Consider the following 70996-nt stretch of genomic DNA (forward strand, 5'->3'; position numbering starts at 1 on the left):
CCCATCCATCACAAGGCGAGAGCAGTACCGTACATGATGAGAGAAAGGGTAGAGATCGAGCTAGACCAGCTGCAAAGAGAGGGCATCATCTCACCGACTGAGTTCAACAAGTGAGCCAGTCCTATTGTCCCAGACCTCAAGGGAGACGGCACCGTCACAATCTGTGGCGATTACAAAGTAACTATCAATCGTTTCTCCCTGCAGGTCCAATAGCCACTACCAAAGGTCCACGACCTCTTTGCAACGCTGGCGGGAGGAAAGACGTTCACGAAGCTGGGTCTGACTTCAGCCTGCATGACGCAGGAACTGGAGGAATCATCGAAGGCCCTCACCTGCAATAACACGCACAAAGGTCTTTTTGTTAATAACAGATGCCCATTTGGAATCCGATCAGTGGCGGCGATATTCCAGAGAAACATGGAAAGCTTACTGAAGTCGATCGCACACCGTGGTCTTCCAGGACGACATCTTGGTCACAGGTCGGAACACAGTCGAGCATCTGCGGAACCTGGAGGAGGTTCTTAGTCGACTCAACCGCGTGGGGCTCAGGTTAAAATGCTCAAAGTGCGTTTTCCTGGCACCTGAAGTGGAGTTCTTGGGAAGGAGGATTGCGGCAGATGGCATCAGGTCCACCGATTCGAAGACGGAGGCAATCGAGAACGCATCGAGGCCACAGAATGTGACGGAGCTGTGGTCATATCTGGGACCCTTGAACTACTTTGGTAACTTTTTACCGGGTCTCAGCACCCTGCTAGAACCAGGACATGTCTTACTACGAAAAGGGGGCGAATGGGTTTGGGGCAAAAGCCAAGAAAATGTCTTTGTAAAAGCAAGAAAATTGTTATGCTCAAACAAATTGCTTGTGTTGTATGATCCATGTAAGCGTTTGGTACTAGCATGTGATGCGTCGCCATATGACGTCAGGTGTGTATTGCAACAAGCTAATGATTTTGGGAAACTGCAACCGGTTGCTTATGCATCCAGGAGTCTGTCTAAGGCTGAGAGCCTACAGCATGATTGAAAAAGAAGCGTTAGCATGTGTCCATGGGGTAAAAAAAAAATGCACCAATACCTGTTTGGGCTAAAATTTGAATTGGAAACTGACCATAAGCCACTTATACCCCTGTTTTCCGAGAGTAAAGGGATAAATACCAACGCATCGGCCCGCATCCAGAGATGGGCGTTCGCGTTGTCCACATACAACTACGCCATCTGCCACAGGCCAGGCACAGAAAACTGCGCTGATGCTCTCAGCAGACTGCCATTGCCCACCACGGGGGTGGAAATGGTGCAGCCCGCAGATCTAGCCATGGTTATGGAAGCATTCGAGAGTGAGCAATCACTCGTCACTGCCCGGCAGATCAAAACCTGGACAAGCCAGGACCCCTTATTATCTCTAGTCAAAAGCTGGGTGCTTCACGGGAGCTGGTCCAGTGTCCCAGTGGAAATGCAGGAAGAGATAAAGCCGTTCCATCGGCGCAAAGATGAAATGTCTATACAGGCAGACTGCCTTCTGTGGGGCAATCGAGTAGTGGTCCCCAAGAAGGGCAGAGACACCTTCATCAATGACCTCCACAATACCCACCCAGGCATCGTAATGATGAAAGCGATAGCCAGATCCCACGTGTGGGTGGCCCGGTATCGATGCGGACTTAGAATCCTGCGTTCACAGATGTAATACATGCTCGCAGTTAAACAATGTACCCAGGGAGACGCCGCTAACTTTATGGTCTTGGCCCTCCAAACCGTGGTCCAGGGTACACATCGACTATGAAGGCCCATTCTTGGGTAAAATGTTCCTTGTGGTTGTAGACGCATACTCCAAATGGATTGAATGTGAGATAATGTCGGCTAGCATGTCCGCTGCCACTACTGAAAGCCTGCGGGCCATGTTTGCCACACACGGCTTACCCGATGTCCTGGTGAGCGACAACGGGCCATGTTTTACCAGTGCTGAGTTCAAATAATTCATGACCCGTAACGGGATCAAACATGTCACATCTGCCCTGTTTAAACAAGCGTCCAATGGTCAGGCAGAGAGAGCAGTGCAAACCATCAAGTAAGGCTTGAAGAGGGTAACTGAAGGCTCACTGCAGACTCACCTATCCCGAGTCCTGCTTAGCTACCGCACGAGACACCACTCACTCACTGGGATCCTACCTGCTGAACTACTCATGAAAAGAGCACTTAAGACAAGACTCTCGTTAGTTCACCCTGATCTACATGAACAGGTAGAGAGCAGGCGGCTTCAACAAAGTGCATACCATGATAGTGCAAATGTGTCACGCAAGATTGAAATCAATGATCCTGTATTTCTATTAAGTTATGGACAAGGTCCCAAGTGGCTTCCCGGCACTGTCGTGGCCAAAGAGGGGAGCAGGGTGTTTTGGGTCAAACTTTCAAATGGACTCATTCACCGGAAACACTTGGACCAAATCAAACTCAGATTCACGGACTATCCTGAGCAACCCACCTTGGACCCTACCTTTTTTGATCCCCCAACATACACACCAGTGGCAACCGGCTCCACGGTTGACCACGAAGCAGAATCCATCATCCACAGCAGCCCTGCAGGGCCCAACACACCAGGCAGCCCAGCAAGGCCAGCTGCACAGCAGCCCAGCGAGGGCCCAACAAATGATTCAACAACACCAGCTTTCACACCGGGACGATCAACCAGGGCAAGAAGGGCCCCAGATCAACTCACATTGTACATAGTTACACTATTGACTTTGAGAGGGAGTATTGTTATACATGTGGACTTGTATTTACTCTGTACAGCCACCAGAGGGCTCATCCTTTGGAGTCCCAAGAGATCCCATAATCCCTTGGGAGCACAGGTATTTAAGGAGGCCTCATAGGTTGGAGAGGGACTCTGGAGACCTGCAATAAAAGACCTTACTTTGAGCTCACAGTGTTCAGTCTGACTCTTTCTCCATACACAACAAATCATTGCTAAGAACACATCCATAGTGAGCAATGTTTGCACAACTTGGTCTAGGGCCAGTCGCAGTTTCCTGAAACGATGATGTCACTGCTGTCGATGGAGCATTTCCCGGAGCATTGCGAATCCTCTCACTCCCTGAACCCGATTTAAAATCTCCACTCACTCTTGAACTGGCAGTCAGGGGCAGGAATAGTTCTGTGACCTGAACCCGTTTGATGCTAGCGTTATGGATTAAAGCAATTACTGCAGTAGCAGCTAGGAAAATCATTGATTGAGTGAGTCTTTGAGCATCAGTGAAATCAGCCCACAGGCCCCCAATTAATAGGTAGTACGGGGAGAGATTGGACAAGCTTGCGTTGTTCTCCTTTGAGCCGAGATGGTTAAGGGGAGAAATTGTTTCCTCTGGCAAGTGGGTCTGTAGCCAGAGGTCACAGATTGAAATTAATTAGCAAAACAACCAGAAGGGAAATTAGGAGAGATTTCTTCACACATCTCATTGGGTAGATGCAGGGAGGATGTTTCACGGAGTTGGGGAGTCTGGAACTAGGGGTCACAGTCTCAGAATAAGGGGTCGCCCATTTAGGACTGAGATGAGAATAAATTTCTCCGCTCAGAGGGTGGTGAATCTTTGGAATTCTCTACCCCAGAGGGCTGTGGATGCTCAGTCGTTGAGTATATTCAAGGCAGAGACCGATAGATTTTTGGAACCAAGGGATTTGGGGATAGTGCAGGAAAGTGGAGTTGAGATACATTAGCCAGGATCTTTTTGAATGGCGGAGCAGGCTCGAGGGACAAGTGGCCTACTCCTGCTAATTCTTCTGTTCTTAAACACAAGAACATAAGAAATAGGAGCAGGAGTTGGCCATTCGGCCCCTCGAGCCTGCCCCGCCATTCAATAAGATCCTGGCTGATCATGCACTCAGCTCAGTCTTGCTCAAATCTTGTTACAATCTAGAATTCACTATCTGAAAGACGGATTGAATCAGACTCCATAGGAGCTATCAAAAGGCAATTAATTTGCAGGGCTATGGGGAAAGAGCAGGGCAGTGGGACAAAATGGGCTGGCTCTTTCAGAGAGACGTGATGGTCCAAATAGCCTCTATCTGTGTTGTAAGATTTTGTGATGGCTCTCTTGCACGCCTTGTTCAGAGTGGGGGAGGGGAGGGGGAGGTGGAAGAGTGGGGAAGTATGGAGGGTAGGAGTGGCCAGGAGGAGGGTGGGGGTTTGAAGGGTGGTCAGAGGTGGGGAGGCAGGGGATGGACATGATGAGGCACGTTGGTGAGTTGGGGGTTTGAAGGATGGGCAGAGGTGGGGAGGCAGGCGTGGAGGACAGTTGGGGGTTGCGGGGGGATAGGTGTAGGTAGTTGAAGGGTAAGCGGGGAGAGTGGGAGAATCCCAACAGGGAGTGAGTGACAATCGGCCAGCTCCTGGGCTGGGTGCAGGCCAGAGATTGTTTGTGGGACCAGCATTCTCCTCCTGGCCCCCTACACAGATAAAAGATTTATCGACCCATTCTATCAGCGCTCCATTTACAGACTAACTGGGTCAGGCCACTCAACCCTGGGACAGTGATTGACCCCTGACCCTGGGAGCGTGTTCGACCCCTGACCCCGGGATAGTGTTCGATGCCTGATCCCGGGAGAGTGATTGAAACCTGACCCCAGGACAGTGATTGACCCCTGCCCCCCCCCCGCCCCCGGACAGTGAGGGTGTGGAGGGTGAGGGGGCGGAGGGTGAGGAGGTGAGAGTGAGGGGGCGGAAGGTGAGGGGGGAGGGTGAGGGGGCAGAGTGTGAGGGGTCGGAGGGTGAGGGGGTTGGAGGGTGAGGGCGTGGAGGGTGAGGAGGTGGAGGGTGAGGGGGCGGAGGGTGAGAGGAGGAGGGTGAGTGGACGGAAGGTGAGGGGGGAGGGCGGGAGGGAGAAGGGGTGGAGGGTGAGGGGGCGGAGGGTGAGAGGAGGAGGGTGAGTGGACGGAAGGTGAGGGGGGAGGGCGGGAGGGAGAAGGGGTGGAGGGTGAGGGGGCGGAGGGTGAGAGGAGGAGGGTGAGTGGACGGAAGGTGAGGGGGGAGGGCGGGAGGGAGAAGGGGTGGAGGGTGAGGGGGCAGAAGGTGAGGGGGCGGAGGGGGTGAGGAGGTGAGAGTGAGGGGCGGAAGGTGAGGGGAGGGGGCAGTGAGGGGCCGGAGTGTGATGGTGAGGGGAGAGAGTGAGGGGAGGGTGTGGAGTGAGGGGCAGTGGGTGAAGGGGTGGACGGTGAGCAGGCGGAGGGTGAGGAGGAGTATGAGTGGGAGGAGGGTGAGGGGAGGGTGAGGAGGATGGTGTGAGGGGGCAGGGTGAGGATGAGAGGATGAGGAGGTAGAGTGAGGGGGAGGGGGCAGAGGGTAACAGGAAGAGGGTGAGGGCGAGGGTGAGGGGAGGGGGTGAGGGTGAGGGGGCGGAGAGTGAGGAGGCAGGGGGAGATGGGAGGGTGAGGGGGCAGAGGGTGAGGGCAGAGCAGAGGGGGGGGTTAGGGGACAGAGAGTGAAGGTGTGGAGGGTGAGGCTGAAGGGACGGAGGGCGAGGGTGTGGAGGGTGAGGGGATGAAGTGAGAGGGCGAGGTTGAGGGGTGGAGGGTGAGGGGGCAGAGAGTGAGAGGGAGAGTGAGAGGGTGAGGGGTGGAGGGTGAGGGGGTGAGGGTGAGAGGACGGAGGGTGAGGAGGAGGGGGTGAGGAGGCAGAGTGTGAGGAGGAGGCGGTGATGGGGAGGGAGGGGAGGGTGAGGAGGGAGGGTGAGGAGGGAGGGTAATTGGTCAGAGGATAAGGGGGAGGAGGAGAGGGAAGGGGGAGGATGCGGAGGAGAGGGTGAGGGGGCAGAGAGTGAGGGGTGGAGGGTGAGGGGCGGAGAGTGAAAGGGTGAGGGTGATGGGTGGATGAGAGGACGGAGAGTTAGGTTACGGAGGGTGAGGGGGAGGATGAGGGGGCGGAGGAGAGGGTGAGGGGGCGCATGGTGAGGGGGCAGAGGGTGAGGAGGAGGGGGTGAGGTGGTGGAGGATGAGGAGGAGGGAGTGAGGGGGGGTGGAGGATGAGGAGGAGGGAGTGAGGGGGGAGGGAGGGGGAGGGTGAGGAGGAGGGCTGAGGGGGAGGGTGAAGATGGCAGGGTGAGGATGATGAGGAAATGGTGAGGGGGTGGAGGGTGAGGAGGAGGAGGTGAGGGGGAGGGAGGGGGAGGGTGGGGGCAGAGGGTAAGAGGGAGAGGGTGAGGGGGAGTGAGTGAGGGTGAGGAGGCAGAGAGTGAGGACGGTAGGGGAGGCGGGAGGGTGAGGGGGCAGAGGGTAAGGTGGCAGAGAGTGAAGGTGTGGAGGGAAGGTGAAGGGATGGAGGGTGAGGTGGTGGAGGGTGAGGGTACGAAGCGAGAGGGCGAGGGTGAGAGGTGGAGGGTGAGGGGATGGAGGATGAAGGTGAGGAGGGAGGGTGAGTGGAGAAAGTGAGGGGGAGAGTGACGGGTGGAATGTGATGGTAAGGGGAGATAGTGAGGGTGAGGCTGAGGGGCGGAGGGTGAGGGGAGGAGGTGGAGGTTGGGGGGGGCAGAGTATGGGGGGAGGGTGAGGGGGTGAGGGTGAGGGGGAGAGTGAAGGGGATATGAGGGGGTTAGAGTCGGAGGGTGAAAGTGAGGGCGGAGGGTGAGGGTGTGACGTTTGATGGTGAGGGGCAGAGAGTGAGGGGAGGGTGTGGACTGAGGGGCGGAGGGTGAGGGGGTGGAGGGTGAGCGGGCGGAGGGTGAGGAGGAGGAAGAGTGAGAGGAGGGTGAGGGGAGGGTGGTGAGGGGACGGAGAGTGAGGGTACGGAGGGTGAGGGGATAGGATGAGGGGGCAGAGGAGAGGGTGAGGGGGCGCACTGTGAGGGGGCGCACTGTGAGGGGGCGGAGGGTGAGGAGGAGGGGTGAGGGTGCAGGAGGGGGTGAGGGGGCAGAGGGTGAGGGGAAGGTGAGGGGTTGGAGAACAGGGTGAGATGGCGGAGGGTGAGGAGGAGGGGTTAGGGGACAGAGGATGAGGAGGAGGGATGAGGAGGCGGAAAGTGAGGAGGAGAGGCTGCGGGTGAGGGTGCTGAGGAGGAGGAGGGGGTGAGGAGGAGGTGGTGAGGGGGAGAGGGGGATGAGGGTGGTGGGGGGTGATGGTGTGAGGGGGAGGGGGAGGGGGCAGAGGGTAAGGGGAGGAGGGTGAGGACAGAGGGTGAGGAGGAGGGGGTGAGGGGGCAGAGAGTGAGGAGGGAGAGGGGAGGGTGAGAGGGCAGAGGGTAAGTGGGCAGAGGATGAGGGTGGAGGGAGAGGGGAGGGGTTGAGGGTGAGATGGCAGAGAGTGATGAGGGAGGGGAAGAGGAGAGTGTGAGGGGGCAGAGGGTGAGAGGGTGAAAATGAAGGGCAGAGGGTGAGAGTGCGAGGGTGAGGGTGAGGGGTGGAGGGTGAGTGGGCGAAGAATGAGGGGACAGAGGGTGAGGGGTGGAGGGTGAGGGGACAGAGGGTGAGGGGATGGAGGGAGAGGGGATGGAGGGTGAAGGGTGGAGGATGAGGGGGCAAGGGTGCAGGGTGGAGGGTGAGCGGATGGAGGGTGAGGGGAGGAGGGTGAGGGGATGGAGGGTGAGGGGACAGAGGGTGAGGGGATGGAGGGAGAGGGGATGGAGGGTGAAGGTGAGGAGGGGAGAGTGAGGGGAGAGTGAGGGGGTGGAGTGTGATAGAAACATAGAAAATCGGTGCAGGAGTAGGCCATTCGGCCCTTTGAGCCTGCACCACCATTCAATAAGATCATGGCTGATCATTCCCTCAGTACCCCTTTCCTGCTTTCTCTCCATACCCCTTGATCCCTTTAGCCGTAAGGGCCATATCTAACCCACTCTTGAATATATCCAATGAACTGGCATCAACAACTCTCTGCAGCAGGGAATTCCACAGGTTAACAACTCTCTGAGTGAAGAAGTTTCTCCTCATCTCGGTCCTAAATGGCTTACCCCTTATCCTTAGACTATGACCCCTGGTTCTGGACTTCCCCAAAATCAGGAACATTCTTCCTGCATCTAACCTGTCCAGTCCCATCAGAATGTTATACCTTTCTATGAGTTCCCCTCTCATCCTTCTAAACTCCAGTGAATACAGGCCCAGTCACTTCAGTCTCTCCTCTTTTGTCAGTCCAGCCATCCCGGGAATTACTGCACTCCCTCAATAGCAATAATGTCCTTCCTCAGATTAGGAGACCAAAACTGAACACAATATTCCAGGTGAGGCCTCACCAAGGCCCTGTACAACTGCAATAAGACCTCCCTGCTCCTATACTCAAATCCCCTCGTTATGAAGGCCAACATACCATTTGCCTTCTTCACCGCCTGCTGTACCTGTATGCCAACTTTCAATGACTGATGTACCATGACACCCAGGTCTCGTTGCACCTCCCCTTTTCCTAATCAGCTGCCATTCAGATAATATTCTGCCATTGTGTATTTGCCACCAAAGTGGATAACCTCACATTTATCCACATTATACTGCATCTGCCATGCATTTGCCAATTCACCTAACCTGTCCAAGTCACCCTGCAGCCTCTTAGCGGCCTCCTGACAGCTCACACCGCCACCCAGCTTAGTGTCATTTGCAAACGTGGAGATATTACACTCAATTCCTTCATCTAAATCATTAATGTATATTGTAAATAGCTGGGGTCCCAGCACTGAGCCCTGTGGTACTCCACTAGTCACTGCCTGCCATTCTGAAAAGGACCCATTTATCCCGACTCTCTGCTTCCTGTCTGCCAACCAGTTCTCTATCCACGTCAGTATATTACCCCCAATACCATGTGCTTTAATTTTGCACACCAATCTCTTGTGCAGGACCTTGTCAATAGCCTTTTGAAAGTCTAAATACGCCACATCCACTGGTTCTCCCTTGTCCATTCTACTAGTTACATCCGCAAAAAAATTCCAGAAGATTTGTCAAGCATGATTTCCCTTTCATAAATCCATGCTGACTTGGACTGATCCTGTCACTGCTTTCCAAATGCGCTGTTATTTCATCTTTAATAATTGATTCCAACATTTTCCCCACTACTGATGTCAAGCTAACCGGTCTATAATTACCTGCTTTCTCTCTCCCTCCTTTTTAAAAAAGTGGTATTATATTAGCTACCCTCCAGTCCATCGGAATTGATCCAGAGTCGATAGACTGTTGGAAAATGATCACCAATGCATCCACTATTTCTAGGGCCACTTCCTTAAGTACTCTGGGATTCAGACTATCAGGCCCTGGGGATTTATCGGCCTTCAATCCCAACAATTTCCCTAACATAATTTCCCGCCTAATAAGGATATCCTTCAGTTCCTTCTTCTCACTAGACCCTCAGTCCCCTAGTACTTCCGGAAGGTTATTTGTGTCTTCCTTCGTGATGACAGAACCAAAGTATTTGTTCAATTGGTCTGCCATTTCTTTGTTCCCCATTATAAATTTACCTGAATCCGACTGCAAGGGACCTACGTTTGTCTTCACTAATCTTTTTCTCTACACATATCTATAGAAGTTATTGCAGTCAGTTTTTATGTTCCCGGCAAGCTTCTTCTCGTACTCTATTTTCACCCTCCTAATTAAACCCTTTGTCCTCCTCTGCTGAATTCTAAATTTCTCCCAGTCCTCAGGTTTGTGCTGAGAGATTTGCTTAGTTTTGTCACTGGTGGCAATGAGCGCCTGGGCTATCGCTATGACCTTACTCAAGGTTGGGGTCTCTACGGTCAAAAGTTTGCGAAGTATGGTTTCGTGGCCAATGCCAAGTACAAAAAAGTCTCTGAGCGTGTGCTCCAAATATCCTTCAAATTCGCAATGTCCTGCCAGGCGTCTTAGCTCGGCAACATAACTCACCACTCCCTGGCCTTCAGACCTTTATAGGTGCAGACCCGGTACCTTGCCATCAGAACGCTTTCCTTCAGGTTCAAATTCTCTCGGACCAGTGTGCACAAATCGTCGTACGATTTCTCCGTGGGTTTCGCTGGAGTGAGCAGATTCTTCATGAGGCCATACGTTGGTGCCCCGCAGACGGTGAGGAGGATTGCCCTTCGTTTGGCAGTGCTCTCTTCTCCATCTAGCTCGTTGGCCACGAAGTATTGGTCGAGTCGCTCCACAAAAGTTTCCCAATCATCTTCCTCCAAAGATTTCTCCAGGATGCCCACTGTTCTCTGCATCTTTGGGTTCGCTATCTGTATCTCGTCGCCAGTTGTTGTGTATTGAGAAAGAGTCAGTCTGAATTCTGTGAGCTCAAAGTGACGTGTGACCATAGTCTTTTATTGCAGGTCTCCAGAGTGCCTCTCCAACATGTGAAGCCTTCTTAAATACCTGTGCTCCCAAGGGATTATGGGATCGCTTGGGAGTCCGGGGAATGAGCCCTCTGGTGGCTGTACAGAGTAAATACAAGTGTACATATATAACATGAAGAGTGTGAGGAGGAGGGGAGTGAGGTTGAAGGGGGCAGGGTGAGGAGGAGGAGGTGAGGAGGCGGAGGGTGAAGGAGAGGGAGAGGGGTTGAAGGAGAGGGTGAGGTGGCGGATGGTGAGGAGGAGGCTTGGGGGGGGCGGAGGGTAAGGAGGAGGGGTGAGCGGGCGGAGGGGAGGAGGAGAAGCTGAGAGTGAGGGGGCTGTGGAGGAGGGGGGTGAGGAGAAGGTGGTGAGGGGGAGGGGGAGGAGGAGGGAGTGGGGGCAGGCTAAGGCTGAGGAGGAGCGGTGAGGTGGAAGGTGAGAAGGAGGGGGTGATGGGGAGGGTGAGGATGAGGGGGTGAGGGTGAGGAGGAGGGTGTGAGGGTGATGAGCAGGGTTGAAGGGGAGGAGGAGGGGGTGAGGGGGAAGGGGTGGAGGTGAGGGGTCGGGTGAGGAGGAGGGTGTGAGCGGGCAGGGTGAGGAGGAGGGGTTGAGGAGGAGGGTGAGGAGGAGGGGGTGAGTGGGAGGGTGAAGAGGTGGGGTTGAGGGGGAGGGTGAGGAGGGGGTGAGGAGAACATAAGAAATAGGAGCTGGAGTAGGCCATAAGGCCCCTCAAGCCTGCTCCGCCATTCAATAAGATTATGGCTGATCTGATCATGGACTCTTTCCACTTCCCTGCCCACTTCCCATAACTCCTTATCCCCTCTCAGTAAGACCCCAACAGGAGGTAGAAAAAGCCGTAAGACAGCTCAAAAACAAGGCTATGAGCGGGGACGGAATCCCTGCTGAGGAACTGGAGTAGGGCGGAGAGGCATGCTAGCACGAATACACGACCTCATCTCCCTCATTTGGAGGGAGGAGAGTGTTGTGTATCTGTAAAGCATGCACTCCCATGTTCCGCCACCAGGGAGCTCATCCCCTGAAGTCCCAAGGGATCCCAGCATCCCTTGGGAGCACTGTATATAAACCGGCCCCTGTTCCTCACTCTGGAGTGTCTTAATAAAGACTGAGGTCACTGTTACTCTAACCTCCCTGTGTGCAGTCTCCTCTGTGTTAGGAACACAATAACTGGCGACGAGTACACGAATCCAACGCAAAGATGCAGCAAACAGCAAACTTCTCCTGGAGAAGTTCTCGGAGGGTGAGGACTGGGAAGCCTATGTCGAACGGCTAGACCAGTACTTTGTAGCCAACGAGCTGGACGGAGAAGGAAGCGCTGCAAAAAGGAGAGCGGTCCTCCTCACGGTCTGCGGGGCACCGACCTACAGCCTCATGAAGAATCTTCCGCCTCTGGTGAAACCCACAGATAAGTCGTATGAGGAGCTGTGTACACTGGTTCGGGAGCATCTTAACCCGAGGGAGAGCGTGCTGATGGCGAGGTATCGGTTCTACACGTGCCAGCGATCTGAAGGTGAGGAAGTGGCGAGCTACGTCGCTGAGCTAAGGTGACTTGCAGGACAATGTGAGTTTGATGGCTACCTGGAGCACATGCTCAAGACTTTTTTATACTGGGCATTGGCCACGAGACCATCCTACGAAAACTTTTGACTGTAGAGACACCGACCCTCAGTAAGGCCATTGTGATAGCACAGGTGTTTATGTCCACCAGTGATAACACCAAACAAATCTTTCAGCACACAAGTGCTAGCAATGTTCATAAATTAACCGGAACTGTGTTTGCGAGCAGAAATGTACAGGGCAGCAACCACGAGTCTGCAACTGCCAGCAGGCTTCAGGTGACTCAGATGACTCAGAATCCGCAACAAAGGATGAATGCAAGGCAATTCACACCTTGTTGGCATTGTGGAGGCTCCCATTCAGCCTATTCATGCCACTTCAAAGGGTATGTTTGCAAGAGTTGTGGAACAATGGGGCACCTCCAACAATCTTGCAGGCAAGCTGCAAGCTCTGCAAAACCTGCTAACCACCATGTGGCAGAGGAAGATCGGTCCATGGTGGATCAAAGCAATTTCGAGCCTCAGAGAGAGGAGGCAGATGCTGAAGTACACGGGGTGCACACATTTTCGATGAAATGTCCACCTATAATGCTAAATGTAAAATTAAATAGCTTACCCGTAGTCATGGAACTGGACACTGGCGTTAGCTAATCCATCATGAGTAAAAAGATGTTTGAGAGACTGTGGTGCAACAAGGCACTCAGATCAGCCCTGAGCCCCATCCACATGAAACTGAGAAAGAGCTTATCACTGTCCTGGGCAGCGGTCAAGGTCACCTACGAGGGCACGGTGCATTATCTGCCACTCTGGATTGTCCCGGGCGATGGCCCCACACTGCTTGGAAGGAGCTGGCTGGGCAAAATCCGCTGGAACTGGGATGACGTCCGATTGCTATCACATGTTGATGAGGCCTCATGACCCAGGTTCTCAAAAAATTTCCTTCCCTTTTTGAGCCAGGCATTGGAAACTTTTCCGGGGCGAAGGTGCGGATCCACTTGGTCCCAGAGGCACGACCCATTCACCACAAGGCGTGAGCGGTACTTCACATGATGAGAGAGAGAGTGGAAATCGAGCTGGACAGGCTGCAACGCAAGGGCATCATCTCCCCAGTGGAATTCAGCGAATGGGCCAGCCCGGTTGTTCCAGTATTCAAAAGTGATGGCACGGTCAGGATTTGCGGCGATTATAAAGTAACTATTAATCATTTCTCGCTTCAGGACCAATACCCGCTATCTAAGGCAGACGACCTATTTGTGACACTGGCAGGAGGCAAGATGTTCACCAAGTTCGACCTGACTTCGGCCTACATGACGCAGGAACTGGAGGAGTCTTCGAAGGGCCTCACCTGCATCAACACGCACAAGGGGCTGTTCATCTACAACAGATGCCCGTTTGGAATTTGGTCAGCTGCAGCGATCTTCCAGAGAAACATGGAGAGCCTACTCAAGTCGGTACCACGCACAATGGTTTTTCAGGACGACATATTGGTCATGGGTTGGGATACCGTCGAGCACCTACAAAACCTGGAGGAGGTCCTCCAGCGACTGGATCGCGTAGGGCTGCGGCTGAAGAGGTCGAAATGCGTCTTCAAGGCAACAGAAGTGGAGTTTTAGGAGAGAAAGATCGCAGCGGACGGCATTCAGCCCACAAACACCAAGACAGAGGCCATCAGGAACGCGCCCAGGCCACAGAACGTCACGGAGCTGCGGTCGTTCCTTGGACTCCTCAACTATTTTGGTAACTTCCTACCAGGATTAAGCACCCTCTTAGAGCCCTTACATGTGTATTACGTAAAGGTGAGAACTGGGTATGGGGAAAAAAAACAAGTAATTGTTTTTGAGAAAGCCAGAAACATTTTATGATCCAACAATCTGCTTGTATTGTATAACCCATGTAAAAGACTTGTGCTAGCATGTGATGCGTCGTCGTACGGAGTCGGGTGTGTATTACAACAAGCCAACATTGCGGGGAAGTTGCAACCTGTCGCCTATGCCTCCAGGAGCTTGTCTGAGGCCGAGAGGGCCTACAGCATGATTGAGAAAGAGGCATTAGCGTGTGTGTTCGGGGTAAAGAAAATGCATCAGTATCTGTTTGGCCTCAAATTTGAGCTGGAAACCGATCACAAGCCTCTCATATCCCTGTCCGCTGAAAACAAGGGGATAAATACTAATGCCTCAGCCCGCATACAAAGGTGGGCACTCGCACTATCAGCGTATAACTATACCATCTGCCACAGGCCAGACACCGAGAACTGTGCGGATGCTCTCAGTCGGCTACCATTGCCCACCACGGGGGTGGAAATGGCACAGCCTGCAAACTTGTTGATGGTGGCGCAGCCCGCAGACTTGTTGATGATCATGGAAGCGTTTGAAAATGATAAATCACCTGTCACAGCCCGCCAGATTAGGACTTGGACCTGCCAAGATCCTCTTCTGTCCCTAGTAAAAAATTGTGTACTGCATGGGAACTGGGCCAGCATCCCCGCTGAAATGCAAGAGCTAATCAAGCCGTTCCAGCGGCGAAAGGACGAGCTGTCTATTCAGGCAGACTGCCTGTTGTGGGGTAACCGCGTAGTGCTACCCAAAAAGGGCAGGGAGACGTTCATCTCGGATCTCCACAGCAAACACCCGAGTATAGTAATGATGAAAGCGATAGCCAGATCCCACGTGTAGTGGCCCGGTATCGACTCTGACTTAGAGTCCTGTGTACGGCAATGCAGTGTGTGTGCTCAGTTGAGCAGCGCGCCCAGAGAGGCACCACTAAGTTTGTGGTCCTGGCCCTCCAGACCATGGTCAAGGATCCATGTCGACTATGCGGCCCGTTTGTACATTCCTGCCTGGCATAAAAATAAAAAAGGGAAGGTGGCTCAACCGTGGCTATCAAGGGAAATCAGGGATAGTATTAAAGCCAAGGAAGTGGCATACAAATTGGCCAGAAATAGCAGCGAACCTGGGGACTGGGAGAAATTTAGAACTCAGCAGAGGAGGACAAAGGGTTTGATTAGGGCAGGGAAAATGGAGTATGAGAAGAAGCTTGCAGGGAACATTAAGACGGATTGCAAAAGTTTCGATAGATATGTAAAGAGAAAAAGGTTAGTAAAGACAAACGTAGGTCCTCTGCAGTCAGAATCAGGGGAAGTCATAACGGGGAACAAAGAAATGGCGGACCAATTGAACAAGTACTTTGGTTCGGTATTCACGAAGGAGGACACGAACAACCTTCCGGTTATAAAAGGGGTCGGGGGGTCTAGTAAGGAGGAGGAACTGAGGGAAATCCTTATTAGCCGGGAAATTGAGTTGGGGAAATTGATGGGATTGAAGGCCGATAAATCCCCAGGGCCTGATGGACTGCATCCCAGAGTACTGAAGCAGGTGATCTTGGAAATAGTGGATGCGTTGACAGTCATTTTCCAACATTCCATTGACTCTGGATCAGTTCCTATGGAGTGGAGGGTAGCCAATGTAACCCCACTTTTTAAAAAAGGAGGGAGAAAAAACAGGGAATTATAGACCGGTCAGCCTGACCTCAGTAGTGGGTAAAATGATGGAATCAATTATTAAGGATGTCATAGCAGTGCATTTGGAAAGAGGTAATATGATAGGTCCAAGTCAGCATGGATTTGTGAAAGGGAAATCATGCTTGACAAATCTTCTGGAATTTTTTGAGGATGTTTCCAGTAGAGTGGACAAGGGAGAACCAGTTGATGTGTATTTGGACTTTCAGAAGGCGTTCGACAAGGTCCCACACAAGAGATTGATGTGCAAAGTTAGAGCACATGGGATTGGGGGTAGTGTACTGACATGGATTGAGAACTGGTTGTCAGACAGGAAGCAAAGAGTAGGAGTAAATGGGTACTTTTCAGAATGGCAGGCAGTGACTAGTGGGGTACCGCAAGGTTCTGTGCTGGGGCCCCAGCTGTTTACACTGTACATTAATGATTTAGATGAGGGGATTAAATGTAGTATCTCCAAATTTGCGGATGACACTAAGTTGGGTGGCAGTGTGAGCTGCGAGGAGGATGCTGTGAGGCTGCAGAGTGACTTGGATAGGTTAGGTGAGTGGGCAAATGCATGGCAGATGAAGTATAATGTGGATAAATGTGAGGTTATCCACTTTGGTGGTAAAAACAGAGAGACAGACTATTATCTGAATGGTGACAGATTAGGAAAAAGGGAGGTGCAAAGAGACCTGGGTGTCATGGTACATCAGTCATTGAAGGTTGGCATGCAGGTACAGCAGGCGGTTAAGAAAGCAAATGGCATGTTGGCCTTCATAGCAAGGGGATTTGAGTACAGGGGCAGTGAGGTGTTGCTACAGTTGTACAGGGCATTGGTGAGGCCACACCTGGAGTATTGTGTACAGTTTTGGTCTCCTAACCTGAGGAAGGACATTCTTGCTATTGAGGGAGTGCAGCGAAGGTTCACCAGACTGATTCCCGGGATGGCGGGACTGACCTATCAAGAAAGACTGGATCAACTGGGCTTGTATTCACTGGAGTTCAGAAGAATGAGAGGGGACCTCATAGAAACATATAAAATTCTGACGGGGTTAGACAGGTTAGATGCAGGAAGAATGTTCCCAATGTTGGGGAAGTCCAGAACCAGAGGTCACAGTCTAAGGATAAGGGGTAAGCCATTTAGGACCGAGATGCGGAGGAACTTCTTCACCCAGAGAGTGGTGAACCTGTGGAATTCTCTACCACAGAAAGTTGTTGAGGCCAATTCACTAAATATATTCAAAAAGGAGTTAGATGAGGTCCTTACTACTAGGGGGATCAAGGGATATGGTGAGAAAGCAGGAATGGGGTACTGAAGTTGAATGTTCAGCCATGAACTCATTGAATGGCGGTGCAGGCTAGAAGGGCCGAATGGCCTACTCCTGCACCTATTTTCTATGTTTCTATGTTTCTCGGTAAAATGTTCCTGGTGGTGGAGGATGCTTTTTCAAAATGGATTGAATGTGAAATAATGTCGGGAAGCACCGCCACTGCCACCATTGAAAGCCTGAGGGCCACGTTTGCCACCCACGGCCTGCCTGATATACTGGTCAGTGACAACGGGCCATGTTTTACCAGTGCCGAATTTAAAGAATTCATGACCCGCAATGGGGTCAAACATGTCACCTCGGCCCCGTTTAAACCAGCCTCCAATGGGCAGGCAGAGCGGGCAGTACAAACAACCAAACAGAGCCTTAAACGAGTCACAGAAGACTCACTCCAAACCCGCCTGACCCGAGTACTGCTCAGCTACCGCACGAGACCCCACTCGCTCACAGGGGTGCCCCCGGCTGAGCTACTTATGAAAAGGACACTTAAAACCAGACTCTCGCTGGTTCATCCCAACCTGCATGATCAGGTAGAGAGCAGGCGGCAGCAACAAAATGTAAACGATGGTCGCGCCACTGTGTCACGGGAAATTGATCTGAATGACCCTGTGTATGTGTTAAACTATGGACATGGTCCCAAGTGGATCGCGGGCACGGTGATAGCTAAAGAAGGGAGTAGGTTGTTTGTAGTCAAACTAGACAATGGACAAATTTGCAGAAAGCACCTGGACCAAACAAGGCTGCGGTTCACAGACTGCCCTGAACAACCCACAGCAGACACCACCTTTTTCGAGCCCACAACACACACCAAAAGGATCAACGACACCACACCGGACCAGGAAATCGAACCCATCACGCCCAACAGCCCAGCAAGGCCAGGCTCACCCAGCAGCCCTGCAGGGCCAACAACACGCCAGCCCAGCGAGGGCACAGCCAACACACCAGAACAGACATTTGTACCGAGGCGGTCCACCAGGGAAAGAAAGGCTCCCGACCGCCTCACCTGGTAAATAGTTTTCACTTTGACTTTGGGGGGCGGGTGATGTTGTGTAAAGCATGCACTCCCATGTTCCGCCACCAGGGAGCGCATCCTCTGAAGTCCCATGGGATCCCAGCATCCCTTGGGAGCACTGTATATAAGCCGGCCCCTAAGGCCTATTCCTCACTCTGAGTGTCTTATTAAAGACTGAGGTCACTGTTATTTTAACCTCCCTGTGTGCAGCCTCATCTGTGTTAGGAACACAATAGAGAGCATGCCGGGAGATCTCAGAGATATAGTGATCGTGACCATCTTTCAAAAAGGGGACAAGTCCGACTGCGGCAACTACAGGGGAATCTCCCTGCTATCAGTCACTGGGAAAGTCGTCGCTAGAGTCCTCCTCAACCGGCTTCTTCCCGTGTCCAAGGAGCTCCTCCCGGAGTCACAGTGCAGATTACAGGGCACAACGGACATGATTTTTGCAGCGCGACAGCTGCAGGAAAATTTCAGGGAGCAGCGCCAGTCCTTATACATGGCCTTCGACCTTACAAAGGTCTTTAACACTGTCAACCGCGAGGATCTATGGAGCGTCCTCATCCGTTTCGGATGCTCCCAAATGTTCGTCACAATCCTCCGCCTGCTCCACGATGACATGCAGGCCGTGATCCTTAACAACGGATCCATCACAGGCCCAATCCATGTCCGGACCGGGGTCAAACAGGGCTGTGTCATCGCCCCAAACCTCTTCTCAATCTTCCTCGCCGCCATGCTCCACCTCACAGTCAACAAGCTCCCCGCTGGAGTGGAACTAAACTACAGAACCAGTGGGAACCTGTTCAACCTTCGCCGTCTCCAGGCCAGGTCCAAGACCACCCCAACCTCTGTCGTCGAGCTACAGTACGCGGATGACGCCTGCGTCTGCGCACATACAGAGGCTGAACTCCAGGACATAGTCGACATATTTACTGAGGCGTACGAAAGCATGGGCCTTACGCTAAACATCTGTAAGACAAAGGTCCTCCACCAGCCTGTCCTCACCGCTCAGCACTGCCCTCCAGTCATCAAGATCCACAACGCGGCCCTGGACAACGTGGGCCATTTCCCATATCTCGAGAGCCTCCAACAAGAGCAGGCATTGATAACAAGATCCAACACCGCCTCCAGTGCGCCAGTGCAGCCTTCGGTCGCCTGAGGAAAAGAGTGTTTGAAGACCAGGCCCTCAAAACTGCCACCAAGTTCATGGTCTACAGGGCTGTAGTAATACCCACCCTCCTGTATGGCTCAGAGACATAGACCATGTACAGTAGATACCTCAAGTTGCTGGAGAAATATCACCAACGTTGTCTCCGCAAGATCGTACAAATCCCCTGGGAGGACAGGTGCACCAACATCAGCGTCCTCATCCAGACCAACATCCCCAGCATTGAAGCACTGACCACACTCGATCAGCTCCACTGGGCAGGCCACATAGTTCGCATGCCAGACACGAGACTCCCAAAGCAAGTGCTCGACTCGGAGCTCCTTCATGGCAAATGAGCCAAAGGTGGGCAGCGGAAATGTACAAGGACACCCTCAAAGCCTCCCTGATAAAGTGCAACATCCCCACTGACACCTGGGAGTCCCTGGCCATAGACTACCCTAAGTGGAGGAAGTGCATCCGGGAGGGCGCTGAGCACCTCGAGTCTCGTCGTCGAGAGCATGCAGAAAGCAAGCGCAGGCAGCGGAAGGAGCGTGCGGCAAACCAGTCCCACCCTCCCCTTCCCTCAACCACTGTCTGTCCCACCTGTGACAGAGTCTGTGGCTCTCGTATTGGACTGTTCAGCCACTGACGAACTCACTTCAGGAGTGGAAACAAGTCTTCCTCGATTCCAAGGGACTGCCTATGATGATGATTGTTTAAGAAACTGTCTATTTCTGTCTTAAATTTATTCAATGTCCCAGCCTCCACACCTCTCTGAGGCACCGAATTCCACAGATTCACAACCCTCTGAGAGAAGAAAGTTCTCCTCATCTCTGTTTTAAATGGGTGGCCCCTTATTCTAAGATTATGTCCTCTAGTTCTAGTCTCCCCTATCAGTGGAAAAATCCTCTCTGCATCCACCTTGTCAAGCCCCCTCATAATCTTATACATTTCGATAAGATCACCTCTCATTCTTCTGAATTCCAATGAGTAGAGGCCCAACCTACTCAACCTTTCCTCATAAGTCAACCTCCTCATCCCCGGAATCAACCGAGTGAACCTTCTCTGAACTGCCTCCAAAGCAAGTGTATCCTTTCGTAAATAAGGAAACCAAAACTACACGCAGTATTCCAGGTGTGGCCTCACCAATACCCTGTATAACTGTAGCAAGACTTCCCTGCTTTTATACTCCATCCCCTTTGCAATAAAGGCCAAGATTCCATTGGCCTTTCTGATCACTTGCTGTACCTGCATACTAACCTTTTGTGTTTCATGCACAAGTACCCCCAGGTCCCTCTGTACTGCAGCACTTTGCAATCTTTCTCCATTTAAATAATAACTTGCTCCTTGATTTTTTTTCTGCCAAAGTGCATGACCTCACACTTTCCAACATTATACTCCATCTGCCAAATTCTTGCCCACTCACTTAGCCTGTCTATGTCCTTTTGCAGCCTCTTTATGTCCTCCTCACACATTACCCTTCCTCTCATCTTTGTACCGTCAGCAAACTTGGCTACATTACACTCAGTCCCCTCTTCCAAGTCATTAATATAGATTGTAAATAGTTGGGGTCCCAGCACTGATCCCTGTGGCTGCTTTGTCCTGGTTTAGAAACACATTGGAGGTAAATTATTGGACAATCCAGCCCAAACAAATTCAACTGTCCCACTCAATCCCCCTACCCTTTATAGTATGCTTCTTTTCAAGTCATTATCTAATTTCCTTTTAAATAACTTACTGACTCTGCTTCCTGTGCCCCTGGTGTCCAGTGTTGCTAAAGACATGGGAGCCATTTAACATTTAAAGCTAGATTCCCAAATGTAATCAATCACTGATTTATCGATTGCTTCCAGAAAGCCAGCAAAAGCAGCAGCACTTTGCAGTTTTCAAATGTAGCTCATGTCCCTTAATGTTCTGACCAGTCTACTGATGATGGTAAGAGTGAGGAGGAGGGGGTGAGGAGGAGGGTGAGGAGGAGGAGATGAGGAGGAGGGGGTGAGGGGGAGGGTGAGGAGGAGGGGAGGAGGGGGATGGGGAGGAGGGGGTGAGGGAAGGAGGAGGGGGTGAGGGGAGGAGGAGGGGTTGAGGGGGAGGTGAGGAGGGGATGAGGGGGATGGGGAGGAGGGGGTGAGGGAAGAAGGAGGGGGTGAGGGGAGGGTGAGGAGGAGGGGAGGAGGAGGGGGTGAGGGGAGGAGGAGTGGTTGAGGGGGAGGGTGAGGAGGAGGGGGTGAGGGGGATGGGGAGGAGGGGGTGAGGGAAGGAGGAAGGGGTGAGGGGAGGGTGAGGAGGAGGGGAGGAGGAGGGGTTGAGGGGAGGAGGAGGGGGTGAGGGGGATGGGGAGGAGGGGGTGAGGGAAGGAGGAGGGGGTGAGGGGAGGGTGAGGGGGTGAGGAGGAGGGTGAGGAGGAGGGGATGGAGGAGGAGCAGGTGAGGGGAAGGGTGAGGAGGAGGGGAGGAGGAGGGGGTGAGGGGAGGAGGAGTGGTTGAGGGGGAGGGTGAGGAGGAGGGGTGAGTGGGATGGGGAGGAGGGGGTGAGGGAAGGGTGAGGAGGAGGGGGTGAGTGGGAGGGTGAGGAAAACAGTGAGGGGCAGGGTGTGGTGGGGAGGGTGAGGAGGAGGAGGTGAGGGGATGGAGGAGGAGGGGGTGAGCGGATGGAGGAGGAGGGGGTGAGGGTTGGAGGGGTTGTGGGGGAGGAGAATGGTGAGGGGGCAGGGTGTGGTGGGGAGTGTGAGGAGGAGGGGGTGAGGGAATGAAGGAGGAGGGGGTGAGGGGAGGAGGAGGGGTTGAGGGGGAGGGTGAGGAGGAGGGGGTGAGTGGGAGGGTGAGGAGAACAGTGAGGGGCAGGGTGTGGTGGGGAGGGTGAGGAGGAGGAGGTGAGGGGATGGAGGAGGAGGGGGTGTGCGGATGGAAGAGGAGGGGGTGAGGGTTGGAGGGGTTGAGGGGGAGGGGGAGGAGAACGGTGAGGGGGGCAGGGTTCGGTGGGGAGGGTGAGGAGTCAGCTGGACATTTGCTGACTGTGGGTGAATGTTGAGGCTGGGATCTGGGAGGTATCTGGGATCTGGGAGTCTCTCCCACTAGCTCCTGCCCTCTCACAGCCCAGCACCATTTGGCGAGGAGAGATGGAGGAGAGATGGAGCTGGGCTTCTCTGGGTTAATCCCACAAGGGCCAGGCTTTGATGAGGCCGGCCAATCAGAGTCCTGCCTGGTGTTGGTCCAATGAGGAGGCGGGGTGGTGATGTAATGGGGAGGCTGGAGACTGGGAGCTGGTCCAGACACGATAGATTGTCTCTGTACCTTCCCCGGCTCAGAGCTGCGGTAAGTGAGCACAGACCCGACGTACTGGCACTGTTCGTGCAGCCCCTGCCGGCACACCCATTGCAATAGTGCCTGAAATCCGCTATATTTGTCGATGTAATAATAACCTTGCTTGTTCGGCATTAGTTTAAATAAATATAATACGGTTTTTCCTGCTTTGGGCTGTGGTTTGATGAAAATTGATTTTTATAATTTTCTGTTTTAACATTTGAGGTTGCAATTGTTTTAAGGGGATGGGTTGATGCATCGAGCAGTTAACATGATTGAATTACAATCTCTGTCAGTGCATGGATAAATGTGTACACCAGTGGGTTTCTGTGTGATCAGTGCTGAGCGCTGTGTGTTACTGGGCGGGTGTGCTGCTATTGAAGGCAGGTTGTCGCATATGTCCATTATTAATGTCCGCATGGGCGACGGAGATTTGTAACTGCGTGTTGGACAAAAAACAGGTTTCATTTCATTTTCTAAAAAGGATCTTCTCAGTGGAATGGATAAGATGAGATTGGGGGAGAAACCGAGATTCATGATGTGAGCTGCAGCCTGTCGAAGTGTCTGCGTCTTTGTGTCTGCCTGTCTGTGTGTCTAGATCTGTGTCTGTGTGTGTGGGTGGGTGTCTGCGTCTAGATCTGTGTCTGTGTGTGTGGGTGGGTGTCTGTGTCTAGATCTGTGTCTGTGTGTGTGGGTGTCTGTGTGTGTGGGTGTCTGTGTGTCTAGATCTGTGTGTCTGTGTGTGTGGGTGTCTGTGTGTCTAGATCTGTGTCTGTGTGTGTTTGTGTGTGTGTGTGGGTGTCTGTGTGTCTAGATCTGTGTCTGTGTGTGTGTGTGTGTGTGTGTGTGGGTGTCTGTGTGTCTAGATCTGTGTGTGTGTGTATGTGGGTGTCTGTGTGTCTAGATCTGTGTGTCTGTGTGTGTGGGTGTCTGTGTGTCTAGATCTGTGTCTGTGTGTGTGTGTGTGTGTGTGTGTGTGGGTGTCTGTGTGTCTAGATCTGTGTCTGTGTGTGTGTGTCTGTGTGTCTAGATCTGTGTCTGTGTGTGTGTGGGTGTCTGTGTGTCTAGATCTGCGTGGGTGTCTGTGTGTCTAGATCTGTGTCTGTGTGTGTGGGTGTCTGTGTCTATGAATCTGTGTCTGAGTGAGTGGGTGTCTGTGTGGGTGGGTCTGTGTGGGGGTATCTGTGTCTATAAGTCTGAGTGAGTGAGTGTCTGTGTGTGTGGGTGTGGGGGTGTGGGTATGTCAGTGTGGGTGGGTCTGTGTGTATGTCTATGTGTGTGAGTCTCTGTGTCTGTCTGACATACAATGAGGACAATGTTTAAAATGTGATTTTTCTCCTACCCGTCCGACTCCTGCCTCGTGTTAACTCCTGTGCTTGGTGAGCCTCCCATCTTCTGCCGTCTGATTGAACCCTGGAGCGATGGCTCCGCTCGGAGACTGCACTGTCCTGGAATGTCCCAATCTTTCCGCACTCAGACTGGCCCATCAGTTCAATGGTCTTCAGTCACCATGGTAACTGGTGGATCTGGTCTGGTTGGCTGATGCCTCAAACACAAGGTTTGGCTCCAACATTTATCTCCCTTCTATACGCCTCTTGATTCAGTTTAACATAAACGCTGTCTCCAACACATGCTGACATGCACAAGGTATGACATCAGACAAAGGGTCTTATTGTCTACCTACAGGAATCCATTCCAGGCACAAGCCTCTTCCAAGCTCTTGTCTGCTGCCTGCGATGAGTTCATCAGCACCCAGCGAATTATCAATTTGTATTCCACTAAACTGGTGATTTTCTGACTTCTCACGGGTTTATTTTCCCTAATCACAATAATTATTGAGTTAACATTCTGCTTGGGACATCATTGTCCCATCAAACCACTCCCAGGACAGGTACAGCACGGGGTTAGATACAGAGTAAAGCTCCCTCTACACTGTCCTATCAAACACTCCCAGGGCAGGTACAGCACGGGGTTAGATACAGAGTAAAGCTCCCTCTATACTGTCCCATCAAACACTCCCAGGGCAGGTACAGGGGGTTAGATACAGAGTAAATGGAGAAAGATTGCAAAGTGCTGCAGTACAGAGGGACCTGGGGGTTACTTGTGCATGAAACACAAAAGGATAGTATGCAGGTACAGCAAGTGATCAGGAAGGTAAATGGAATCTTGGCCTTTATTGCAAAGGAGATGGAGTATAAAAGCAGGGAAGTCTTGCTACAGTTATACAGGGTATTGGTGAGGCCACACCTGGAATACTGCATGCAGTTTTGGTTTCCATATTTACAAAAGGATATACTTGCTTTGGAGGCAGAGAAGGTTCACTCGGTTGATTCCGGGGATGAGGGGGTTGACTCATGAGGAAAGGTTGAGTAGGTTGGGCCTCTACTCATTGGAATTCAGAAGAATGAGAGGTGATCTTATCGAAATGTATAAGATTATGAGGAGGCTTGACAAGGTGGATGCAGAGAGGATGTTTCCACTGATAGGGGAGACTAGAACTAGAGGGCATGATCTTAGAATAAGGGGCCGCCCATTTAAAACTGAGATGAGAAATTTATTTTCTCAGAGGATTGTAAATCTGTGGAATTCACTGCCCCAGAGAGCTGTGGAAGCTGGGACATTGAATAAATTTAAGACAGAGATAGACAGTTTCTTAACTGATAAGGGAATAAAGTGTTATGGGGAGCGGGCGGGGAAGTGGAGCTGAGTCCATGATCAGATCAGCCAAGATCGTATAAAATGGCGGAGCAGGCTTGAGGGGACATATGCCCTACTCCTGCTCCTATTTCTTATGTTCTAAAGCTCTCTCTACACTGTCCCATCAAACACTCCCAGGGCAGGTACAGCACAGGGTTAGATACAGAGTAAAGCTCCCTCAACACTGTCCCATCAAACACTCCCAGGGCAGGTACAGCATGGGGTTAGATACAGAGTAAAGCTCCCTCTACACTGTCCCATCAAACACTCCCAGGGCAGATACAGCACGGGGTTAGATACAGAGTAAAGCTCCCTCTACACTGTCCCAGAAACACTCCCAGGGCAGGTACAGCACGGGGTTAGATACAGAGTAAAGCTCCCTCAACACTGTCCCATCAAACACTCCCAGCGCAGGTACAGGGGGTTAGATACAGAGTAAAGCTCCCTCTACACTGTCCCATCAAACACTCCCAGGGCAGATACAGCACGGGGTTAGATACAGAGTAAAGCTCCCTCTACACTGTCCCATCAAACACTCCCAGGGCAGGTACAGCACGGGTTAGATACAGAGTAAAGCTCCCTCTACACTGTCCCAGAAACACTCCAGGTTATATGCTAACTGACCTGTTGTGCCCCAATCTCAGAAATCCCCAGAGAACGCTAGTGTGGCATTAGCTTTGCCACAGCTTCCCCACCTGTTTAGCCTGGCTTGGGGCTGTGAATTTAATGAATTTATACTGATTAATGCACAGTGTTTTTTGTAGAGAGACACACAAGGGCTGGATTGAGAGTTGCATTATTCATTTCTCCCAGGACCCTTGCAGTGTGCAGACAGGAGACTTCCAGCTGGGAGGTCTGGGCTGGAGGTGAATACTCGGCGTGCTCACTGCCTGCCCCACCCAGCCCCTGCATTATATTCCAGCTATCCCTGGTGCTGAATGCCATCTGAGTGAGTAGCCTCCAGCTTACAGCCGCTAATTCTAAAATGGTGTCAGGAAGATGGCCAAGTTGAGTTTGGATGTATTTTAATCCCGCGTGTTTGGGGAGGTGGTTCGTAGCACACCCCCGTTTTGAAAGAATTTATTTTCCAGTGTCTTCATGAATGATATATTGCATCGCGATAGCCATTGAAAAATACTGTTCACCTTCCCAGCCTCTTGCAGTATCAATTATTCCGGAAGGTTTTACTGTGGTGACTTTGTCGTTGAGCTGCCAAGGTTTTTCAATATTGCTGACTTGGCCTCGCGTTGGTTGATTTTATTCCAGGGTTTTAATTGTATTGTCTCCCCGGTGGGAATAGTGATGAGGAGACAGAATGGAGTGAGATGAGCAGGCTGGCTGGACGATGGGAAGGAAGTGCCGGTTGTGAGGCCGCAGCCTGCGTAGCTTCGGGGAGAAGGCCTTCGCTCTGGGCCTGTGGCTTCCGGTGACCCCGCTACAGGGCGGGTTCATCTAACCCGGCTGTGATGGGGATTCTGGGTCTCTCGGGGCGTGGGGGAAGGGGGCGGGATTCCCTCCCCGCTCGAGTGCCTTCTTCCCCCCAGCCCCAGCTGGTAAACCCTCCTGGCTGGTCAGACAGGCAGAGGCCTAGAAAAAGGTGGTCCATCTCCTCTCTCGCCCGCCACCGCGCAAGGAGCCCGGTGAGGAGGAATCTAAGGGCAGCAGAGAGACTTTAAATCTAAACTTTGTCGGGCTGTCTGTGGGGGGTTGTGTTTCCTAAACCCATTTAGAGAATCGCTCCTTCCCAGAATGGCTCCCGGCTGTTAAAGTGGAGGCTGTGATTGTTTGTGAGCAGTTTTGCGGAGCCCTGTGGGGTGAAGGCGGAATTACTGTCCCTGCAGGAGCTTGTTGCTGGAGCTGCAGCACGAGGTGTCGCTGAAACGCAAGGGCAGATCTGAAAAGCTGGCGATTACCCCAAGGATTGGTACCAGAAATGCGAGGGTATACATATCAGGAAAGGATGAACAGGCTGGGTCCCTCTTCCCTTGAAAAAAGAAGGCTGAGGGGTGACCTAATAGAGGTCTTTAAAATGATGAAAGGTTTTGATAGAGTGGATACAGAGAGACTGTTTCCACTTGTGGGGAAGAGTATAACTAGAGGCCATCAATATAAGATCGTCACCCAGAAATCCAATGGGGAATTCAGGAGAAACTTCTTGACCCAGAGAGCGGTGAGAATGTGGAACTCGCTGCCACAGGGAGGGGTTGAGGCGAATAGTATCGATGCATTTAAGGGGAGGCTGGATAAACATCTGAGGGAGAAGGGAATAGAGGGTTATGCTGATAGAGTTCGATGAGGAAAGATGGGAGGAGGCTCGAGTGGAGCATAAACGCCGGCCTGGACTGGTTGGGCCGAATGGCCTGTTCCTGTGCCGCATATCCCGTGTAATCCTGTGTAACTGGGGGGCAGCAGACCAGGCACCTTGCTGTGACCTCACATCCTGCCCCTTCGGAGCCCTGAGGAAAATGGGAGGTCCTTGAATTTACAAGAATCAATGGAACAAGAGGAAGCCATTCAGCCCCTCCGCCATTCAATGCGACCATGGCTGATCTACACCTTAACACCATTTACCTGTCTTTGCTCCGTATCCCTTGATACCCTTACCCAACAAAAATCTGTCGATTTGAGTCTGGAAAGCTCCAATTGAGCCCCAGCCACAGAGTTTTTGGGGGAGAGTTCCAGATTCCCAGCACCCAATGTATGAAGAAATGCTCCCTGACATCACCCCTGAACGGCCTGGCTCGAATTTTCTGCCCCCTTGTTCTGGACTACCCCACCAGAGGGAATAGTTTCTCCATATCTCCCCTCCCAACTCCCTTAATCATCTTAAACACCTCGCTTAGATCTCCCCTTAAACTTCTACACTCGAGGGAACACAGGCCCAGTCTGTGCAACCTGCCCTCGTAATCTAACCCTTTTAGTCCCAGTGTCATTCTGGTGAACCTGCGCTGCTCCCCCTCAGAGGCTGATATATCCTCCCTGGGGGGTGGGCCCAGAACTGGACAGTGTCCAGATGGGGTCTGACCGAGGCTTTATATAACTGTAAGACAAATTCCAGCCTTTGTATTCCACACCCTTGAAATGAAGGCCAACATCTCATTAGATTTTCAATTATTTTCTTTAACCTGTCTGCTGGATTTGGATGATTTCTGTACTTGAACCCCCAAATTTCTCTGCTCCTCCACAGTTCCCAGCTTCTCTCCAATTCATCGTTCATAGTGGGTGGCCCCACACATCCCCACATTAAACTCCATCTGCCACCGTTTTGCCCACTGACTCAATCTATCAATGTCCCTTTGCAGTGTCCTGCTCCGAGCTACACGGTTTACTGTGCCACCTGGTCTTTGGTGGGGTGCTGACCAGGTGAACGAGCAGGCTGGTTTACACCACGCTTGATACGTGTTTCTACTGGTCAATGGACCAATTTAGCTCCAATAACGTTAATGAACAGGGCTGAATATTATGCTTGTAGCAGCTACATCTCGAACCCCCTGCGACCTCAGAGCACACTGCCATTAATCCCCACCTGTAACACCATGAACCCCTCCTCTCTAGCGCTGTGTCTAAGGACCCTTCCTGCTCACATTGTGAGAACAGAGGTCTCAGAGCTCAGGTACATTTAAAATTGTCCATTGTGTCCAGCTGGTGAGGGGCACCCTTGGGCACTGGCCATTGACAGGACAGGTTGTCCTTCCCAGCTCTGCCACCTCTGGTCACCGGCAACAGTAAGCTCGGAGAGTTCTGACATTCCCCCCTGCTGAAGTTGGTTCTGGGGCCACGCTTTCCGTCAGCCTCACGACAGACCCAGGGAGTTCAGTCTTGTCGCGAGATCACTCCCCGGGCTGCCCGAGTCTTAGCAACAGACCACCCTCGCAACAACAATACAATGCAAATGTCTGGACACATCCCCCCGCTAAACCACCCCCCAGCCGCCCACATAACCCCCCCCCACACATAAACCCCCCCCCCACATAAACCCCCCCCCCCACATAAACATAAACCCCCCCCCCACATAACCCCCCCCACATAACCCCCCCCCACATAACCCCGCCCACATAACCCCGCCCACATAACCCCCCCCACATAACCCCCCCCCACATAACCCCCCCCACATAACCCCCCCCACATAAACCCCCCCCACATAAACCCCCCCCACATAAACCCCCCCCACATAAACCCCCCCCACATAAACCCCCCCCACATAAACCCCCTCCACATAAACCCCCTCCACATAAACCCCCCCCACATAACCCCCCCCACATAACCCCCCCCACATAAACCCCCCCCACATAAACCCCCCCCACATAAACCCCTCCCCCACATAAACCTCCCCCACATAAACCTCCCCCACATAAACCCCCCGCACATAAACCCCCCCCACATAAACCCCCCCCCCACATACCCCCCCACATACCCCCCCCACATACCCCCCCCACATAACCCCCCCCACATAACCCCCCCCCCACATAACCCCCCCCCACACATAACACTCCCCGCACACATCACCCCCCCCCCCGCATAACCCCACCTCCACATAACCCCCCCCCACATAACCCCACCTCCACATAACCCCACCTCCACATAACCCCCCCCACATAACCCCCCCCCCCACATAACCCCCCCCCCACATAACCCCCCCCCCACATAAACCCCCCCCACATAACATAAACCCCCCCCACATAAACCCCTCCCCACATAAACTACCCCTCCCCCCCATATCACCACCCCAATATAAATCAGCCCCCCACATAAATCACCACCCCCCACATAAACCCCCCCCCACATAAACCCCCCCCACATAAACACCCCCCCCCACATAAACACCCCCCCCACATAAACACCCCCCCCACATAAACACCCCCCCCACATAAACTACCCCTCCCCCATAACCCCCCCACATAAACCACCCCCCCACATAAACCACCCCCCACATAAACCCCCCCACATAAACTACCCCTCTCCCTAAACACCACCCACTCCCCCCTTCCAAAAACCACCACCCCAAAAAAAACCACCCCCCCCTAAACAACACCCCCCCTAAATAAATACATCCCCAAACTCCCCATAAACCACACCCCCCACCCTCCCGATAAACAACCTGACACCTCCATATGTCCAATCGGATAACACGTTCCGCTGATTTGCATGGATTATGCTAACTCTGCCCACCAGGGGTGGCTGCAATATTAGTCCCTCCCTCAACACCCGATCTTGGTGCGGCCCCCTTTAACCCCCCCCCCCTCCCCCGCACACCGCCCCAGGGGGCACGAACAGGGCAACGCTGTTGACGACTGTCGCCACATTGGGCGGAGTTTAGCGAGGGCGCTGCGGCACTCCTGCGCCCGGCGATCGTGACATCATCGGCGTGCGCGTCGCCCCGTTAGCGCTCCAGGCCCGAGATGTTCTTTCTCGCCCCCCCCCGCTGCCGCCGGGCGCAGCGATAACAGCGAAGGTTTCAGGGTCCGCGGCCGGGGCGAAAACCCGGGGGAGCTGGCCGAGTGCTGAGAGGGAGCCAGACCGTTTCTAGCTGCTCCCGATCCGTTTCCTTCACGGGGTCGGGTCCGGGATGGCTCGGTGCAGCACGCTGGGTGAATGGCGGGCTGATCGCGCGGTAACCCCCCGCTACCCATTGGGCCAGCCACCTGCAGAGTCGGCAGTAAGGCACCCTTCCCGTTAAGCGAGGGTCGGCCCCTCGGATCCGGCACTGCCCAGGGCCCAGGGTCACCGAGGCCTCCTGGCCCATCAGTGCCCCGGGAAGGAAGAGGAGAGCCCGTTCGTTGCGCTTCCGTCCAGGGGCGGTAACCCGAATTTACCGCCTACCGCTAAGTCTAGCGCCTCCCGAGAGTTTCCGCCCCCACTAACGGGCGATACCCAATTTCTCGGCCTCAGTCTCTGTAAACAGCCAAAAGACGCGAGAAATTTGCCTCGTGCGCCACGTGAAGCGGGCGGGGGTTGTAGTGGGGCGTGTAACGGGGGGGGGCAGGCCGGGCCGTGTAACGGGTACCAGGGGGTGTAACGGGAGCCGGATGTAACGTGGGGTATCGGATCAGACAGCCGACACATGCACGCCTGATATCAGTTCTCCGGCCGAGCCATTAGCGCCCGTTTTACGCCTCTGCGCGAGGCCAATTTCTGAGCCAGCCTGTGTGCCCTGGGCTTCACACTTAGGCGCCAAAGTTTAACGATGGGACCGTCCGTGCTGGTGCGAGCTGAACATGTCCTGTGATATGAATGTGACCACAGGATGGCAGCAGGCGACAGAGAACCCAACACCAGCATCATTCAATGTTGACACAAGTTACCATAACCTTTTAACTCCATGTTGCTCAGCCGCTGGTTCACACCCGGTGCAGCTATAGCAGCACCTTTAATCACACCGACTAATTTTAGTACAAAACACCTTGCACACAACACGTAAGAACATTAAGAAATAGGAGCAGGAGTCGGCCATTTGGCCCCTCGAGCCTGCTCCGCCATTCAATAAGATCATGGCTGATCCGATCATGGACTCAGCTCCACTTCCCCGCCCGCTCCCCATAACCCTTCACTCCCTGATCGCTCAAAAATCTGTCTATCTCCGCCTTAAACATATTCAATGACCCAGCCTCCACAGCTCTCTGGGGCAGAGAATTCCACAGATTTACAACCCTCTGAGAGAAGAAATTCCTCCTCATTTCTGTTTTAAATGGGCAGTCCCCTTATTCTGAAACTACACCCCCTAGTTCTAGATTCCTCCCCGATTAGCCGTGCCTTCCGTTGCCTCGGTGCTAAGCTCTAGAATTCCCTCGTTAAACCTCTCTACCCTCCTTCAAGACACTCCTTAAAACCTAGCTCTTTAACCAAGCTTTTGGTCACCTGCCCTAATTTATCCTTATGTGGCTCGATGTCAAATTCTCTTATCTCATAATACTCCTGTGACGTGCTTTGCGACGTTTCACTGGGTGGGGTGGAGTGTAGAATGTTTCAGTGTAAGGGGTGTCGCAGTGGTGTGGGGCGGACTGGTTGGGGCCGGGTGCTCTTTGCCTTTCCGTCGTTGTTCATAGGTTTATACGTAACCTTCGGGGCTGCTGACCGAGGGCCGTGCGGCTCTTTGTCGGCCGGCGGGGACACGATGGGCCGGAATGGCCTCCTTCTGCGCTGTAAATTTCTGTGTTAGAGACGCTATATAAATATTAATTGTTGTTGGTCAAGCTGACCGCGGTGACCACTGACTTTCCATACAAGGTGTTTCCCTGGTGTGTCGCACCATTTTAGCAGATAACCCAGGACCTAGACCTTCGCAAACGCTGACTGCAGTAAGGGGCAGTCACACACGGTGCTCAGCTCATTGCTGTGTGAGCATCAATTCTCTCGACTTCCTCACACCCAGTGCGTCCACCTGGTGTGGCAGCTCCAGTTCTACAGGATTTGAGGATCTCGATCCGCCTTCTTACCCGTAGTTGAACCGGATTCCCCCCATGGTTCTTTGCTTTCAGTGTCTGGTTATTTTCTCTGTTCTTTGCCCCCAGAAGTCGGTACTGAGCTGCTACCTTCCGTTGTGCACAGATTCTGGCTGAGATCGGCGCTGACTAATCTGCTCACCATGTCACTGTCTGGTACGTAGCCCCCTGTCCCTCGCAGTGTATCCACCACAGGGGCTGCACCGTTAATTCAACCCCGACTGGCACAGATCCTTCCAGCTAAAGAGAGGGTGCAGGACTGTAATTGGTTAAGGGCTGCCATTGGGGGATCTAATGGAGGGCATCCATTTCGTTGGCACCAAGCACAGCCAAAAGAAGGCGGTTCCTTAACTCTCAGAACCATAAATCATGAGAATCAAAGGATTATTCTCAGAGTGTGCACAATCCATAGACCCCAGCACTGACTGTACTGACTGTGCAACAAATAGGAGCAGGAGTGGGCCATTCGGCCCCTCGAGCCTGCTCCGCCATTCAATGGGATCATGGCTGATCTTTGACCTCAACTCCACCTCCCCGCACTGTCCCCATATCCCTCGATTCCCAATCAATCTCTGTCTTAAATATACTCAGACTCAGCCTCCACAGCCCTCTGGGGCAGAGAATTCCAAAGGTTCACCACCCTCTGAGTGAAGAAATTCCTCCTCATCTCAGTCCTAAATGGCCAACCCCTGATCCTGAGACTGTGACCCCCGGTTCCAGACTCCTCAGCATCTATCCTGTCAAGCTCCTTTAGAATTTAATGCGTTTCAATGAGATCACCTCTCATTCTTCTAAACTGCAGAGAATATAGGCCTAGTCTACTCACTCTCTCCTCAAAGGCCAATTCCCCCAGTAACAGAGCTTGTAATACCCACAGTCCTCAGCACAGACTCTGTAATAAGATCTGCGATGTGCCCAATCCCAGCACTGATGGTGTAATAATTAATCTTGTAACAGTCAATGTTCCTGAGGCTGTGATTGTAGGTTACACGTTAACATGAAATATTTAGGTATGCTGCAGTACAATATTAAGAGTGGTGTGTCACAGTCGCTGGGGGCAAAGACCCCACCACACACCCTGAATAGTGGCTCAATGTGTGTAGCACCCTCGCCTCTGAGTCAGAAGGTTGTGGGTTCAAGACCCACTCCAGAGACTTGAGCACAAAATCTAGGTTGACCCTCCAGTGCAGTGCTGCCCTGTCAAAGGTGCCGTCTTTGGGCTGAGGTGTTGAACTGCTCTCTCAGGTGGACGTAAAAGATCCCAAGGCACTGTTTCAAACAAGAGCAGGGGAGTTATCTCCAGTGTGCTGGGCCAATATTTATCCCTCAATCAACATCTTAAAAATAACAGATTATCTGGTCGTTATCACATGCTGTGTGTGGGAGCTTGCTGTGCGCAAATTGGCTTCCACGATTCCCACATTACAACAGTGACTACACTCCAAAAGTGCTTCATTGGCTGTGAAGCGGTTTGGGATGTTGTGAAAGGTGGTATGTAAATGCAGTTCTTTCTTTTGCTGTTCTCTGACTCTATCTCTTTCCACTTTCAGCCTACAAACAGAAGTTGAGGGAACTGCCCCTCTTCAACTTGTTCTGTTCCTGCTTCAACCCAGAGACGCGCAATAAAACGCTCTATAAATTTGATGGTGAGTGATTGGAACGGAGTGCGGGCTGTGAGTACTGTGCCACACTGTGGAGGACAGCTAGAGGCGTCTGCAGTACAGGCTGAGGAACTGAGGGGAAACAGCGCCATTGCTGGTGGGAGGGTGTCATGACAGCGTGACACGTTTACATAGCCAATGTTCATGCTAAATGTGAACGCAGGAATTTATATTGGAAGTGAACACAGATCTTTAAAATGTACTAAATCAATGTCTCGCAGTCAGCTCGGGGGGCTGAATGGGCCTTCTCCCGTTCCTGTGTAACAGGCTTGAGGGGCTGAATGGCCTCCTCCTGTTGCTATGGTAACAGGCTCGAGGGGCTGAATGGCCTCCTCCTGTTCCTGTGTAACAGGCTCGAGGGGCTGAATGGGCCTCCTCCTGTTCCTGTGTAACAGGCTCGAGGGGCTGAATGGCCTCCTCCTGTTCCTGTGTAACAGGCTCGAGGGGCTGAATGGGCCTCCTCCTGTTCCTGTGTAACAGGCTCGAGGGGCTGAATGGGACTCTTCCTGTTCCTGTGTAACAGGCTCGAGGGGCTGAATGGGACTCCTCCTGCTCCTGTGTAACTCTCACTATCAACTGGATCCCTTTCTGTTCAGATCCCGTTGACCAGAACTGGTGCTTTATATCCGACATGGAGGTAAAGGAGTTGAACAAGAGAGCGTCCGGCCTGTCGTTCGAAGTCATCCTCAAACCACCCTCATTTGAGGGAGTCCCAGAATTCCACGCAGCTTTTCCAAAGAAGCGAGATCCATCCCTGGAGGAGATCCAGAAGAAACTGGAGGCAGCCGAAGAGAGGAGGAAGGTACGGTACTGAGTCAACCTGATGTACCGGCATTCAGAGCCCTCGGGGAGATACACTGATACCGACTGGAGTCTCCATCCCTCGGGGAGATACACTGACTGGGGTCTCCATCCCTCAGGGAGATACACTGACTGGGGTCTCCATCCCTCGGGGAGATACACTGACTGGGGTCTCCATCCCTCAGGGAGATACACTGACTGGAGTCTCCATCCCTCGGGGAGATACACTGACTGGGGTCTCCATCCCTCAGGGAGATACACTGACTGGGGTCTCCATCCCTCAGGGAGATACACTGACTGGGGTCTCCATCCCTCGGGGAGATACACTGACTGGGGTCTCCATCCCTCAGGGAGATACACTGACTGGGGTCTCCATCCCTCGGGGAGATGCACTGACTGGGGTCTCCATCCCTCGGGGAGATACACTGACTGGGGTCTCCATCCCTCAGGGAGATACACTGACTGGGGTCTCCGTCCCTCGGGGAGATACACTGACTGGGGTCTCCATCCCTCGGGGAGATACACTGATACCGACTGGAGTCTCCATCCCTCGGGGAGATACACTGACTGGGGTCTCCATCCCTCGGGGAGATACACTGACTGGAGTCTCCATCCCTCGGGGAGATACACTGACTGGGGTCTCCATCCCTCAGGGAGATACACTGACTGGGGTCTCCAACCCTCGGGGAGATACACTGACTGGGGGCTCCATCCCTCGGGGAGATACACTGACTGGGGTCTCCATCCCTCGGGGAGATACACTGACTGGGGTCTCCATCCCTCGGGGAGATACACTGACTGGGGTCTCCATCCCTCGGGGAGATACACTGACTGGGGTCTCCGTCCCTCGGGGAGATACACTGACTGGGGTCTCGGTCTCTCGGGGAGATACACTGACTGGGGTCTCCATCCCTCAGGGAGATACACTGACTGGGGTCTCCATCCCTCGGGGAGATACACTGACTGGGGTCTCCGTCCCTCGGGGAGATACACTGACTGGGGTCTCCATCCCTCAGGGAGATACACTGACTGGGGTCTCCGTCCCTCGGGGAGATGCACTGACTGGGGTCTCCATCCCTCAGGGAGATACACTGACTGGGGTCTCCATCCCTCGGGGAGATACACTGACTGGGGTCTCCATCCCTCGGGGAGATACACTGACTGGGGTCTCGGTCTCTCGGGAGATACACCGACACTGACTGGGGTCTCCGTCCCTCGGGGAGATACACTGACTGGGGTCTCCGTCCCTCGGGGAGATACACTGACTGGGGTCTCCATCCCTCGGGGAGATACACTGACTGGGGTCTCCGTCCCTCGGGGAGATACACTGACTGGGGTCTCCGTCCCTCGGGGAGATACACTGACTGGGGTCTCCGTCCCTCGGGGAGATACACTGACTGGGGTCTCCGTCCCTCGGGGAGATACACTGACTGGGGTCTCGGTCTCTCGGGAGATACACCGACACTGACTGGGGTCTCCGTCCCTCGGGGAGATACACTGACTGGGGTCTCCGTCCCTCGGGGAGATACACTGACTGGGGTCTCCATCCCTCGGGGAGATACACTGACTGGGGTCTCCGTCCCTCGGGGAGATACACTGACTGGGGTCTCCGTCCCTCGGGGAGATACACTGACTGGGGTCTCGGTCTCTCGGGAGATACACCGACACTGACTGGGGTCTCCGTCCCTCGGGGAGATACACTGACTGGGGTCTCCGTCCCTCGGGGAGATACACTGACTGGGGTCTCCGTCCCTCGGGGAGATACACTGACTGGGGTCTCGGTCTCTCGGGGAGATACACTGACTGGGGTCTCGGTCTCTCGGGAGATACACCGACACTGACTGGGGTCTCCGTCCCTCGGGGAGATACACTGACTGGGGTCTCCGTCCCTCGGGGAGATACACTGACTGGGGTCTCCATCCCTCAGGGAGATACACTGACTGGGGTCTCCGTCCCTCGGGGAGATACACTGACTGGGGTCTCCATCCCTCAGGGAGATACACTGACTGGGGTCTCCATCCCTCGGGGAGATACACTGACTGGGGTCTCCGTCCCTCGGGGAGATACACTGACTGGGGTCTCGGTCTCTCGGGAGATACACCGACACTGACTGGGGTCTCCGTCCCTCGGGGAGATACACTGACTGGGGTCTCCGTCCCTCGGGGAGATACACTGACTGGGGTCTCCATCCCTCGGGGAGATACACTGACTGGGGTCTCCGTCCCTCGGGGAGATACACTGACTGGGGTCTCCGTCCCTTGGGGAGATACACTGACTGGGGTCTCCATCCCTCGGGGAGATACACTGACTGGGGTCTCCGTCCCTCGGGGAGATACACTGACTGGGGTCTCCATCCCTCGGGGAGATACACTGACTGGGGTCTCCGTCCCTCGGGGAGATACACTGACTGGGGTCTCCGTCCCTTGGGGAGATACACTGACTGGGGTCTCGGTCTCTCGGGAGATACACCGACACTGACTGGGGTCTCCGTCCCTCGGGGAGATACACTGACTGGGGTCTCGGTCTCTCGGGGAGATACACTGACTGGGGTCTCCGTCCCTCGGGGAGATACACTGACTGGGGTCTCCGTCCCTCGGGGAGATACACTGACTGGGGTCTCCGTCCCTCGGGGAGATACACTGACTGGGGTCTCCGTCCCTCGGGGAGATACACTGACTGGGGTCTCGGTCTCTCGGGAGATACACCGACACTGACTGGGGTCTCCGTCCCTCGGGGAGATACACTGACTGGGGTCTCCGTCCCTCGGGGAGATACACTGACTGGGGTCTCCATCCCTCGGGGAGATACACTGACTGGGGTCTCGGTCTCTCGGGAGATACACCGACACTGACTGGGGTCTCCGTCCCTCGGGGAGATACACTGACTGGGGTCTCCGTCCCTCGGGGAGATACACTGACTGGGGTCTCCGTCCCTCGGGGAGATACACTGACTGGGGTCTCCGTCCCTCGGGGAGATACACTGACTGGGGTCTCCGTCCCTCGGGGAGATGGTTAAATGCTTGTTGTCTCCACTGTTAATCGAACATGAAATGTACTGCTTTAGTATCAGGAGGCGGAGTTACTGAAGCACCTGGCAGAGAAAAGAGAGCACGAGCGAGAGGTGATCCAGAAAGCCATTGAGGAAAATAACAACTTCATCAAGATGGCCAAGGAGAAACTGGAGCAGAGAAACGAGATCCAGAAGGAGAACCGGGAGGCCCACCTGGCAGCAATGCTGGAGCGACTCCAGGAGAAGGTGAGATGTTCCGGCTCCGATGTCCTGCCGGGATTTAGTCACTGGGAGGTTTCCTCTCCCGTTTATCCCTCAATTACTGACTCTCTCCTGATGAGGAGCCAGACTGGCACGAGTCAGACTTTGGATTCAGAGAATCCGGCCGTGTAATTGGATCGATCCCGGAGCTGTGCGTGCTGCTGGGGTCGGATGAGACCGACAATCGGTACGGCAGCCTCATTAATACGGGTGAGCGTCGGGTAGCAATCCACGAGTGTTCGAGTTCCTTGGGAGAGATGGCCCGTGGATTGTTCATGGAGACAGGAGATGTTCGCGTGGATTTGTGAAGGGTGGATCATGTCTGACTAATTTAGATCAATACTTCCAGGACTCACTACCACAGTGTATCGGTGGGGGGGGGGGGGGGCGGGTCTATGGATATGGCCTATATGGACTTCCAGAAGGCATTTGACAAGGTACCGCACAAGAAAATTGCAGAAATAAAAGTGCACGGAATTAGCGGTGACCTTGTGACACACTGGGAGGTAGGATACAGAGAGTAGAGATGTAGGGTAGCTACTGAATATCTAACCGCGTGCTGTACCAGCCCTGGGAGTGTTTGATGGGATAGTGTAGGGGGAGCTTTACTCTGTATCTAACCCCCTGTACCTGCCCTGGGAGTGTTTGATGGGACAGTGTAGAGGGAGCTTTACTCTGTATCTAACCCCGTGCTGTACCTGCCCTGGGAGTGTTTGATGGGACAGTGTAGAGGGAGCTTTACTCTGTATCTAACCCAGTGCTGTACCTGCCCTGGGAGTGTTTGATGGGATAGTGTAGGGGGAGCTTTACTCTGTATCTAACCCCGTGCTGTACCAGCCCTGGGATTGTTTGATGGGACAGTATATAGGGAGTTTTACTCTGTATCTAACCCCCTGTACCTGCCCTGGGAGTATTTGATGGGACAGTGTAGAGGGAGCTTTACTCTGTATCTAACCCGTGCTGTACCTGCCCTGGGAGTGTTTGATGGGACAATGTAGAGGGAGCTTTACTCTGTATCTAACCCCGTGCTGTACCTGCCCTGGGAGTGTTTGATGGGACAGTGTAGAGGGAGCTTTACTCTGTATCTAACCCCGTGCTGTACCTGCCCTGGGAGTGTTTGATGGGACAGTGTAGAGGGAGCTTTACTCTGTATCTAACCCCCTGTACCTGCCCTGGGATTGTTTGATGGGACCATGTAGAGGGAGCTTTACTCTGTATCTAACCCCGTGCTGTCCCTGCCCTGGGAGTGTTTGATGGGAACAGTATAGGATTACACAGGATATATGGCACAGAAACAGGCCATTCGGCCCAACCAGACGTTTATGCTCCACTCGAGCCTCCTCCTGTCTTTTCACATCTAACTCCATCAGCATTACCCTCTATTCCCTTCTCCCTCAATGGCTTGTCTGACCTCCCCTTAAATGCATCGATACTATTCGCCTCAACCCCTCCCTGTGGCAGCGAGTTCCACATTCTCACCTCTCTCTGGGTAAAGAAGTTTCTCCTGAATTCCCCATTGGATTTCTGGGTGACCATCTTATATTGATGGCCTCTAGTTATGCTCTTCCCCACAAGTGGAAACATTCTCTCTGTATCCACTCGATCAAAACCTTTCATCATTTTAAAGACCTCTATTAGGTCACTCCTCAGCCTTTTTTCAAGTGTAAAGAGACCCAGCCTGTTCATCCTTTCCTGATATATATACCCTCGCATTTCTGGTATTATCCTTGTAAATCTTCTCTGCACCCTCTCCAGTGCCTCTATATCCTGTTTATAATATGGTGACCAGAACTGTACGCAGTGCTCCGTGTGGTCTAACCCAGGTTCAATACAGGTTTAGTATAACTTCCCGACTTCTCAATTCTATCCCTCCAGAAATAAACCCGAGTGCTGGGTTTGCTTTTTATGGCCTTGCTAACCTGTGTCGCAACGTTTAGTGATTTGTGTATTTGTATCCGAGATCCCTTTGTTCCTCTACCCCACCCAGACTCCACCCTCTGAGTAATAATTCTTCCTACCAATATAATACCTCACATTTATCTGTGTTGAACATTATTTGCCAATTATATGCCCATTCTGTAAGTCTGTTAATGGCCTCCTGTAATGTGTTACAGTCCCCCTCAGTATTGACTATTCCCCCATTTGGTGTTATCCGCAAATTAAAAAATGTCTTTGTGATTCCAAAGTCTAAATGGTTAATATAAATGGTGACCAACAGCGGTCCCAGCACTGATCCTTGTGGAACACCACAACCAACTTCTGCCCCTGAGAATAGCTCCCTTTTACCCCACTCTCTGCTTTCTGTCTTGAAGCCAGCGAGCGATCCATTCTGCGACTTGTCCCCTGACTCTGCATTCTCTGACCTTGTTCATCAGTCTATTATGGGGTAACTTATCGAAGGCCATTTGAAAATCTAAGCAAATTACATCTACTGCATTACTATTATCTACTCTCTCTGTTACCTATTCAAAACATTCAGTGAGGTTAGTAAAGCAAGACTTTTCCTTTTGAAATCCATGCTGACTGTTCATTATTATATTTTAGGTTTCTAGATGTTCTTCTATTTTCTCCTTTAGTAGGGATTCCATTATTTTACCTCCCATCGATGTTAAGCTGACTGGTCGAGAATTCCCTGGACATGTTCTGTCCCCCTTCTTAAATATAGGTATTACATTAGCTACCCGCCAGTCCTCTGGCACTGCACCTTTTTCTGACAAATATTAAATACGTGTAGTAATGTCTCTGCTCTCTCTTCCCAAGATTCTTTTAAAATGTGAGGATGCCATCCATCCGGACCAGGGTTTTACTCCTCTTTGAGTTTGATTGGTTTATTTAATATATCCCCTCTTTTTATTTTAAATGTAGTTATCTTATTACTAATCTCACCATCCAATGTCATGTGCACCTGTTCCAGCTTCCTGGTAAATATTGAAGCAAAATAATGATTGAATATTTCTGTCATTGCTGGTGGTATTATCTTGTCCATCCCTTAATGGCTCTATTCCCATCCCAACCTTCCTTTTTTTATTATATATCAGATGCTGCCTGACCCGTTGAGATTTCCAGCAGTTTCTGTCTTTATTCCGGATTCCAGCATCTGCAGTATTTTGCTTTTGTGTTTCCTTTTTTTGTTGACCTGCCTGTAAAATATTTTACTATTTTGTTTTATGATCCTTGATCATTTAATTTCATAGTTCCTCTTTGCCTTTCTTTGCCTTCTCGCCTAATCTTTTCCTATTCTCCTTTATCATGCACTCTCCTGCTGTCTATGTACTTAATGTACGCCTCTTTCCTTACCCTCAATTGTTACCTTATGGCTTTATTCATCCATGGAGTCCCATTAGTGTTTAGTTTGTTCTTTCCTTTTAGCAGAATATATTGACCCTGCATTCTGTTGATCATTTTAAATGTTTCTCATTGTTTATCTACATCGATTTGTGCGAATATTGTCCATTTTATTTTACCAAGTTCTATTCTCAGCCCTTCAAAATCAGCTTTTCTCCAATCTATTACCCTGGTATTCATCATACTTATGTCCTTCTCAATTATCATCTTAAAGCGTTTTATATTCTGGTCACTATTGCCTAGATGTTCCCCTAATTTTACTTCTCTTATTTAACCGTTCTGGTTCATTCCCATTAATAGATCCAACAGCGAATCCTCCCTTGTTGAGCTTTTTACATATTTGGTTAGAAAGCTATCCGATACACATTGTATGAACGCCATTCCATTTACCTCCTTCTGTTCAATATCAGGGTAGTTGAAATCTCCCGTGATTATTATTCTAAACTAATTACTTACTTTTATAATTTGTCTGCATATTTCTCAATCCACCTACCTTCCACTAGAGGGAGCTTTACTCTGTATCTAACCCCGTGCTGTATCTGCCCTGGGAGTGTTTGATGGGACAGTGTAGGGGGAGCTTTACTCTGTATCTAACCCCGTGCTGTACCTGCCCTGGGAGTGTTTGATGGGACAGTGTAAAGGGAGTTTTACTCTGTATCTTACCCGTGCTGTACCTGCCCTGGGAGTGTTTGATGGGACAGTGTCGAGGGAGCGTTACTCTGTATCTAACCCCCTGTACCTGCCCTTGGAGTGTTTGATGGGACAGTGTAGAGGGAGCTTTACTCTGTATCTAACCCGTGCTGTGCCTGCCCTGGGAGTGTTTGATGGGACAGTGTAGAGGGAGCTTTACTCTGTATCTAACCCCCTGTGCCTGCCCTGGGAGTGTTTGATGGGACAGTGTAGAGGGAGCTTTACTCTGTATCTAACCCCCTGTGCCTGCCCTGGGAGTGTTTGATGGGACAGTGTAGAGGGAGCTTTACTCTGTATCTAACCCCGTGCTGTACCTGCCCTGGGAGTGTTTGATGGGACAGTGTAGAGGGAGCTTTACTCTGTATCTAACCTGTGCTTGCAATGTTTACCGTGCTCTAATAGCTGGTTATTTTATTCCAGGACAGGCGTGCAGAGGAGGTCCGAAAAAATAAAAGCCTGAGAGCAGTGGCAGGACGATAGAGGATGGTCGGTTCACACCGACTCCCCAAGCAGCATCCCAGCAAGGGTTCATTTGTAAATATTTAATCACAGCAAACAACGCAGCCAGTTCGAGAGGGAACGGAATCTCCGGCAACTGTCAACTGGGGAAAACTAAACCAACGTAAATCTCATTCATCCTGCTTGACCCAGTCTGATCTGGTCTCGGTCTGGGTCCAGTCTGTAGTCTGGTCTTGGCCCAATCTGGTCTGGTCTGGTCTTGGCCCAGTCTGGTCTGGTCTGGGCTCAGTCTGGACTGGTCTGGTCTGGGTCCAGTCTGTGGTCTGGTCTAGATCTGGTCTGGGCCCAGTCTGTGGTCTGGTCTAGATCTGGTCTGGGCCCAGTCTGTGGTCTGGTCTAGATCTGGTCTGGGCCCAGTCTGTGGTCTGGTCTAGATCTGGCCTGGTCTGGGTCCAGTCTGGTCTGGTCTTGGCCCAATCTGGTCTCGTCTGGTCTTGCCTCAATCTGGTCTGGTCTGGTCTTGGCCCAATCTGGTCTGGTCTGGCCTAGGCCCAATTTGGTCTGGTCTTGCCCCAATCTGGTCTGGTCTCGTTTTGGCCCAATCTGGTCCGGTCTGGGCTTGGCCCAATTTGGTCTGGTTTTGGCCCAATCTGGTCCGGTCTGGTCTTGGCCCAATCTGGTCTGGTCTTGCCCCAATCTGGTCTGGTCTGATTTTGGCCCAATCTGGTCCGGTCTGGTCTTGGCCCAATTTGGTCTGGTTTTGGCCCAATCTGGTCCGGTCTGGTCTTGGTCCAATCTGGTCTGGTCTTGCCCCAATCTGGTCTGGTCTGGTCTTGGCCCAATCTGGTCTGGTCTTGCCCAATCTGGTCCGGTCTGGTCTTGGCCCAATCTGGTCTGGTCTTGCCCAATCTGGTCCGGTCTGGTCTTGGCATCTGGTCATGGCCCAGTCTGGTGTCTGGTTATAGCCCAGTCTGGTCTGGCCTGGTCTGGGCCCAGTCTGTAGTCTGGTCTTGGCCCAGTCTGGCCTGGTCATGGGCCAGTCTCTGATTTGTGATCAATGATACAGTGATGATTGGAAGAATTTTTAAAAAATGTCATTACTGCAACTAATTGCCATCTTTTAAAAATTAAACCAAGCCGTGAAAAAGCACAAATCGCTCCCAGACTTGTGAAAAAATGATTCTGCTCTTGAAATGAATGTCTGTGCTGGCAGCGACAGACTGACAACTCACACAGCTTTCGTATCTGAAACACACCAGTCCCACACTCACTGTCTCTCTCAACTTGGCCCATCTCCATCCACACCCTTACTTTGTACATATGTATATTTTTTTAATTAATTTTTATTTAACCCCTTGCTGTCAAGATTGTAATAACTAAAAAATATAACATTCCTCCACATTCATCCTCCAACACACACTCATGCTCTCGCCCTCTGACACACACTCACGCACGCACACACACTCGCCCTCCGACACACACTCACGCGCGCACACACACTCGCCCTCCGACACACACTCACGCACTCACACACACTCGCCCTCTGACACACACTCACGCACGTACACACACTCGCCCTCCGACACACACTCACGCACGTACACACACTCGCCCTCTGACACACACTCACGCACGCACACACACTCGCCCTCTGACACACACTCACGCACGTACACACACTCGCCCTCCGACACGCGCGCGCACACACTCGCCCTCCGACACACACTCACGCACGCACACACACTCGCCCTCCGACACACGCGCCCAAACCGTTTCACTCACTGTAGTGCTTTGTCTTTCATTCCTGGGTCAGTAACCAGTCGTCCGTCACTCACTCTCTTTGAAGGGTTCTTCATTTGTATTTAGTATAAGTGCCAGACAAACTCAGTCAAACATGTGTACACACACGCAAATACACACAAACGCACAAGGCCATACATGGCACGCACACATGCACATAAACATACAAATGGAGATGCAAACAAACATACATACTGGGCCATACATATACAAATGCATGTGCGCACAAAACGCACATACAGTCACACCACCTTCAACATTCACTCCCTCCACCACCGGCACACCGTGGCTGCAGTGTGTACCATCTACAAGATGCACTGCAGCAAAGAAGAAAGGGAGAACTTGCATTTCTATAGCGCCTTTCACAACCTATGGACATCCCAAAGCGCTTTACAGCCAATGAAGTACTTTTGAAGTGTAGTCACTGTTGGAATGTAGGGAAATGTAGCACCCAATCTGCACACAAGCAAGATTCTACAAACAGCAATGTTTTAGTGATGTTGGATGAGGGATAAATATTGACTGAGAAGAATTCCCTGCTCTTTTTCCAAATAGTGCCATGGGATTTTTCACATCCACCTTGAGAGCAGACGGGGCCTCGGTTTAACGTCTCATCCAAAAGACAGCACCTCCATCAGTGCAGCACTCCCTCAGTACTGCCCCTCCGACATTGCGGCGCTCCCTCAGTATTGCCCCTCCGACAGTGCGGCACTCCCTCAGTATTGCCCCTCCGACAGTGCGGCACTCCCTCAGTATTGCCCCTCCGACAGTGCGGCGCTCCCTCAGTACTGCCCCTCCGACAGTGCGGCACTCCCTCAGTATTGCCCCTCCGACAGTGCGGCGCTCCCTCAGTACTGCCCCTCCGACAGTGCGGCACTTCCTCAGTACTGCCCCTCCGACAGTGCGGCACTTCCTCAGTACTGCCCCTCCGACAGTGCGGCACTCCCTCAGTATTGCCCCTCCGACAGTGCGGCGCTCCCTCAGTACTGCCCCTCCGACAGTGCGGCGCTCCCTCAGTACTGCCCCTCCGCCAGTGCAGCGCTCCCTCAGTACTGTCCCTCCGACAGTTAGCGCTGGTAGAAGAGGCATCACGCACTGGCAATCAGCGTGTAAATGTAACCTCTCGTTCCCTAACTCCGCCTTCACTGCCTGTTCAGAACCGTTACTTCATCTCAATAAAGTATTGTCTGGTGTTGTGGCCTCTGAGTCTGTATTTGTGTCTGGATGTGTGATTGCCCCAGCACTGCACGTCACACCTTCGCCTGGTGTTAATGGGGCGGTAACGGGGTCACATGGGGTCGGAGCCACCCTACCCTGTTACCCTCGCCGATGCCTCTGCCGCCATTTAGAAAGGGTCCCTCCACCGGGCATCCAAAGCCCCGCCTGTTTCAGGCGATGGGCCATTAAGGAAATGGGATCCTGTGAGGTAAGCAGGACCCCGCTCAGTACTGTAGGGCAGAGCTGGTTGGAGCCTCGGTCATACTCACTCCGATCCGCCCCCCCCCCCCCAGGTACTTGCACCATAGGGGCCTGGCACAGATCAATGTCAATGGGGGCCTCATTCTCTGGGGGGACATTCACAGTGGGGGGGGAGGGGCATTCTGGGCCGGGGGTGGGGGGTAGGGACATTCACAGGGCGGGGGGTGGGGGGGCAGTCACTGCGCCGGGGAGGGGCATTCACTGGGCTGAGAGGGGTTCGAGGGGCATTCACAGGGCAAGGCCAGGGGTGTCAGCATTAAGTGAGTGAGGGTAACAGCATTGAGGGAGGGAGGGAGAGTGACAGCATTGACGGAGGGAGGGAGGGAGAGTGACAGCATTGACGGAGAGAGGGAGGGAGAGTGACAGCATTGACGGAGGGAGGGAGGGAGAGTGACAGCATTGAGGGAGGGAGGGAGAGTGACAGCATTGACGGAGGGAGGGAGAGTGACAGCATTGACAGAGGGAGGGAGGGAGAGTGACAGCATTGACGGAGGGAGGGAGAGAGACAGCATTGACGGAGGGAGGGAGGGAGAGTGACAGCATTGATGGAGGGAGGGAGAGTGACAGCATTGATGGAGGGAGGGAGAGTGACAGCATTGATGGAGGGAGGGAGAGAGACAGCATTGACGGAGGGAGGGAGGGAGAGTGACAGCATTGACGGAGGGAGGGAGGGAGAGTGACAGCATTGACTGAGGGAGGGAGGGAGAGTGACAGCATTGACGGAGGGAGGGAGGGAGAGTGACAGCATTGACGGAGGGAGGGAGGGAGAGTGACAGCATTGACGGAGGGAGGGAGGGAGAGTGACAGCATTGACTGAGGGAGGGAGGGAGAGTGACAGCATTGGCGGAGGGAGGGAGGGAGAGTGACAGCATTGACGGAGGGAGGGAGGGTGACAGCATTGACGGACGGAGGGAGGGAGACAGCGTTGACGGAGGGAGGGAGGGAGAGTGACAGCATTAACTGAGGGAGGGAGATTGACAGCATTGACGGAGGGAGGGAGGGAGAGTGACAGCATTGATGGAGGGAGGGAGGGAGAGTGACAGCATTGACAGAGGGAGGGAGGGAGACAGCATTGACGGAGGGAGGGAGGGAGACAGCATTGACGGAGGGAGGGAGGGAGGGAGACAGCATTGACTGAGGGAGGGAGAGTGACAGCATTGACGGAGGGAGGGAGAGTGACAGCATTGACGGAGGGTGGGAGGGAGGGAGACAGCATTGACGGAGGGAGGGAGGGAAACAGCATTGACTGAGGGAGGGAGAGTGACAGCATTGACGGAGGGAGGGAGGGAGGGAGACAGCATTGGCGGAGGGAGGGAGAGTGACAGCATTGACGGAGGGAGGGAGGGAGAGTGACAGCATTGACGGAGGGAGAGAGACAGCATTGACGGAGGGAGGGAGGGAGAGTGACAGCATTGACGGAGGGAGGGAGAGAGACAGCATTGACGGAGGGAGGGAGAGAGACAGCATTGACGGAGGGAGTGGTGACAGAGAATACTGGCGTTCGTTGTGAAGCGCTTGAATGAGTGGGAGAGTGTGTGGGATTTAATTGTCTGTGCCGGGAGTGTGACAGACATGCTCGGAAACAGGCTGTCTGGAGACACTGGGCCCTGGCCTGCGTGGGACTGCGAGCACTCTCCTTGCAGCGTTACTGCCTCCCTTGGTCTCCCCTCATCACACGGCCCAGATGCGATGCTGGATTTGAGTGTCGATTTGCGCCCTGCTCTGGCCAGTGCTGCTGTACGTTGACAGAGCTGCGATATGTGCATCCATCTGTCTCTCGGGCTCTGACACGGGTTCAATCTTCAAATGATAACAGATCAACATATCTATTGATGGCAATGGAAAGATACTCATTCTGTCACTGAGTAGGCGCGGTGATGACAGCGGTGTGAGGCACACGCCGGTAATATCTGGGTCACTGTCATCCTAAACACACTTCCGCCACCAATTTTCCCTTTGCGTTTTTCTCCCCTTGCTCTTGTGTTCCTGAAGGTGCTGGATTCCCATGAGGTCAAGACTTGCAAGTCCTCCTGGTCTTTACCCACCCTGCACCCCCCCCCCCGCCCCCCAAAAACCCCGGCTGACATCCTCCCTGGACACCGATGGGACTTGTTGTTGGGTCCATCAGCACCCAATCCAATCCAATCTAGTCCCCCCACCAAGAACCACAGGGCAAGGGGGCTGAACCCTGACCCCACCAGCTGAACTCTGCAGTGCAGCCTGTGTCCCTCAGTACCATCACCCGCTGAGCTGGGATCTGGGCCCGTCCTAATCTGCGTGGCCTGACCTACGCCACATATACTCCGCCACTGGAGAACTCCAGACAGGTGGCATAACTGGGGCAGCATCTCTGAACATCGGGACTGTGTCTGCTATTTCGACTTCACTGGGCCGGCCTTGCTGTGACTAGGTTATCAGTCAGATTGTCAAGGCGTTGAGGGGGCTAACTTTCTGACCACTTGACCTTTGAGAGGGTTAACTCTGAGGGTGGTGAGAGGGTTAACTCTGAGGGTGCTGAGAGGGTTAACTCCGAGGGTGGTGAGAGGGTTAACTCTGGGGGTGGTGCTGAGAGGGTTAACTCTGAGGGTGTGAGAGGGTTAACTCTGAGGGTGTGAGGGTTAAATCTGAGGGTGGTCTGAGGGTTAACTGAGGGTGAGAGGGTTAACTCTGAGGGTGGTCTGAGGGTGGTGAGAGGGTTAACTCTGAGGGTGTGAGAGGGTTAACTCTGAGGGTGAGAGAGGGTTAACTCTGAGGGTGTGAGAGGGTTAACTCTGAGGGTGAGCGGGTTAACTCTGAGGGTGTGAGAGGGTTAACTCTGAGGGTGAGATGGGTTACCTCTGAGGGTGTGAGAGGGTTAACTCTGAGGGTGAGAGGGTTAACTCTGAGGGTGAGAGGGTTAACTCTGAGAGTGAGAGGGTTAACTCTGAGGGTGTGAGGGTTAACTGAGGGTGTGAGGGTTACCTCTGAGGGTGAGAGGGTTAACTCTGAGGTTGGTGAGAGGGTTAACTGAGGGTGAGAGTGTTACCTCTGAGGGTGGTGCTGAGAGGGTTAACTCTGAGGGTGTGAGGGTTAACTGAGGATGGTAACAGGGTTAACTCTGAGGGTGAGAGGGTTAAATCTGAGGGTGAGAGGGTTAACTCTGAGGGTGAGAGGGTTAACTCTGAGGGTGTGAGGGTTAACTGAGGGTGGTGACAGGGTTAACTCTGAGTGTGAGAGGGTTAACTCTGAGGGTGAGAGGGTTAACTCTGAGGGTGTGAGGGTTAACTGAGGGTGGTGACAGGGTTAACTCTGAGTGTGAGAGGGTTAACTCTGAGGGTGAGAGGGTTAACTGAGGGTGTGAGGGGGATAACTCTGAGTGTGAGAGGGTTAACTCTGAGGGTGAGAGGGTTAACTGAGGGTGTGAGGGGGATAACTCTGAGGGTGTGATAGGGTTAACTCTGAGTGTGAGAGGGTTAACTCTGAGGGTGTGAGAGGGTTAACTCTGAGTGTTAGAGGGTTAACTCTGAGGGTGCGAGAGGGTTAACTCTGAGTGTGAGAGGGTTAACTCTGAGGGTGAGAGGGTTAACTGAGGGTGTGAGAGGGTTAACTCTGAGGGTGAGAGGGCTAACTGAGGGTGTGAGGGTTAACTCTGAGGGTGTGAGGGTTAACTCTGAGGGTGAGAGGGTTAACTCTGAGTGTGAGAGGGTTAACTCTGAGGGTGTGAGAGGGTTAACTCTGAGTGTGAGAGGGTTAACTCTGAGTGTGAGAGAGTTAACTCTGAGGGTGAGAGGGTTAACTCTGAGTGTGAGAGGGTTAACTCTGAGTGTGAGAGAGTTAACTCTGAGGGTGAGAGGGTTAACTCTGAGGGTGAGAGGGTTAACTGAGGGTGTGAGGGTTAACTCTGAGGGTGAGAGGGTTAACGCTGAGTGTGAGAGGGTTGACTCTGAGTGTGAGAGGGTTAACTCTGAGGGTGAGAGGGTTAACTGAGGGTGTGAGGGTTAACTCTGAGGGTGAGAGAGGGTTAACTCTGAGGGTGTGAGAGGGTTAACTCTGAGGGTGAGAGGGTTAACTCTGAGGGTGTGAGAGGGTTAACTCTGAGGGTGAGAGGGTTACTCTGAGGGTGTGAGAGGGTTAACTCTGAGGGTGAGAGGGTTAACTCTGAGGGTGAGAGGGTTAACTCTGAGGGTGTGAGGGTTAAATCTGAGGGTGTGAGGGTTACCTCTGAGGGTGAGAGGGTTAACTCTGAGGTTGGTGAGAGGGTTAACTGAGGGTGAGAGTGTTACCTCTGAGGGTGGTGCTGAGAGGGTTAACTCTGAGGGTGTGAGGGTTAACTGAGGGTGGTAACAGGGTTAACTCTGAGGGTGAGAGGGTTAAATCTGAGGGTGAGAGGGTTAACTCTGAGGGTGAGAGGGTTAACTCTGAGGGTGTGAGGGTTAACTGAGGGTGTGAGGGTTAACTGAGGGTGTGAGGGTTAACTCTGAGGGTGTGAGGGTTAACTCTGAGGGTGACAGGGTTACCCCTGAGGGTGGTGACAGGGTTAACTCTGAGTGTGAGAGGGTTAACTCTGAGGGTGAGAGGGTTAACTGAGGGTGTGAGGGGGTTAACTCTGAGGGTGTGAGAGGGTTAACTCTGAGTGTGAGAGGGTTAACTCTGAGGGTGTGAGAGGGTTAACTCTGAGGTTGGTGAGAGGGTTAACTGAGGGTGAGAGTGTTACCTCTGAGGGTGGTGCTGAGAGGGTTAACTCTGAGGGTGTGAGGGTTAACTGAGGGTGGTAACAGGGTTAACTCTGAGGGTGAGAGGGTTAAATCTGAGGGTGAGAGGGTTAACTCTGAGGGTGAGAGGGTTAACTCTGAGGGTGTGAGGGTTAACTGAGGGTGTGAGGGTTAACTGAGGGTGTGAGGGTTAACTCTGAGGGTGTGAGGGTTAACTCTGAGGGTGACAGGCTTACCCCTGAGGGTGGTGACAGGGTTAACTCTGAGTGTGAGAGGGTTAACTCTGAGGGTGAGAGGGTTAACTGAGGGTGTGAGGGGGTTAACTCTGAGGGTGTGAGAGGGTTAACTCTGAGTGTGAGAGGGTTAACTCTGAGGGTGTGAGAGGGTTAACTCTGAGGGTGAGAGGGTTAACTCTGAGGGTGTGAGAGGGTTAACTCTGAGGGTGAGAGGGTTAACTGAGGGTGTGAGAGGGTTAACTCTGAGGGTGAGAGGGCTAACTGAGGGTGTGAGGGTTAACTCTGAGGGTGTGAGGGTTAACTCTGAGGGTGAGAGAGGGTTAACTCTGAGGGTGTGAGAGGGTTAACTCTGAGGGTGAGAGGGTTAACTCTGAGGGTGTGAGAGGGTTAACTCTGAGGGTGAGAGGGTTACCTCTGAGGGTGTGAGAGGGTTAACTGAGGGTGAGAGTGTTACCTCTGAGGGTGGTGCTGAGAGGGTTAACTCTGAGGGTGTGAGGGTTAACTGAGGGTGTGAGAGGGTTAACTCTGAGGGTGAGAGGGCTAACTGAGGGTGTGAGGGTTAACTCTGAGGGTGTGAGGGTTAACTCTGAGGGTGAGAGAGGGTTAACTCTGAGGGTGTGAGAGGGTTAACTCTGAGGGTGAGAGGGTTAACTCTGAGGGTGTGAGAGGGTTAACTCTGAGGGTGAGAGGGTTACCTCTGAGGGTGTGAGAGGGTTAACTGAGGGTGAGAGTGTTACCTCTGAGGGTGGTGCTGAGAGGGTTAACTCTGAGGGTGTGAGGGTTAACTGAGGGTGGTAACAGGGTTAACTCTGAGGGTGAGAGGGTTAAATCTGAGGGTGAGAGGGTTAACTCTGAGGGTGAGAGGGTTAACTCTGAGGGTGTGAGGGTTAACTGAGGGTGTGAGGGTTAACTGAGGGTGTGAGGGTTAACTCTGAGGGTGTGAGGGTTAACTCTGAGGGTGACAGGGTTACCCCTGAGGGTGGTGACAGGGTTAACTCTGAGTGTGAGAGGGTTAACTCTGAGGGTGAGAGGGTTAACTGAGGGTGTGAGGGGGTTAACTCTGAGGGTGTGAGAGGGTTAACTCTGAGTGTGAGAGGGTTAACTCTGAGGGTGTGAGAGGGTTAACTCTGAGGGTGAGAGGGTTAACTCTGAGGGTGTGAGAGGGTTAACTCTGAGGGTGAGAGGGTTACCTCTGAGGGTGTGAGAGGGTTAACTCTGAGGGTGAGAGGGTTAACTCTGAGGGTGAGAGGGTTAACTCTGAGAGTGAGAGGGTTAACTCTGAGGGTGTGAGGGTTAACTGAGGGTGTGAGGGTTACCTCTGAGGGTGAGAGGGTTAACTCTGAGGTTGGTGAGAGGGTTAACTGAGGGTGAGAGTGTTACCTCTGAGGATGGTGCTGAGAGGGTTAACTCTGAGGGTGTGAGGGTTAACTGAGGGTGGTAACAGGGTTAACTCTGAGGGTGAGAGGGTTAAATCTGAGGGTGAGAGGGTTAACTCTGAGGGTGAGAGGGTTAACTCTGAGGGTGTGAGGGTTAACTGAGGGTGTGAGGGTTAACTGAGTGTGTGAGGGTTAACTCTGAGGGTGTGAGGGTTAACTCTGAGGGTGACATGGTTACCCCTGAGGGTGGTGACAGGGTTAACTCTGAGTGTGAGAGGGTTAACTCTGAGGGTGAGAGGGTTAACTGAGGGTGTGAGGGGGTTAACTCTGAGGGTGTGAGAGGGTTAACTCTGAGTGTGAGAGGGTTAACTCTGAGGGTGTGAGAGGGTTAACTCTGAGGGTGAGAGGGTTAACTCTGAGGGTGTGAGAGGGTTAACTCTGAGTGTGAGAGGGTTAACTCTGAGGGTGAGAGGGTTAACTGAGGGTGTGAGAGGGTTAACTCTGAGGGTGAGAGGGCTAACTGAGGGTGTGAGGGTTAACTCTGAGGGTGTGAGGGTTAACTCTGAGGGTGAGAGGGTTAACTCTGAGTGTGAGAGGGTTAACTCTGAGTGTGAGAGGGTTAACTCTGAGGGTGTGAGAGGGTTAACTCTGAGTGTGAGAGGGTTAACTCTGAGTGTGAGAGAGTTAACTCTGAGGGTGAGAGGGTTAACTCTGAGTGTGAGAGGGTTAACTCTGAGTGTGAGAGAGTTAACTCTGAGGGTGAGGGAGGGTTAACTCTGAGGGTGAGAGGGTTACCTCTGAGGGTGTGAGAGGGTTAACTCTGAGGGTGAGAGGGTTAACTCTGAGAGTGAGAGGGTTAACACTGAGGGTGTGAGGGTTAACTGAGGGTGTGAGGGTTACCTCTGAGGGTGAGAGGGTTAACTCTGAGGTTGGTGAGAGGGTTAACTGAGGGTGAGAGTGTTACCTCTGAGGGTGGTGCTGAGAGGGTTAACTCTGAGGGTGTGAGGGTTAACTGAGGGTGGTAACAGGGTTAACTCTGAGGGTGAGAGGGTTAAATCTGAGGGTGAGAGGGTTAACTCTGAGGGTGAGAGGGTTAACTCTGAGGGTGTGAGGTTTAACTGAGGGTGTGAGGGTTAACTGAGGGTGTGAGGGTTAACTCTGAGGGTGTGAGGGTTAACTCTGAGGGTGACAGGGTTACCCCTGAGGGTGGTGACAGGGTTAACTCTGAGTGTGAGAGGGTTAACTCTGAGGGTGAGAGGGTTAACTGAGGGTGTGAGTGGGTTAACTCTGAGTGTGAGAGGGTTAACTCTGAGGGTGAGAGGGCTAACTGAGGGTGTGAGGGTTAACTCTGAGGGTGTGAGGGTTAACTCTGAGGGTGAGAGGGTTAACTCTGAGTGTGAGAGGGTTAACTCTGATGGTGTGAGAGGGTTAACTCTGAGTGTGAGAGGGTTAACTCTGAGTGTGAGAGAGTTAACTCTGAGGGTGAGAGGGTTAACTCTGAGTGTGAGAGGGTTAACTCTGAGTGTGAGAGGGTTAACTCTGAGGGTGAGAGGGTTAACTCTGAGGGTGAGAGGGTTAACTGAGGGTGTGAGGGTTAACTCTGAGGGTGAGAGGGTTAAAGCTGAGTGTGAGAGGGTTAACTCTGAGTGTGAGAGGGTTAACTCTGAGGGTGAGAGGGTTAACTGAGGGTGTGAGGGTTAACTCTGAGGGTGTGAGGGTTAACTCTGAGGGTGAGAAGGTTAACTCTGAGGGTGAGAGGGTTAACTGAGGGTGTGAGGGTTAACTCTGAGAGTGTGAGGGTTAACTCTGAGTGTGAGAGGGTTAACTCTGAGGGTGTGAGAGGGTTAACTCTGAGTGTGAGAGGGTTAACTCTGAGGGTGTGAGAGGGTTAACTCTGAGGGTGAGAGGGTTAACTCTGAGGGTGTGAGAGGGTTAACTCTGAGGGTGTGAGAGGGTTAACTCTGAGGGTGAGTGGGTTAACTCTGAGGGTGAGAGGGTTAGCTCTGAGGGTGAGAGGGTTAACTCTGAGGGTGAGGGGGTTAACTCTGAGGGTGAGAGGGTTAATTCTGAGGGTGAGAGGGTTAACTCTGAGGGTGAGGGAGGGTTAACTCTGAGTGTGAGGGTTAACTCTGAGGGTGTGAGAGGGTTAACTTTGAGGGTGAGAGGGTTAACTCTGAGGGTGAGAGGGTTAACTCTGAGGGTGAGATACTTAACTCTGAGTGTGAGGGTTAACTCTGAGGGTGAGAGGGTTAACTCTGAGTGTGAGAGGGTTAACTCTGAGGGTGAGAGGGTTAACTCTGAGGGTGTGAGAGGGTTAACTCTGAATGTGAGAGAGTTAACTCTGAGGGTGAGAGGGTTAACTCTGAGGGTGAGAGGGTTAACTCTGAGGTTGAGAGAGTTAACTCTGAGTGTGAGGGTTAACTCTGAGGGTGTGAGAGAGTTAACTTTGAGGGTGAGAGGGTTAACTCTGAGGGTGAGAGGGTTAACTCTGAGGGTGAGATACTTAACTCTGAGTGTGAGGGTTAACTCTGAGGGTGAGAGGGTTAACTCTGAGTGTGAGAGGGTTAACTCTGAGTGTGAGAGGGTTAACTCTGAGTGTGAGAGAGTTAACTCTGAGGGTGAGAGGGTTAACTCTGAGTGTGAGAGGGTTAACTCTGAGTGTGAGAGAGTTAACTCTGAGGGTGAGGGAGGGTTAACTCTGAGGGTGAGAGGGTTACCTCTGAGGGTGTGAGAGGGTTAGCTCTGAGGGTGAGAGGGTTAACTCTGAGGGTGAGGGAGGGTTAACTCTGAGGGTGAGAGAGTTAACTCTGAGTGTGAGGGTTAACTCTGAGGGTGTGAGGGTTAACTCTGAGGGTGAGAGGGTTAACTCTGAGGGTGAGAGGGTTAACTCTGAGTGTGAGGGTTAACTCTGAGGGTGAGAGAGTTAACTCTGAGGGTGAGAGGGTTAACTCTGAGTGTGAGGGTTAACTGAGGGTGAGAGGGTTAACTCTGAGGGTGTGAGGGTTAACTGAGGGTGAGAGGGTTAACTCTGAGGGTGTGAGAGGGTTAACTCTGAGGGTGTGAGGGTTAACTCTGAGGGTGAGGGAGGGTTAACTCTGAGTGTGAGAGGGTTAGCTCTGAGGGTGAGGGTTAACTCTGAGGGTGAGAGGGTTAGCTCTGAGGGTGAGAGGGTTAACTCTGAGGGTGAGGGAGGGTTAACTCTGAGGGTGAGAGAGTTAACTCTGAGGGTGTGAGGGTTAACTCTGAGGGTGAGAGGGTTAACTCTGAGGGTGAGAGGGTTAACTGAGGGTGTGAGAGGGTTAACTCTGAGGGTGAGAGAGTTAACTCTGAGTGTGAGGGTTAACTCTGAGGGTGTGAGGGTTAACTGAGGGTGAGAGGGTTAACTCTGAGGGTGTGAGAGAGTTAACTCTGAGTGTGAGGGTTAACTCTGAGTGTGAGGGTTAACTCTGAGGGTGTGAAGGTTAACTCTGAGTGTGAGGGTTAACTCTGAGGGTGAGAGAGTTAACTCTGAGGGTGTGAAGGTTAACGCTGAGTGTGAGAGAGTTAACTCTGAGGGTGAGAGGGTTAACTCTGAGGGTGTGAGGGTTAACTCTGAGGGTGAGAGGGTTAACTCTGAGGGTGAGAGGGTTAACTCTGAGGGTGTGTGTGGACATGCAGTGCTGGTCTCCAGTGAATACTGGTCGCTCACTGACCGTCCCAGGAGCGAAGCACACTCGCGGCTTCACTCTGTACTTTCATTATTTGCGGCTTTACCCCACATATTACCTGGGGGTCACTGTCAGCACCCACTCCCGTCAGTGGCCCTCAGTTCCCTACGATCCACCCCCAATATCCAGGTAAATGTAGCCAGCCTGGGGGTGAGTAAAGAGCTCGGGTCGTTGTGCTTGATTATGGAGTATATCATGTCCCACATTATTAGGTTCATTTAACAGGCAAATGGTAAGAGTGGAACACAGCCCCGGTGGAATTTCTGCACGGGTTCTGCCAATCTCCTGACACAAACAGGGGGCCCTCCGACAGAAATTCTACCCCAGGGTATTGATAAGGAATGACACTTTGTTATACATGGAGGTCACAAAACAACAAGGAACCTTGTCCTGGGCGGACCATTGTTGGACCGACCCTTTCAGAGCAGCTGATGTGACTGCCCCGCTCCTCCCAGAGCCCGCTGACCGACCGGCCGACAGAACAATGATTGCTCCGCGGAGAGGGACTGACTACAAAAGGAGCCTCTCAACGACTTTACTCTCTGTGAACAAAGCGCATTGTCCCTAAATGCTGCCAACTGAATCCGACTGTGTGGCCGCATTGATCAGTCGGGTACCAATATACTAATGTAGGGTCTGGGCTGTGTTTCCGTCACACGCAGTTTGAACCCTGTGTCCACCAAAGCAGCATCCAGTCAATGATCGGTCGCTGACGAAACTGATTCACTTTTAGTCACCTTCTTGTTACGGAACAACATAGGGTGAACACCAGGATGCTGAGCACGCCATTGGCTGCCAATCCAGTGTGAACAATCTAGGCATACCCCAACGTGGCACTGAGCTGCACACATAGCAGTAAGCCCAGGTTCCACAATTCCATAGATTCTGGAAAGGTTCCCGCGGATTGGATGGTAGTTAATGTAACCCCGCTATTTAAGAAAGGAGGGAAAGAGAACAGAGAACTACAGACCTGTTAGCCCGACATCAGTAGTCGGGAAAATGCTAGAATCTATTATTAAGGACGTGGTAACAAGGCACTGAGAAAATAGTAATAGGATCGGGCAGAGTCAACACACGGATTTATCAAACGGAAATCCTGTCTGATGAATCTGTTAAAGAGGTTTTTGAAGTTGTAACTAGCAGAATAGATAAGGGGGAACCACTGGATGTGGTGTATTTGGATTTTCAGAAAGCATTCGATAAGGTGCCACACAAGAGGTTATTAAATATAATTAGGGCTCATGGGATTGGGGGTAATATTCTAGCATGGATTGAGGATTGGTTAATGGATAGAAAAGAGAGAGTAGGAATAAACGGGTCGTTTTCGTGTGATACTGCGCTCTGTGTGTATGTGTGTATCTGTGTATTTGTGTGTGTATGTGTATCTGTGTGTGTATATCTGTGTGTGTGTATCTGAGTGTGTGTGTGTGTGTGTATATATATCTGTGTGTATGTATCTGTGAGTGTGTCTGTATCTGTGTGTATATCTGTGTGTGTATCAGTGTGTGTGTGAGTGTATATCTGTGTGTGTATCTGAGTGTGTGTGCGTGTATCCGTGTGTGTATATCTGCCCTTGACCTAACTCGCACTAAGTCCTGCTCACCCATCATCATCATCATCATAGGCAATCCCTCGGAATCGAGGAAGACTTGCTTCCACTCTTAAAATGAGATCTTAGGTGGCTGAACAGTCCAATACGGGAACCACAGTCCCTGTCACAGGTGGAACAGATAGGCGTTGAGGGAAGGGGTGGGTGGGACTGGTTTGCCGCACACTCTTTCCGCTGCCTGAGCTTGATTTCTCATGCTCTCGGCGACGAGACTCGAGGTGCTCAGCGCCCTCCCAGATGCACTTCCTCCACTTTGGGTGGTCTTTGGCCAGGGACTCCCAGATGTCAGTGGGGATGTTGCACTTTATCGGGGAGGCTTTGAGGGTGTCCTTGTAACGTTTCCGCTGCCCACCTTTGGCTCGTTTGCCGTGACGGAGTTCCGAGTGGAGCGCTTGCTTTGGGAGTCTCGTGTCTGGCACGTGGACAGTGTGGCCCGCCCAATGGAGCTGATCAAGTGTGGTCAGTGCTTCAATGCTGAGGATGTTGGCCTGGTCGAGGACACTAACGTTGGTGCGTCTGTCCTCCCAGGGGATTTGTAGGATCTTGCGGAGACATTGTTGGTGGTATTTCTCCAGCGATTTGAGGTGTCTACTGTACATGGTCCATGTTTCTGAGCCACACAGGAGGGCGGGTATTACTACAGACCTGTAGACCATGAGCTTGATGACAGTTTTGAGGGCCTGGTCTTCGAACACTCTTTTCCTCAGGCGGCCGAAGGCTGCACTGGCGCACTGGAGGCGGTGTTGGATCTCGTCGTCGATGCTTGCTCTTGTTGATACGAGGCTCCCGAGGTATTGGAAATGGTCCACGGTGTCCAGGGCCACGCCGTGGATCTTGATGACTGGGAGGCAGTGCTGAGCGGCGAGGACAGGCTGGTGGAGGACCTTAGTCTTACGGATGTTTAGCGTAGGGCCAATGCGTTCGTACGCCTCAGTAAATACGTCGACTATGTCCTGGAGTTCAGCCTCTGTATGTGCGCAGACGCAGGCGTCGTCCGCGTACTGTAGCTCGACGACAGAGGTTGGGGTGGTCTTGGACCTGGCCTGGAGACGGCGAAGGTTGAACAGGTTCCCACTGGTTCTGTAGTTTAGTTCCACTCCAGCGGGGAGCTTGTGACTGTGAGGTGGAGCATGGCGGTGAGGAAGATTGAGAAGAGGGTTGGGGTGATGACACAGCCCTGTTTGACCCCGGTCCGGACATGGATTGGGCCTGTAATGGATGTGTTGGTAAGGATCACGGCCTGCATGCCATCGTGGAGCAGGCGGAGGATGGTGATGAACTTTTGGGGGCATCCGAAACGGAGGAGGACGTTCCATAGACCCTCGAGGTTGACAGTGTCAAAAGCCTTTGTAAAGTCGAAGAAGGCCCTGTATAAGGGCTGGCGCTGCTCCCTGCATTTTTCCTGCAGCTGTCGCGCTGCAAAGATCATGTCCGTTGTGCCCCGTAGGGGACGAAATCCGCACTGTGACTCCGGGAGGAGTTCCTCGACCACGGGGAGAAGACGATTGAGGAGGACTCTAGCGACAACTTTCCCAGTGGCTGATAACAGGGAGATTCCCCTGTAGTTGCCGCAGTCGGACTTGGCCCCTCTTTTAAAGATGGTCACGATCACTGCATCTCAGATCCCCCAGCATGCTCTCCTCCCTCCAGATGAGAGAGATGAGGTCATGTATCCGGCCAGCACTGCCTCTCCGCCATACTTCAGTGCCTCAGCAGGGATTCCATCCGCTCCCGTAGCCTTGTTGTTTGTTAGCTGTCTTATGGCTTTGCCTACCTCGTGTAGTGTTGGGGTCTCACTGAGGTGGTGGTGGGTCGCATGCTGCGGGATGGAGCCGAGAACACTCGAGTCAAAGGCAGAGTCTCGATTGAGGAGATCTTCTTCCAGCGGGTCCTGTCTGCCTCGGTGTCCTTGATGAGTGTTTCCCCGTTCTTGGCCAGGAGTGGGGTGGGGCCTTGGGTGTTTGGACCGTAGGTGGCCTTGACTGCGATGAAGAATCCTCGCACATCATGGCTGTCGGCCAGCTGCTGTATCTCCTGTGCTTTCTCCATCCACCACCTGTTCTTTAGGTCCCGGGTTTTTTGTTGGATCTCAGCCTTGAGCCGTCTGTAATGTTACTTTGCTGCTCCCGCGTCGGGTTGTTGTTTAAGGCTCAGAAATGCCCTGAGCTTGCGATCTATTAGTTCTTGAATCTCCTGGTCATTCTCATCAAACCAGTCCTGGTGTTGCCTGGTGGAGTAACCGAGCATCTCTTTGCAGGCTCTGGTTATGGAGGCCTGGAGGGCAGACCAAGCGCTGTGGGCATTCTGCGTCTCAGGGTCATCAAGGCACGCCAGGTTAGCCATGAGGCACTGGCTGTATAGGGCTCTCGTAGCTGGGTCTTTAAGTGCCCCGGCATTGATTTTTTTGCGACACTGCCCCCTTCGCTTTGGGGCTATGTTAATGTCGATGATGGATCGGATTGGGCGATGGTCCGTCCAGCAGTTGTCAGCTCCTGTCATGGCGTGGGTGATGCGCACATCCTTGCGATCCCTGGCTCGGATGATGACATAGTCGAGCAGGTGCCAGTGTTTGGAGCGAGGGTGTTGCCACGATGCCTTGTATTTGTCCCTCTGGCGGAACAAGGTGTTGGCGATGAGAAGTTCATGCTCTAGACATTTCGTCAGGAGTAGGGTACCACTGGAGTTGGTTTACCCTAGCCCCTCTCTGCCGATCACGCCCCCCCCAGAGGTCTGTGTCCTTGCTGACCCTGGCGTTGAAAACACCGAGGAAGATCAGTTTGTCGCCCGCGGGGACAGAGGACAGGGATTTTTCGAGGTTGGAGTAAAAACCCTCTTTGGCCTCATCTGTCGCATCGAGTGTTGGGGCATTCGCACTGATGACTGTGGCGCATTGAGTCCGGGATAGGGTGAGTCGAAGAGTCATGAGGCGTTTGTTAACCCCGCAGGGGGAGTTTTTGAGGCGGTCGACCAGCTTGTTTTTGATGGTGAAACCGCCTCTGTGGAGGCGGCGTTCTGCCTCTGGTTTCCCTTTCCAGAAAAAGGTGTCAGCTCCACCTTGGTCTTTGAGCTGGCCTTTTCCTGCCCGCCGGGTCTCGCTTAGGGCGGCGATGTCGATATTAAAGCGTCTAAGTTCCCGGGCAACTATGGCGGTGCGGCGTTCCGGCCTGTCGCTGTTGGGGTTGTCCATGAGGGTCCTGACATTCCAGATCCCGAACTTCATGTTAGAGGAGTGGAAGATGCCTGTGCGTGAGTTCTGTCAACGTGGGGTGGTCGTTGTACACCGGCAACCACACGGGCTTAGCTGAGCAAGGTCTTGGTCCAGCGGCAAGGGGGTCCAAGACGACTGGAGACCAGGCTCTGCTGTATGGGCCTAGTTGCCTACAGCGAGATGTTGGCCGCAGGCTCTGCGCTGGGTAGCGCCCTTGCTGGTAGGTGATCCGAGGCCTGGTTGGGGGCAGGCATTGGGAGGGTCAGTGGCCCACCGGGGTTCAGAGTGGGAGGTCAGGGGGGGAGGGAACAGCCATGGTACTCACCATGTGTTGGAGAATGAGAGGAGGCCAGGTCATCAGTGGAGAAGGAGGGCTCCAGTCATCGCTGAAGGACTGGGGGGTGTAAAGTCCTGTCCCTGCAGCACAGATTCACACGAGGCACATACTGAAGTCAAGGTCACTCAGGACCTGCACCTTTATTACACAGCTCTCGAATGCCACACTTGCCTGAGACCTGTCCTTACCTGGGACTGGTATCCAGTGTCTCCTGCAAGTGCATCCCTGGTGGTAAGGTAAGGTAGTGGTTACAGGTCATATCTTATTACAGTCATGTATAGATAGTAAGATACAGTTATATACAGTAGTGTGAGATACATGACATCACCCTCCCCCAAGGTCTTATTGTCTTTATAGGTTCAGTCTCTCAGGTGGTCTACGCTCTCGCGTGGAGCATCTTAGTTGTGGTTCAGTTGTTTGCCTTGGTGCCTGTTTTTCTTTCGGTGTGATTGCTGGTATCTCGCCTGGGCTGTCTGTTTCGTTCAGTATGATTGTTGGTGTCTCGCCTGGGCTGTCTGTTTCGATTGGTGTGATTGTTGTTGACTCGCCTGGGCTGTCTGTTGGGATTGCCCTTTCCTCAGGTTGTTCCCTCTGTCTGTCCACCAGGTGTGGTGCGAGTTCCACATTGTAGTCTACCTCTGGTTCCGCTGTGTTGTTGGTAAATCTGCTTTTGACTTGGTCTACATGCCTCCGGCAGGTTTGGCCATTGTCTATTTGTACCACCAGTAGCCTGTTTCCTTACTTGCCTGTTACTGTCCCTGCAAGCCATTTGGGACCCCTGCCATAGTTTAGTACAAACACTTTGTCTCCTATCTCATTCCACCTCCCCCTCGAATTTCGGTCATGGTACTCAGTTAGCTTACTGCGCGTTGCCTCAACGATTTCATGCATGTCTGGGAGGATTAATGAGAGCCTTGTCTTTAAGGTCTGTTTCATCAATAGTTGCATGGGGGGAACTCCAGTCAATGAATGCGGACGAGATCTGTATGCCAGCAGCAGTTGCGACAGGCGGCCCTGCAGAGTGGGACCTTGGATTTTGAGCAAGTCTTGTTTAATGATCTGCACTGCTTGCCCCGCCTGGCCGTTGGAGGCCGGCTTGAATGGTGCCGTCCTAACGTGATTTATGCCGTGGTCACTCATAAAATCTTGGAATTCTGCGCTGGTGAAGCACGGACCATTATCACTGACCAATATGTCAGGGATTCCGTGCGTTGCAAACATGGTTCCATGGCTCTCCACAGTGGTGGAGGTGGTGCTCGAGTTTAAAATAGTGCATTCGATCCACTTTGAAAATGCATCTACAACTACAAGGGACATTTTGCCCATGAATGGGCCCGCATAGTCTCCGTGCACCCGCGACCACGGTTTGGTGGGCCAGGGCCAGGGGCTTAGGGGGGCCTCCCTGGGGGCATTACTGAGTTGGGCACAAATGGTGCACCGTCGGACGCAGAGCTCCAAGTCCGCATCAATACCAGGCCACCAGACGTGGGATCTGGCTATGGCCTTCATGAGAACGATCCCCGGGTGCTCGCAGTGGAGCTCCCGGACAAATGCCTCTCTGCCTCGCAGAGGCATAACTACTCGGCTGCCCCACATCAGGCAGTCTGCTTGTAGTGACAGCTCATGCATGTGCCTAGGGAAAGGTTTGATCTCCTCGGGGCAGGCATCGCGAGCCTCTGCCCAGTCACCGGTTAGGACACATCTTTTTACTAAGGATAATGTAGGGTCGCTGGCCGTCCAGGCTCTGATTTGGTGAGCCGTCATGGGCGAACCTGTGGACTCAAAGGCATTGATTGTCATGACGATCTCACAGTCCTGTTCGTCAGACCCTTCCGTGGTCACCAGGGGTAGCCTGCTAAGCGCGTCGGCACAGTTGTCTGTGCCTGGCCTGTGCCTTATGGTATAGTCGTAGGACGCCAGCATGAGTGCCCACCGTTGAATGCGCGCCGAGGCGTTGGCGTTTATTGCCTTGCTCTCGGATAGGAGGGACATGAGGGGCTTGTGGTCAGTTTCTAACGCGAACTTGGCCCTGAAAAGGTATTGGTGCATCTTTTTGACACCATACACGCATGCGAGCGCCTCCTTCTCTACCATTCCGTACCTGCGCTCCGCCCGCGAAAGTGACCTGGAGGCATAAGCTATGGGTTGTAATTTACCCGCACTATTGACATGTTGTAAAACGCACCTGACCCCGTACGCTGACGCATCGCATGTAAGAACTTGCTTTTTACCTGGATCAAAGAAAGCCAAAACACTGTTGGAACACAGAAGGTTGCGTGCCTTATTGAAGGCCCGTTCCTGGGCATCCCCCCAAAACCAATCGCACCCCTTCCTGAGTAACACATGGAGAGGCTCCAGCAGTGTGCTTAAGTTCTGCATACAGTTCCCAAAGTAATTGAGTAACCCGAGAAAGGCGCGCAGTTCTGAGACATTCCGGGGCCTGGGTGCCAGGCGAATGGCTTCTGTTTTGGACTCTGTTGGGCGGATTCCATCAGCGGCAATCCTTCTGCCCAAAAATTCAACCTCGGGCGCGAGAAACAGGCACTTGGATTTCTTAACTCTTAGGCCTACTCGATCCAACCGCTTTAGTACTTCCTCCAAATTGCGGAGATGGGAGTCGGTGTCCCTGCCCGTGATAAGTATGTCGTCTTGAAATACAACCGTCCCCGGGATGGACTTGAGCAGACTCTCCATGTTGCGCTGGAATATGGCAGCTGCCGACCTGATGCCAAATGGGCATCGATTGTACATGAAAAGGCCTCGATGTGTGTTGATGGTGGTGAGTAGCTTGGATTCCTCGGTCAATTCTTGCATCATATACGCAGATGTGAGATCTAGTTTTGAGAAAAGTTTTCCTTCAGCCAATGTGGCAAATAAGTCCTCCGCTCTGGGCAGCGGGTACTGGTCCTGTAGGGAGACTCTGTTTATGGTAGATTTGTAATCCCCACAGATTCGTACGTATCCATCAGGCTTCATGACTGGGACGATGGGACTTGCCCAGTCGCTAAATTCCACGGGTGAGATAATGCCTTCCCGCAGAAGCCTATCCAGTTCATGTTCAGTCTTTTCCCTCATCACATATGGTCTAGCATCCTGTGTGATGTAGATTTTGACTTTAGCCACTTTGAAGGTGCCCACACCTGGTTGAAAGAGATGTTCAAATCGACTTAGAACTGTTGAGCAGGAGGTCCGTTCCTCTGACAACATGGTGTGAACATCATCCCATTTCCAGTTTAGTTTTGCCAGCCAGCTTCTCCCCAGCAGTGCTGGGAGATCTCTGGGGACAATCCACAGGGGAAGTCAGTTCACTATCCCTTTGCGTGTGACAGAGCATGGCGCTGCCAAGGACTGGGACAATTTCTTTGCTATAGATCCTTAGTGTGGTGTCGACCCTTGTGAGCCTTGGTCTGTCTCTTTTGTGTGGCCATAGCTGTTCAAATTGTTGAGCGCTCATGAGAGATTGACTCGCTCCCGTATCCAGCTCCATGTTGACAGGTATCCCGTTGCGTAGGACCCTCATCATTATTGGAGGCGTCTTGTTGTAAGAGCAGTGGCCATTGATCGTGTTGACCCGCTGTACACCGGTGTCTCACCATCTTCTGGTCCGCTTTCCGACCCTTCCGATTCGTATACCAGCCGAGCTGCCATTTTTCTGCACATGTGGGCCAGGTGCCCTGTATAGTCGCAGTTTCTGCAAACAGCATGCTGAAATCGACACCCCCTTGATGAGTGCCATCTCCAGCACAGACCGCTTCCATTGTTTCCAAAGGATGAGCTGCGTCTGGCTGATCTCTCTTGAGCTTCTCTCAGTCTGTAGTTGATTGCTCGCATTGTGGGTTGATGAGGTGTGAACGGCCGTTCATGTGGCCCTTGATGGCTTCTGGCGCCACTGCCTGCTGTTGAAGACCTGTTCTCCTGCCTTTGTCTGTGTGTGGGGGTAGCGGCTTGTTTCACGCTGTGAACCCCTTGTTCCGATGTTTCGTTAGTTGTCGTACCCGCAGTGTAGATCAACCTCGTTTCTTCTTCTCCTGCCAGGAATGTCTGTGCAACCAGTGCCTCTAGGGTCAACTTCTTGGTCTCTATGAGCTTTCGGAATATGCCTGTGTGGCCTATTCCCTCAATAAAAAAGTCTCTCAGTACTTCTCTCCTTAGTTCATCGGAGAACTCACATAAGCTAGCCAACCTCCGAAGTTCCGCCACGAAGTCGGGTATGCTCTGGCCCACACAGCGTCTGTAGTTGTAGAACCTGTGTCTGGCCATGTGTAGGCTGCTCGCTGGCTTCAGGTGGTCTCTTACCAGTGTGCTCAACTCTTCAAATGACTTGCTTGCTGGTTTCTCGGGTGCCAGCAGGTCCTTCATTAAGGCGTATGTTTTCGAGCCACAGCTGGTCAAGAGATGGGCTCTTCTCTTGTCTGCCTTATCATCGCCTAACCAGTCTTTGGTTATTAAGCTTTGCTGGACCCTTGGTATAAAGTCCTCCCAATTATCTCCAGCATTGTACTTTTCATCTGAGCCGTTGGTCGCCATTCTGTGGATTCTGTGATCCCGTAACTCGTTGCCACTGTAAAGTCCTGTCCCTGCAGTACAGAGTCACACGAGGCACATACTGAAGTCAAGGTCAGTCAGGACCTGCACCTTTATTACACAGCTCTCGAATGCCCCACTTGCCTAAGACCTGTCCTTATAGACCTGTCTGGGACAGGTAGCCAGTGTATCCTGCAAGTGCACCCCTGGTGGTAAGGTAAGGTAGTGGTTACAGGTCATCTCTAGTTACAGTCGTGTAGAGCATGGTAAGATACAGTTATGTACAGTAATGTGAGATACATGACAGGGGGTGGAGGCCAGCCGACCCGGTCACTGTTGAGGAGGAGGTCGCCTATCGCCACAGGAGGTTCAGCCGTCGTGGAGGAGAGGCCCATCTGCCGCTGCTGGAGTAGTTCCGATCGCCATGGGAGGGGAGGGGGGGCGGGTGGAGGGCCGATAGCCAAGCCCAGCCACCCAGTCACCAAAGGAGGCCCAGCCGGGAGGTCCAGTCGCGTTGAGTTGCCGCAGGAGGCCCAACCGCCGTCGTCCTAGGGAGCTCCCCTGCTAAGCAACTCCTCGGTAACTTTCCACCTTCAACTTCCCTCTCCCACCGTCTAAACTTCCCCAAGCCCTAGCCCTAGCCCTAACAGACCCTAATAGGGGTCTTAAACACTTAAATCCCGAGTCTAATCCCAACCCTGCGAATCCCACAAGTTCGGGCCGACCTCAGGCTTCCCGCCACACTACCCATCGGCTCTTAAGCAACGCCTCGATTTTAAAATTCTCATCTTTATTTTCAAATCCCTCCATGGCCTCGCCCCTCCCTATCTCTGTAATCTCCTCCAGCCCCACAACCCCTCGAGAGGTCTACACTCCTCTAGTTCTGCCCTCTTGAGCATCCCTGATTATAATCGCTCCACCATCGGTGGCCGTGCCTTCTGTTGCCTGGCCCCAAGCTCTGGAACTCCCTCTCTAAACCTCTCCACCTCTCTACCTCGTTCCTCCTTCAAGACGCTCCTTATAACCTATCTCTTTGGTCACCTGTCCTAATTTCTACTTATACGGCTCGGTGTCAAATTTTTATCTCATGATACTCCTGTGAAGCCCCTTGGGAAGTTTCACTACGTTAAAGATGCTATATAAATACAAGTTGTTGTTGTGTCTGGGTGTGTATATCTGTGTGTGTATATCTGTGTATGTGTATACCTGTGTGTGTGTATCTGCGTATGTATCTGTGTCTGCATATGTATCTATGTATGTGTATCTATCTGTGTGTGTATATCTGTGTGTATAATATCAATGTGTGTCTGTGTCTGTGTGTATATCTGTGTGTGTATATGTGTGTGTATGTCTGCGTATGTATCTGTGTGTGTATATCTGTGTGTGTGCATCTATCTGTGTGTATATCTGTGTGTGTGTATCTGCATATGTATCTGTGTCTGCGTATGTATCTGTGCATGTGTATCTATCTGTGTGTGTATATCTGTGTGTATATCTGTGTGTGTGTATCTATCTGTGTGTGTATATCTGTGTGTGTATCTATCTGTGTGTGTATATCTGTGTGTATATCTGTGTGTGTGTATCTATCTGTGTGTGTATCTATCTGTGTGTGTATATCTGTGTGTGTGTATCTATCTGTGTATATCTGTGTGCGTGTATATCTGTGTGTATATCTGTGTGTGTGTGTATATCTGTGTATATATCTGTGTGTGTGTATATCTGTGTGTATATCTGTGTGTGTGTATCTATCTGTGTGTGTATATCTGTGTGTGTGTATCTATCTGTGTGTATATCTGTGTGTATATCTCTGTGTGTGTGTGTATATCTGTGTGCGTGTATCTATCTGTTTGTGTATATCTGTGTATATATCTGTATGTATATCTGTGTGTGTGTATATCTGTGTGTATATCTGTGTCTGCGTATGTATCTGTGTGTGTGCATCTATCTGTGTGTGTATATCTGTGTGTGTATCTGCAAATGTATCTGTGTCTGCGTATGTATCTGTGCATGTGTATCTATCTGTGTGTGTATATCTGTGTGTATATCTGTGTGTGTGTATCTATCTGTGTGTGTATATCTGTGTGTGTATCTATCTGTGTGTGTATATCTATCTGTGTGTGTATCTATCTGTGTGTATATCTGTGTGTGTGTATCTATCTGTGTGTGTATATCTGTGTGTATATCTGTGTGTGTATCTATCTGTGTGTGTATATCTGTGTGTGTGTATATCCGTGTGTATATCTGTGTGTATATCTGTGTGTGTGTGCTATAAAATGGCCGCCCATGCGTATTTCTGGATGTCTTTGCCGATTAAGGACAGACCTAATAGAGGTGTTCAAAATTCTGAAGGTTTGATAGAGCAAGTTGGGAGAAACGGTTTCCTGTGACAAGTGGGTCAGTAACCAGAGGTCTTGGATTAAAAGCAATTGGCAAAAGAACTAGAAGGGAAATGTCTTCAGACAGAGAGTTGTTAAGATCTGGAACGCACCAGCTGAAAGGGCGGAGAATCCGATTCCACGGGAAGTTTCAGAAGGCGTTTGGTCTTGTACATGAAGAGGACTGATTTCCAGGGCTATGGGGAAAGAGCTGGGGGGGGGGTGGGACTAAATTAGACGGGTCTTTCAAATAGCCGTCTCAGGCACGACTGGCCGAATGGCCTCCTTCTGTGCTGTAAGGTTCCATGATCCTATCTCCCGCTGCCGCTACGGTGAGAGATCAGCAGGATCCCGCAGTAATTCAGAGTCTCGCGCATCACTTTGGATGAGGTGCCGGAACTCAGCTCATCAATCCCAGCAGCAGCCAGCAATATTGGGAGATGAAATGCCTGGGCGAGAGGGGAGGATAAAGGGATGGGGGTTACAGAGAGCGAGGTCTGGAGACATTTGCAGCTCTGGTCCCTTCTTCCAGAAAGCCAACGCTGATGGTTTTGGACTCTGGCTCCCTCCAGGAAGCTGTCTGCCAGGAAGACGTACTTGGGTAAGAAAGGTGCAGAGCGGGGCAGTTTCTCAAAAACCAGCAACGTACACAGCTGCAGCTCCCGGGGCAGAAGTACTGGTGTGTCAGCCCGGCCTAGATTCAGAGCCTGACAACAAGCTCAGCCTCACCACAAGCCACAGCTTCCACTGCACAGAAAGTGTTAACCCAGTCAGCACATTAACAGCCCCTGCTTGGCCTCAGCCTTTACACAAGTTCGATGACAAGCTCCCCCTCGCCCTCCCCTTCTTTCTCTTTGGGCGTTGTACGTGTTGCTTAAGTTACCGGATTCACAAAGGTGAAGTCACAGTGCTTTCCAGCGAAAGAGAAGTTCAACTGAACGGAACTCGAAGCATTCTGGGGGCCACATTGCGTTGGTTGATTGCTGGAAGTCCCTGGGTCCCGCATGTCAGGCTAGACTGAGGTCGTGTAGATGACCCTCTCCATCAGTGACCTACTGGAACAGGCTGGTGTGACCAGTCTCCTCATCCAGACAACTGACTCTAGTCCTGAGAGGACAAAGACCGTTCCTTCCCCTTTAAACTTGTTCAGTGACTACTTTTATAGGAACATAAGAAATAGGAGCAGGAGTTAGGCCATTCGGCCCCTCGAGCCCTGCTCCACCATTCAATAAGATCATGGCTGAACGCAGCCTCAACACCACTTTCCTGCCCGATCCCCATATCCCTTGATTCACTTAGTATCCAAAAATCAATCGATCTCTGTCTTGAACATACTCAGCAATTGAGCCTCCACAGCCCTCTAGGGTAGAGAGTTCCAAACATTCACAACCCTCTGAGTGAAGGAGGCCATTTCGGCCCATCGTGTCCGCTCCGGCCGACCAAGAGCTACCCAGCCTAATCCCACTTTCCAGCTCTCGGTCCGTAGCCCTACAGTTCACGGCACTTCAGGTGCACATCCAAGTACTTTTTAAATGTGGTGAGGGTTTCTGCCTCTACCACCCTTTCAGGCCGTGAGTTCCAGACCCCCATCACCCTCTGGGTGAAAAAAGTTCACCTCTACTCCCCTCTAAACCTTCCAATTACTTTAAATATATGCCGCCTGGCTATTGACCGCTCTTCTAAGGCCCCTCATAACTTTATACAACTCCCCTCAGCCTCCTCTGTTCCAAAGAAAATAACCCCAGTCTATCCAATCTTTCCTCAGAGTTAAAATTCTCCAGTCCAGGCAACATCCTCATAAATCTCCTCTGTACCCTTTCTAGTGCAATCACATCTTTCCTCTAATGTGGTGACCAGAACTGCACGCAGTACTCCAGCTGTGGCCTAACCAGTGTTTTATACACTTCTCGTGTAAATCTCCCTGCTCTTGTATTCTATGCCTCGGCTAATAAAGGCAAGTATTCCGTATGCCTTCTTAACATAAGAACATAAGAATTAGGAACAGGAGTAGGCCATCTAGTCCCTCGAGCCTGCTCCGCCATTCAACAAGATCATGGCTGATCTGGCCGTGGACTCAGCTCCATTTACCCGCCCGCTCCCCGTAACCCTTAATTCCCTTATTGGTTAAAACCACCTTATCTACCTGGCCTGCTACCTTCATGGATCTGTGGACCTGCACTCCCAGGTCCCTTTGTTCCTCTACACTTTCCAGTGTCCTACCATTTAATGTATATTCCCATACCTTGTTAGAACTCCTCAAATGCATCACCTCACATTACTCCGGATTGAATTCCTTATGCCAATTTTCTGCCCACTTAACCTGTCTATTGATATCCTTCAGCAGTGTTTAGCTTTTTTCCTCACTGTCAACCACACGGCCAATTTTTGTATCAGCTGCAAACTTCTTAATCATGCCCCCTACATTGAAATCTAAATCATTGATAGAGACCACAAAAAGCAAGGGACCCAGCACTGAGCCCTGCGGAACCCCACTAGAAACAACCTTCCAGTCACAAAAACACCCATCAACCATTACCCTTTTGCTTCCTGCCACTGAGACAATTTTGGATCCAACTTGCCACTTCCCCTTGGATCCCATGGACTTTTATTTTCTGATCAGTCTGCCATGTGGGACCTTGTCAAAAGCCTTGCTAAAATCCATTTAAACTCTCAAGTCTGCCCTCAAATCTGGCACCAAGCTCATGGTCTACAGGGCTGTAGTGATACCCGCCCTTCTGTATGGCTCAGAGACGTGGACCGTATGCAGTAGACACCTCAAATCACTGGAGAAATACCACCAACGATGTCGCCGCAAGATCCTGCAAATCCCCTGGGAGGATAGCGTCCTCATCCAGGCCAACATCCCCAGCATCGAAGCACTGACCACACTCGATCAGCTCCGCTGGGCAGGCCACATCGTCCACACGCCTGACACAAGACTCCCAAAGCGAGCGCTCTACTCGGAACTCCTACATGGCAAGCGAGCCCCAGGTGGGCAGAGGAAACATTTCAAGGACACCCTGAAAGCCTCCTTCATAAAATGCAACATCCCCACTGACACCTGGGAGTCCCTGGCTAAAGACCGCCCTAAGTGGAGGAAGTGCATCCGGGAGGGCGCTGAGCACCTCGAGTCTCATCGCCGAGAGCATGCAGAAATCAAGCGCAGACAGCGGAAGGAGCGTGCGGAAAACCA

General features: G+C 52.3%; 1 protein-coding gene across 3 annotated transcripts; it reads left to right on the forward strand.

The window, feature by feature from the left end:
• The first annotated feature begins 22094 nt into the window (after positions 1-22094).
• On the forward strand, positions 22095-45448 carry LOC139272921 (stathmin-4-like). Of its 3 annotated transcripts, none has more exons than XM_070889035.1 (6): positions 22095-22111; positions 32305-32391; positions 33786-33881; positions 34493-34698; positions 37761-37952; positions 42423-45448. In XM_070889035.1, exons 2-6 carry the CDS (start codon positions 32379-32381, stop codon positions 42480-42482), a joined length of 567 nt encoding a protein of 188 aa, XP_070745136.1. In that variant the 5' UTR covers positions 22095-22111; positions 32305-32378; the 3' UTR covers positions 42483-45448. The 3 variants fall into 3 exon arrangements, with proteins under 3 accessions (XP_070745136.1, XP_070745134.1, XP_070745135.1); XM_070889033.1 differs by lacking the exon at positions 22095-22111 and adding an exon at positions 23629-23657; XM_070889034.1 differs by lacking the exon at positions 22095-22111 and adding an exon at positions 23629-23657 and having other exon boundaries at positions 42428-45448.
• The last annotated feature ends 25548 nt before the right edge of the window (positions 45449-70996 follow it).

Source organism: Pristiophorus japonicus, chromosome 9 (assembly GCF_044704955.1).
Source record: "Pristiophorus japonicus isolate sPriJap1 chromosome 9, sPriJap1.hap1, whole genome shotgun sequence".
Taxonomy (NCBI): Eukaryota; Metazoa; Chordata; class Chondrichthyes; family Pristiophoridae; genus Pristiophorus; species Pristiophorus japonicus.

Excerpts from the sequence above, each read along its gene's own strand:
- LOC139272921 (XM_070889033.1), top strand. Across the intron at positions 33,882-34,492 it reads AACGCTCTATAAATTTGATG|ATCCCGTTGACCAGAACTGG; the intron begins GTGAGTGATTGG and ends CTTTCTGTTCAG. Across the intron at positions 37,953-42,422 it reads TGGAGCGACTCCAGGAGAAG|GACAGGCGTGCAGAGGAGGT; the intron begins GTGAGATGTTCC and ends ATTTTATTCCAG.